Source organism: Triplophysa rosa, linkage group LG9 (assembly GCF_024868665.1).
Source record: "Triplophysa rosa linkage group LG9, Trosa_1v2, whole genome shotgun sequence".
In the NCBI taxonomy this organism is placed as follows: Eukaryota; Metazoa; Chordata; class Actinopteri; order Cypriniformes; family Nemacheilidae; genus Triplophysa; species Triplophysa rosa.
In genome coordinates, this window is record NC_079898.1 from 27,471,057 (window position 1) to 27,525,051 (window position 53,995).

The following is a 53,995-nucleotide window of genomic DNA, read 5'->3' on the forward strand; positions in this document are numbered from 1 at the left end:
GAGCGACGTCACATACTTTATAAATATGGGTGTATTTGAATATTTTGGTTGTTGGCTTGTGGTGGAGAGCGTGGTGATTTACTGGCAACCCAAAGCTTTGTTACTCCTTTTTACATCTGATAATAAAACTTCTGCTTAATTTTGGAGAAACGTCTCTTGCAAATTTTTGAACATGCAGGACTGCCTTTAAAGTCCAACAAATGGTGACCCCGAGACGTGATTTGACGAGACGTGATTTGATGAGAGACGAAGGCATTTTCTGCCAATTTCGTTCGGAACGAATTCAGATTCAACACACAGGTCGACCTAAAAATAAAAGGTAAGCAGAAGCCTGTTTATTCAAAATTCTGCTATTGAATATACCTAAATTGCTGTGTTGAATTTGATGAACATTCCGAGTAAGTACAAGTAAATTATAAAAAAGAAGTTTTGAGAAATCAGATTTAAAAAGACATTACTGTAAGACGTTGCGTCACATAAGGAAATTGTGAGACGTTGCGTCCGGGTTTGAGGCCCTCGATTTTTAATAAATCGTAAATTCTACGGGTTTGAGGCCCTCGATTTTTAATAAATCGTAAATTCTACGGGTTTGAGGCCCTCGATTTTTAATAAATCGTAAATTCTACGGGTTTGAGGCCCTCGATTTTTAATAAATCGTAAATTCTACGGGTTTGAGGCCCTCGATTTTTAATAAATCGTAAATTCTACCGGGTTTGAGGCCCTCGATTTTTAATAAATCGTAAATTCTACGGGTTTGAGGCCCTCGATTTTTAATAAATCGTAAATTCTACGGGTTTGAGGCCCTCGATTTTTAATAAATCGTAAATTCTACCGGGTTTGAGGCCCTCGATTTTTAATAAATCGTAAATTCTACGGGTTTGAGGCCCTCGATTTTTAATAAATCGTAAATTCTACCGGGTTTGAGGCCCTCGATTTTTAATAAATCGTAAATTCTACGGGTTTGAGGCCCTCGATTTTTAATAAATCGTAAATTCTACCGGGTTTGAGGCCCTCGATTTTTAATAAATCGTAAATTCTGCGGGTTTTGAGGCCCTCGATTTAAATGAATCGTAAATTCTGTCGGGTTTGAGGCCCTCGATTGAAAGATATCGTAAATTCTGTCGGGTTAGAGTCCCACGAGTCGGCGAACTCGTAAAGGAATATTCCAAAATTGTTTGTTGTGTGTTAAATGTCAAGAGTTGAATGTGAAGACTGATAAAGGCGATTGAAGAAAAGACGTTGCGTCACAGAGACTCGTTGAGAAACTGAGACGTTGCGTCGGTAATTAAGTGAATTAATTCGGAAAACTGGTCACAAAGACCACCTTATACTATAAATTGGAATACATAAGGCTGTAAAAGATTGTGAACAGTACAATTGTGTGTAAAATGGCTGAATTTCAGAAAGAATGTGATAAATACGGATGTCCGCCAGTAACGGTGCAGTGGCAAAATGTTACAAATATGCTTTTAGCACAGACTGAGCCAGAAGACGGAAAGAAAAGACAGAAAGAGATTGATAAATGTTGGATAGCGTTGTGTGATGATCAAAGGTGGGGCAGAGAGAAAAAAATTGTGACTCCTCTTGCGCCAAAAGTTAGAGAGATGGAAAAGAAAGCCCATAATAAGTTACGTAGACATGTTGAAGAGAAAGACAAGGTTAAGTGGTATAATACAGGGAAACATAATAGCGAGGAAGAAAATCTAAAAAAGACATTAAGGATGTGGACTAGAGTTGCACTGACAACCACAGCACTCAGCTCACAGAAACCACAGAGTAGAGAAAGAATTGAGGAAGTGAATAGCTCAGCAGCTAAAGACAGACAGAAAGAAAAAACCGGAAGCATTCAGGCTAACCCAACAGCTCCTCCCCTTCAGAAACACATACCTTCAATATATCCTTCATTAAGCCATCCTCCGTCATATGAGCCGTCTCACCAGCAGATGGTGGTAGAGATAAACAGTGGAGAAGTAGATGTAGACTTAACAGGAGTTACCAACCAGATACAGGCTTTGGAACAGAGATTTGACCACCTGGTTAAGGCAGTAAAGAAGGATGTGGATGACACATTACATAAAGCCAAAGCAGTCATAAAAGAAGTGGAGAACACACAGAATAGTGAGGGAGCGGACTCAACTGATGAGGGAGGGGAAGATGAAGATGACAGAGAGGAAGAGGATAAGAGTAAGGAACCATTACGCACACCAAAACCAAAACATACATCAACACCCCGTTGTCTTAACAAACAGGAAGAATCACTTAAGGTGCAAATTACAGGAGATATGATTGTAGATGGACCTATAGCAACTAGATTGAGAAGCAAGCAGGGTCCATGGGAAAAAGAGCTTGTTTTATATGGTCCAGGTAATCAAATAATGGCACCTCAGATACAGGCACCATTGATGCAGAGACCAGGTGGGAATTTGCAGTACCAACCATGGTCACATAGTGATATGACAGCAATAGTGAGTAAACTACCACCTATTACCTCTGGGGGCAGCAGATGGCTAAGTAAATTAACCACCCTATGTCATGGAACTTGTTTGGCTTTGGGTGACTTGAGATGCCTGTTAGGACAAATACTGACAGCCTCACAAATGCAGGGTTTAGAAGTGGAAGCTGGCATTGTACGAGAACCAAATGAGACTCTATTCGTCAGGGTAAGCACTGATGTTGGCGGAGCATTAAGACGCTTATATCCTGTACCACCAACTGTGTACCAAAACATTAAATTCCGTATCAAACCAGGTGAGACTGGAGCAGCCTATTATTTTCGTTGTGCTGCTGAATGGGAACAAATGGTTGAAGAAAATAGTCTAATTAATCCGGTAACAAGAGACATATTCAGAACAGCAGTCATGACAGGAGCTCCAAATGGAGTTAAACAATCCATGGAGAATAACCCAGACATTCCAGTTGCAACTAATGAAGTATGGGAAAGACATTTAGTGCACCACACTGATAGAGCTGTAGAGAGGGTCAGCAAAGAAGAAGAAGAATTAGAAAAAGTCAAAACACAACTGTTGAAATTACAATTAGAGAAGGCTAAGAGCTGAGAAAATAAGAGAATAAACTATAAAGTGATTGTGATGAAAAGGAGATATAGAAAATAATAATAAAAGCAATAACTATTAAAAAAGCTAAGGTTTGTTGTAATAAAAAGTAATGGCTCCAAAAGGCAGAGAGAGAGACAAATGGAGGGTGTGTGTGCAGAACCCCCTCCTTATGTGACCTCTAAGGTCAAATTTCCCTAACTCACAGGAGTTGTAAAAGTTTCTGGAGTTAAGAGATGAAAGACAGATGGGGCCATGTACCAAGACGTAGGTAGCATAATAAAGAAGCAAACGTTATTAGAGGGCAGAGTTAAATAGGAAAATTAAGGAGATAGAAAAGTTTGTGGATAAGACATAAATAATTAAGAAAAAGCAGACCACTAGCAGGCAGAGAGACAGAGGGAGGAAGGGAAAAAGAGCCATCATTTGATGAAGGAAGGAAGGTGTCACAGGAAATAGATCATTTTAAACCACGGACTGAGAAACCTTTATTTTGAAATAAAGATACAGTTATCCAAGAGACCCTATGTGTTCTGGGCCACATCAGACCTTGAGAGGCTAATGTCACTCTTCCCCTATCTTCTGACTCCTCCTCTGCTTTTTGCTCCCTTTCCACCAATCACCATACGCCACGTTTATCTGCGTAGTTCCTGAAAAATAAAACCTTCTCAAAACATACATCCTGTGGTCGGTCTCTAGTCCTTAGGAATGTTCTCCCTCCCCCAAGGAGTGGTCTCCTAAAAACAGTTTATTGTGGCCGGACAACACACCAACATTCTTCACATTCCTTTAGTAAAAAGAAAACACTCAACCATCTAATGCTTTTAATTATGTAGCGTTGTTTCTTAATCCTATGATTCATTAAAACACATCACAACTCATGATTATACTTAGAACATATACAGTGGATTGATTCATAACATTTATTTTTCTTTGTGACTCTTTATATGTGTGTGTGTTTATCTAGATCATTTACGACTCCAACCCCCAACCTTCTCCGCTTTCTTTGTTTGCCCAGGAACCCTCCACCGAGTGAAACAGAAAGCACATGACAAAAACACACAGCTCAATGAAACAAATGAAAGAAAACACCCATTGATTATATCGATATTTAAATCATACTTTTATCTAAAAAATATTCCCACAGTCTGTAGCGCCGACCAGACGGCAGCGTTGTGAAGAGATGATGGCTTGGATGTGAGAGGTCCAGGGGGATTTTCCTCACTCTGGATGTATACAGTTCTTGGAGGGTGGGCAGGGGAGCACCAATGGTCTTCTCGGCAGACCAAACCATCCTCTGTAGTCTGGCTAAAATGGCTGAACTTGCTCTTGCTATGAGAAGAGTTGGCAAATAAATCTTTTTAAGTTGAACAAGTGTTAGACTAAACTATGATTACTTTGACAGCAGTGAAAAGGTCAAGGGTTAAATGCCCTAAGAACGCACACACTCACTGGTAATGTACCATAAATCCACTGTATGTTATTTACAAGATAGGAGTCATTGCCCTAAAATATATAAATAATTAAATCTTCAAGCATTGCAATAGTTTCTCGTGCTCTGAATGTAACGTTGTGTGCAAGAGAACTTTCTGGGACTTTATTTTGAAAACGTGCATTGCTGATAATGGAGCTGTTTGAGAACACACTGAAAGCTAAATGTTTTTTATGCGTCAGTACACGATCCGTTCTGCGCATGCGCGTAATTACGTAGTAGAAAACGTCACGGTTTCCCTAGTACACGAAGGTCCTGTCCCAAATGGCGCACTTGCGGTCTCGTGGACTTAAATTGCGCGTTCTCGCCAAGTCTACGAGTCTGTAGAGTGTCCCATTTGTCTTTTTAGCGCTCAGAAGTCTGCTCGCGAGCGCCTCCTTTGTGCCCTCGATGCGGTCTTCGGCGAAGCCCGCACTGAGTGAGACTCCACTGAAGTCCCCTACCCAGGAATCCTTGCGAGCGCCCAATCACAGAACGGATGGGAGGAGTGTCGTGGATGTCAGACATATACGTAAACATGATGGATACATTTTTGAATGTATGTTTTGATAAAATTCAAAATCAAACTATTAATAAGTTACTTGTTCATATTATTGCTTATTTATTTTCTATTAAGCCAGCTATTCAAGAATAAAAACTTTTAATGCAGTGCATTTTCTTACTTAAGGTAATAAGCCATGTTTTGTAGATTTATATCTAGTTGTCTCTGGGCTCTGTAAAGCTGAACAACACAGATTCTGTATTATAGAGAAATATTAAATAACAACATATATGCATATTACAGAAGAATAGTGTATACAAATAAATACATATATATAAGCAGTTGCATTTACGTCATGACAAATTAATGCATTACAAACATAAGTATCTATTGTATAATGCTCGGGTGGTATATCAACATATGAAATACTGAACAATAAAAACCGGCAGTTCCAGTCCCAAATAACTACAATGGGACAATAAGTGTATATATGTATATATGTTATTATCCCCCATTTTCTGTAAAATAGTCTTTATTTTATATATGCATATTTTAGAATCTTTTAGACTGTAAATCTTATTATATTGTATTGTCATTGTGTTGAATGTCTGTACTAGAAGCTTCCAACACCAAAGAAAATTCCTTGTGTGTGCAAGCACACTTGGCAATAAGCTCTTCTGATTCTTCTGATTCTGAAGTGTGGTCGACTTCACGAGGCGCTGCGCAGACTGATCAGCGAATGACAACAAAGTACTGCAAGAGTGATTAGAAAGCACCACTTGCTCTTTCCGGTGTGATGACCTCAAGTCTGTCCCAAAATGCGCTCCCATGTACCCTTGTGGACTCGTGCCTAGTGCCCTATTAACTCAACTTTATTTATATAAAGACCCTATAGGTCTGCACTTCCTGACGTCACCAAGTGTGGACTCAGAGGAGGTCCACAAGACCGGAGTGCGTCATTTGGGACAAGGCCTAATATGTATTTCTGCCTAGACTATCTGCACTTACATGAATAAAGAACTACAAACAAGTCTGCGGAAACGTTACAGATTATTTCAAACTGACAATGGAAATGACTTGAAAGAACGCATAGTTTGCAGACAGAAGTGACATGAGACCAGAGGTGGACAGTAGTGAAGTACATTTACTTGAGTATTGTACTTAAGTACACTTTTTGAGCATCTTTACTTTATTTATAAAGGTGCGCAAGCGTGGAACAGATCGTGCAGTGTCGTAAATCGTCGCAAAACAGAATTATCATTATGCGCATGCGCGGACGGATCGTGCCTGCATCCCGGATCGTGTACTGACACTTTGATTTTCGCCGCACTTTTTTTAAATTTATTTTTTATTGGAGATCTTGAAAATAACAATATTATACAGATCCAACAAAGGACCATACAAAGAGGAAAAGAAACAAGAAAAAAACATGTATTTCTTCTCCTTCCTAAGGACAAATTCTAAATACAAAAAAAGAAAAGAACGAAAAGAGCATACATAAAAACACTATGATAAAAACAGGCGGGATATTAAACTGAAAAAAACGTCTCCATAAATTTGAACAAGATAAATTGCAGCTAAGTGCAGATTTTACAAACTTTTGTCTATGAATATAATATTTGCCATGTAAAATATAGAAGTTCACCACATAATCAAACATTTTACAATCATTAGTGTATGAATATATAATATCTTTAAGAGATAACATATAAACATTTTTTATGGGCAAATAAAAAGGAGCTAACATCAGACCAAAATTTAAGAGTACATGACAGTTATAAAATAAATGCGCCAAATTTTCCTCCTGCATATTACAGAAAGAACATTTATTACCAATATCCATAAATTTAGATAAAAATAAATTGCAAGGGTAAATTTTGTGTAGAATTTTAAAGTGAACTTCTTTAACTTTTTTATTGACAGAATTTATATGGAACCAACCAAGCCAGTTTCCAATCAATATCTGGGATCTGAGCATTCCAAAATGGTTTTCCTCTAGGAGAGATTTTATGTTTGGATTGAAAAATTAGTCTAATTTTTGTATTATTACCTGAAGGGGAAAAAAGATTAATGCCATCTATGGACAATTCAGGAAATAACCGTTCATTACTTGCAAATTATCTGTATTCATTTGTTGTATTAATCCATTTGGAATGGCTTTCACAACATTCTGAAATTCTTTAAAGGGAACAGGAAAGTTGAAAGTATAAAGTCTTCATAAGATAAGATTTCTCCATTTCCATCAAATAAGTCCATAACAAAGTTTGTTTTTGTCAAACCAATTGGGAAAAAACAAAGACTTATTCCTAGAGGTGATAAGACAGTTATTCCATAACAGCACTTTGTGAGGGGAGAAATTATGTTGAAAACAAATCTTCCAAGCCAATAACACTTGCTGGTGAAAATTTGATAATTTAACTGGTAATTTCCCAGGCAAAAAATTACAACGTAATAGAAAAGATAAGCCTCAACCTTTTTAAAAATGCACTGTGGAATAAAGAACCATAATGAGTGTTCTTTATTTTGGCAATTTTTTTACCATTTAAGTTTGAAAGTGTTATTGATGTCTAAAAAATGTAACATTTCTAAACCGCCATCAACCCTTCTGCCAGACATAATATCCTTTTTCAATTTCTGAGTTTTATTCTTCCAGATAAAGTCAAAGAAGATTTGATTGATTTCCTTGGAAACATCAGCACCCACAAACAGAGAGAGAGCAGGGTAAACAAATCTGGAGAGACCCTCAATAAAACTCTTCCAAAAATACAAAGATCTCTTTGTAGCCAATTATTCAAAATAGTTTTAGTTTTCTTCATTTTAGAGATAAAATTCAAATGATCACATGACTGTCTATTTTTGGATATATGAATACCAAGATATTTCACAGATTCCATTACCGGTAGATTTTCGCCGCACTTGTGCTGCAGGAAATCCACCCGTGGCGTCATATCCGGTCAGGAGGAAAACCTCTAGAATATTACAGCAGTTTCCGTGTGTGTATTTAAGCGCGTGTGCAGCAGCTGGCGCTCTTCTGAGTTATCGTGACATTACAGAAGACATCGGCATTACTGCCGCTGACAATATTAACACGTGAGAGACGGACACTTATCAACAGGTAAGAAGTAAAGACATTTATCACACACACACGCAGAGCTGTCCGACGTGTGTGTGTGTGTGTGTGTGTGTGTGTGTGTGTGTGTGTGTGTGTGTGTGTGTGTGTGTGTGTGTGCACAGTTTCTGTGTGTTCTGTGTGTTGTGTACTCGGCACTCGGGCGTCAGTCAGCCAGTGTGTTTTCTTCTGATTAAATGTGAACATTTGACCACAATTGAATACATATTATTGTGTAAGTATCAACATATTTAAAAATAAGTCATGAAATTATAACGCGCGCGCGCGCACGCACGCACAAGCAGTGGTTGTATATAGAATTGACTGACACGCCAAACGTCACCTAAATTCTAACGGTTTAGTGTCAGATCTGACATTTCCGTGGACACATCAAGAATCATCACAATATCAGTGCGCTGATGTTTATTATGGGCTGTTTGGTGGATGTGTCAGAAGTCAGGCATAACTGCAGGTTGTGTATAACAGTGTATGTGATAAACAAACAAAGTAAACGATTATTAATAACAGAGCAGTCTTTCACTCTGTGTGTGTGGTGAACCACACTCCTCCCACAAACTGGAATTTTCTAGAGTTTATAAGTTTAGTGCTTTCATTTTCACCCACTTCACACACAGACTTCTAGTTATTCTTTAACCCTCCCTAACCATTACTACCAGTTGTTGTTCTGTTTGTTAAATCAGCGGACAGTTGCATAAACACACCTTTCTTCAGTGGAACACACAAGAAGATATTTTGAGAAATGTCTCCGTGGTTTTGTGTTCACACAATGGAAGTCAGTGGGTTTCAGTGTTGTTTGATGATCAACGTTCTTCAAAATATCTTCTGTTGTGTTCTGATGAAGAAAGAAACTCATACAGGGTTGACACCACAGGAGAGTGAATAAATGACGACAGAGTTCTCATTTAGGGTTGAACTCTCCCTGTAAGAATGAACCTAACTAGCAGGTTTAAATGAGACCAATCTTCCTTTTAATGTACCTGACCTAAAACCGTTTTGGGATGACTAGCATGTGAGAGACTAGCCCTCTGAGCAGTTTATGCTGCCGTGATGACAACATGAAGCTTGTTTTCTTAAATGATCTCTTGAAAACTCATTTGACAGGTGTGTCCGGGCCCGTGGTCATGCTGTGTTGGGGTAACGTGTCATACGGGCAGCTGGGTTTAGGTGGGATAGATGAGGAGATTGTTCTGGAGCCCAGGAAATGTGAGTTCTTCGAGGGCAAATGCGTGCGAGATGTGGGATGTGGCAGACGTCACAGCGTCTTTCTGCTGGAGGACGGGACCGTCTACACGTGTGGCTGTAATGATCTGGCCCAGCTGGGACATGACAAAGCACGCAAGAAGCCAGGTAGAGTCAAACAGCGTGACGCATCCATGATTTGTGATTAGCTCAACCACTGTGACCAGGGGCCTGTTTCAGAAAGAGTGTGTTAACCCTGAAATGAGGGAAACTCTGGGTTTTGCGTTTCAGAATGCGAGGTATGTCAAACCCGAGAACGCGGGGTAACTCGAGCCCGTTTCTAAAGGAGAGGTCACTTATACTCCGAGTCAGTAACCATAGGGTCATTCTGTGTCAACTCAACCAGAAGTTTTATTTTTTTTTCTGTTTCACCACATTTGACGTGTATGCAAACGTTCATCAGATTTGTAATTCATTTTGAAGATTATAACAAACTGAGCAATTCCTCACATCATCTGTGCTCAGGCCATAATTAACAACATCCCTTTAGCAAAATTTCCCTATAACTCAAAGAAATATAGAATCTTATAAATAAACTATTCAGAGCAAGTTAATGTGCCTTAACCCCATCATTTTGGACAGTAACTCAGTGCCAGAAGGACACTGAAATGGTTATGTTTAGTGCCGTTGTTTTAATAGAAGGAAAAAAAGAGACATTTCTAGTTTCAACATTATTTGTTCATCAGACATTCCTCTTTAAAAGGAATGAAGTGACAGATTTGTTTTAAATGACCCACATTTAGTTTTTGATGACTGGAAATGTGTCCATTTGAACAGTTTTCTCATGAAGCCGCATTGAGATCCTCATTTCTCTAGGACTGAAGCTTATTAGGGCTTTTGCAAAATGTAGTTCCCAAAAGACAAGTGGGTCATTTACAAGAATATAAAAGGACATTGAGGTATCTCTAACAGTTCTGGAGTTACAAGCACAAACAGTGCCCTTTCTTCATTTTTTGAGCTTTCACCATTGGCATGAAATGCATCCAAGATTGCTCAAATTAACAGATTTACTAATAAATATACCGATCTCTGAGTAAAAAGACAATTATGATGCTGGCATATTTCTCATCTCATTTTTTACCCCCTCTAATATGACTCCAAATTTCAGGTGAAAATTGACAATCTACAAATTAATTGATTACTTAATGACTATTCATCGGTGGCATTTCATCATTTTTTAACATCACTCCAGATGTTGGTCTTGCTTCTGTAAAAATGATTGGGGTTGATTTGACACGGAATGACCCCTACTCTGTGAACCTAACCTGGTCGGGAGCAGGATTTCTTTGCTAAACCCAGAGTTTCTTTCCATCTCCTCCCTTTTTAAAGCGCAAGTGGTGTACCTCATTCATTAATATAGTCATTCATACAGTTCCAACCAACATGGCACTATGACAGATGAGACAGAATTGTAGATTACAAATAACAACAACTTACAATACTTCACAATAGACATTTTCCTGTACACATTTACACAGTAACCATTTCTGTACAAGTGTTTAACCATAGTATAACGAATGACACATCATTGACATATAACTACACATAATGTGTGTAGTGTGCAGTGATTGGTACGTATTGTGGTATTACAGTAAGTCATATGTGCTTTTATAGAGGATCCTGTATGTGAAGAGGCTGCATTATATTAATATTAATATTTCAGGAGAGGAATTTAGGACCCGAGTTCTTCACAGTGAATTAGATGCATCAAACCTTATCATCCATCATTACATCAATAACATCAGCCATCGTGGCCGTGTATTACATCCTAGTTTTCTATGGACGATGAGAAATGACTTAATAAAGTGCAGAAATGAAGCGATAAATGTAATAAACTTTTCATTTAGACGTGCAGCAATTCCAACTCAAATCTGCTCCAAGCAGGGTTTCAACCGGTGATCAGTCTGAAACTGACATGAGAGTCTGACGCCCTAACAAGTGTCCTATACACCATGATATCTCACAGTCATCACTGGAGCACTGATGGGGAGTGAGAACAGAAGAATTTCTATTATTATTTCTGTTGTTTCATTCATTTACTGATTGGTTTATATGTGTATTGGTACATTTATCGAGTCATTTTCAGCACATTAGTAAATCCACTGTATGCAGAGCGGTGAGGAAAGTGTGCCTCGCTCTCAATCGCTCTTTTTTTGGTGCCGTTGCCATGGTGAATGGTAATATGGGAGCTCCATTGATCATGGCTTGTTAGTCGTGGTGTACGCGCTTAACTCAAGGTAAGTCTACCCAGAGTTGATAGAACTAACTCAAATCAGCTGTTCTGACACTCGGTGTAAATCAACTCAGAGTTCACAGTCTAACTCGGTGTTGGTTGAACCTCCTTATTGAAACGGGCCCCTGAATGTTTCATCTATTTGTGTTATTTCAAAATGATTTTAATAAAAAATTTGATCTTGATCTTTCTGCTGAAGTTGATCCATCTGATTTAGTGAGATATTCCTTAGAACGAGACACAGTCCGGTCAGTGTGACACTGACTTTCTTCAGTGTCCCAGAAGTGTCATGTACACTCTTACATTTGAAATATAGAGCAAGAATCTGGTGAGTCATGTTGCTCGTAAGGGTTTCTTTCACACTGTTTTACTGTCAAAGAACAGAAACAGACAACAGGGCTCAGTGAAGGTCATCAAAATCAAGTCCTGCATTCAGATGAGTTTTGCTGTAAGAGAAGCCAGTGCAGTGTGAAGATGATGATGATGATGATGTGTGTGTCTCTGTAGAGCAGGTGGTGGCTCTGGACACTCAGAACATTGTGTCCGTGTGTTGTGGTGAGTCTCACACGTTGGCTCTGAATGATAAAGGACAAGTGTTTGCGTGGGGTCTGGCCTCAGATGGGCAGCTGGGACTGGCAAATACAGAAGAGTGTGTCCGTGTACCCAGGTATACCATCACCTCCATCCATTCTTCTTCATCTGCAGGGATTCATATATATTAGGGATGCACGATCTATTATCAGCCGATAAACGGTCATTTTTAATGTTATCGCATCGACCAATAATCAAATTTAGGCCGATATATTATAGCCGATAAATCATTTCCTCTGGTTCAACTTCTTCAGCTGCACGCTGCTCAGTGCAGTACTGTCTGTCTGTCGTGATCGTTCACTACTGCTGTTAGCACAACACTGTTGATGTAGGTACAGTATTTATGAATGTGTAAATTATAGGAGCAAAAGCAAATTGTTTGAATCCGACTGCTGTCTGAATGCTTTCTGTCTTGAGACCTGTGAGACTTGTGGCTGTTGAGAACACCTTTCAGGGTCGCTCTGGAACAACATCTATCATTTGTTTATTAAATAAACGTTCTACCAGAAAAGTTTGAATGCTAAAGAATCTTTAATAAGTATAAAGTAGGCTTGGTACTTGATTTTCAGGAGAAAAGAGAACTCATGTTAACTTACCACCTTGTTTTCTGCAGTCAGTGTTTTCATATAAAAGCAGTTTTGTCATGACAACTGTCGAAGGGTTTAGCAGGGTAGTGTACATGACATACACTATAAATGCATTTGGTCTTGGCGGAATAGATCTGCTACGCTGCGGATGCTGTGGCGGAGCGAGTACGGAGACTTGCCAATACATGCACAACATGCTGCTGCACATATAACATGTATGAATGAAGCCGCATGCTTACATGATCACCCTGTAGCAGATCTATACAGGTGGAGCTGGGGAAGGAGGAGGGTTTCTGAAACACGCCGCACTAGCTGAGATTTAAATGTAGAGCAGCAATCTCATTGGCTGCTGAGACGGAAGGAACCGATCAGCTGCGCCGTGTAGTAAAGTTATGACGTCAGATTGGTTCAGACTTTAGGACTGCGCCATCTAGAGTTTCATGCCAGAACTTTCTCTGTCGTTCGTCCACTTTTTGCCTTTTGTTTCAGTTTTAGGAAATTTTATATGAATATTTAGATACTGTATATCAGCCAATATATCGGTTATCAGCTTCCAGTGTTCAAGAATTATCGGTTATCGTTATCGGCCAAAATTGACATATCGGTGCATCCCTATTACTAACATATATGAAATATAGAAGACATAAGAAATAAAGTAACTGAATGGATTTATCGCAGAATGAACCCTGACGTTTTCTTTGATGATGTTTCATGACTGTCGGTGTTTTTGTGTTCTCAGATCGGTCAAGAGTTTATCGGAGGTGAGCATTACGCAGCTGACCTGTGGTTACTGGCATTCTCTTGCTTTAGCCAGAGGTTTGTTTCTCACTCCACACCTCATGATCCGTGTATGTTACAGAAGTGTTTCACTGTAGTGATGTGTGTTTGTTTCTCTGGCTGCAGGAGGTCAGATCTTCTCCTGGGGTCAGAATAAATACGGTCAGCTGGGCTTCGGGACGCAGGGCGTTTCTGTCCCTACTCCACATGTCATCCAGTCTTTACAGGGCGTTCCGTTCGCTCAGATATCTGCCGGAGGAGCTCACAGCTTTGGACTGACTCTGTCTGGCGCTGTCTTCGGCTGGGGACGAAACAAGTTCGGCCAGCTGGGTCTCAATGACAACGACGGTAAAAGGAAGCGGTTGTGCGGTATGTTGTGTGTTATAGGTTGGGTCAGTGTTGACGGTGAGATGTTCTTCAGATCGATGTTTTCCTGCTTTACTGAAGACTCTCAGATCTCAGCGAGTGGTTTATGTTTGCTGTGGAGAAGATCACACCGCAGCACTCACTAAGGTATACTGTACTTCACCTCCGTCCACATACATGATGTTTGGATTTACATACAGTTTTACATACAGAAGATTCGATTCAACTTTGAATTCTGTCAAATATATAACATGTACATACAAAATAGGTTTTGTTTTCTAAAATGTTTATGTTGTAGTTGAAATATAGTGATGTTGAGTGTGTTGATATCATTACGCGTGTGTGTGTGTGCGTGCGTGCGTGCGTGCGTGCGTGCGTGCGTGCGTGCGTGTGTTATCGTGTAGGAGGGAGGTGTGTTCACGTTTGGAGCTGGAGGTTACGGTCAGCTGGGACACAACAGCACAAACCACGAGGTGAACCCCAGGAAAGTGTTTGAACTCATGGGAAATGTGGTGACGCAGATAGCTTGTGGAAGGTACGTGTCAAATAATTCCGGATAGAACCGCCAGCCGTTCATCATACGCTTACATGTCTAGAAGTTCCTGTAGTGCTGGGCTTGAGCCGGGTCAGGGCTGAAAGCATCTGCTGTACATTCACGTGTGTGTTTCTGCTGCACGTCAGATATGAGTTGTGTGTCAAGTGAGAGATGAATGGCTTGTGTTTTCACCTGCATGTAAGGCAGCACACTTTGGCGTTCATCCCTTCATCAGGAAAGATCGACTCCTTCGGTCTGGGAGGAAACGGACAGCTCGGGACGCGCTCCACCTGTAACAGAATGAGTCCTGCTCCAGTGAAAGGCTGCTGGCGCGCTCACACAGATCCTGTGCCGATGGAAAGCCGTGAGTCACACGCAGCGTCTCAACATGATGGCACTTGACAATGCCAGCGTGTTTGATATGCAGTGAGCATCGGTGTGTTGTGTAGATGGGGTTTCAGAGGCAGGTGAGAGCTTCTGTGTGAAGAGAATCTACGCTGGAGGAGATCAGAGCTTCGCTCACTACGCTTTACTTGAGGTATTTCACTAGACTCTTCATCTTGAGTCGGACAGATTAGTGAAGGAAAATAAGGAGGACAAGACTTGATTCTTGAGGATTTCATGCAGATTGAATTGAATTATGAAGCGTTCTTCCTGTTCTTCTTCCGAACTTCAGAGAAACACACAGTGATGGGTGTGTTTAATGTGCCATCAGCTCTCACGTTCACGTCAAGAAGATTCAGGCCTTCACATACGTCACAATGTTTCTATCGACTCCGATGTAACCAGTCTCTACCAAAGTGATTTTCTTTGGTCACATCATTATTTCCGTGCCGTATAAAGTGATCCCCTTGAGTCTGCGTGCAGAATTGTCACGTGCATTTGGACGTGAAGTTTGTGTTTGTGTGCGTGCAGGACAACATTCCTCCGCTGGATCTGAGAGTTTGTAGCCCCAGCGGTCAGATCTGCACTCTCACCTCTGGTCTCATTCAGAAGTGGACGAGGAACACGCACGGGAGACTGTCAGCAGAAATCACAAAGTACTGCCATCATTACTGTCTGTTTACACGTCACACAATCAATCAAACACATTAACACGTTCCAGTGATGATGTGATGATGTCTGTTACAGTGAGATTGACCTGGTGTTCTCCTCAGCCAGTTGTCTCAACGGAAGCTTTCTGTCGACGAGGTGATGACACACACATTCAACATTCATGTTGCCATGCTGCCGTGTGCTTGTTGATCATGTGATGGTCTAATGTGTGGTGTGGTGTAGTAATCCAGGTCATTACAGCACTAACAGCAAGTGCTCGGGTGTGGACATGAACACGGCTCGTCTGCTCTATCACAGACTCATCCAGCATCATCACCCTCATGTCTCACAGATCGTGAGTCTCTTTCTCGTCTGCTCTCTAACATCATTTTTACACATCAACGTTCGCTCATTTACTCGCCCGCTTTTTTCTGTGAGTCACGACACGAGATCCTAGACACAAAATCTCAGATCCTCCTGTGTTTCACAGAACATGTAAGCGGGTGAGGATGGCGGGATTTGAACGGGGAAGTGCTAACAGTGTTTGGTGTTTTCTGAGGCAGATTGCTGCTAGTTTAGAGAAGAACCTCCTGCCCAGGTTGAGCGGTTCGCCACCAGACGTGGAAGCTTTGAGACTTTACCTCACGCTGCCCGAATGTCCTCTCCTGAACAACCCCAGCAACTACACAACACTGACCGTTCCCTTTGCCAAGTGTGTCATCAGTCTGAAAGACGCTCCGCTCCGAGTGCTCGGTACATCGCATCACATCAGAAAAGCATTTCTTCACCAAGTGTGCACACAAGGACTGTGTTCTGGTTACAGGAGCTCTATAGTATGTACTGTAGATAAAAATATACAGTAAATACTGTAAAAAGGTACAGTTTAGTTATTTGCAGGTGTGCCTAGTAAGTACTGTATACTACAATTGTGTACTGATCATGTTTAGAACCATACAGTGTAAAGTAACGGAGTATAAGATATTGCACTGAGATGTAGTGTACTTAACAGCTAGAATGACACCGAACTAACAACATTCACACGTGACACGTGGAGAACACATGAACAGACACAAATCTGGCCAACTGAACATGAGCCTTTAGAAAGTGTGTTCTCAGACCTCTTTAAAGAGTACACAACATGAGATCACGTAAATGACGTTTCGTGCAGTGTGTGAAAGTAAGCAGTCTGCCAAGTTGTAAATCCAAAGGTGAATGAATAACAAAGTTATCGGCCTGGAAAAAAGGGAGTCGACTCTGAATCACGCAAACGAGTCGTCGGATGTATGGCGCTACATGTAGTCCCCGCCTACGTTTTGCTAGGACTGCCCGCAAAAACTTCACTCTTCTCCCCCAAACACTGTAGCTCGTGAGCCTCGTGAGCGGTTGACCAATCACAGCAGACTAGACCATCTGACCAATCACAGCAGACTATGGCTAGCGGAAAGGAGGGGATTAGACCGATGAATCGCCGAACGAATCATTTGAGAGTCAGTCAAGAAGTGAGGTGACAATAATAACTGCTGTTTATTACGAAATAATCGTGTTTTTACACCTTCTATGCACATAAACTTGTTGTTGGACACTCCATAAACCAAAGTAGGACCTTAAAAATCCCTAGTTATGTACTCTTTAAAGACCTTCTGAAGTTCAAAGGAATTCGGCAAGTTTAGCTCAGAAACGTCCCGCTCCAGAATCAAAAGACAAACATGAATCTAGAGGATAGGTAGGTGCGCTTCAACGTTGATCTTCACATCACTGTGTTTGAATGAAATGTTGTGTGTTTGCTGTGCAGGTAACTGGTGGTCCAGGTTGGAGCAGGTGGTCTTCCAGAGGCTGGTGGAGCTCTATAAGGAGGTGGCGGTGTATCTGTTACGCATGCAGAAGCTGGGCATCTCTCACAGTGAACAGAGAATCTTCACCTGCTTTCTGCACACGTCCCTCAAACTGCTGGAGATCCTGCACTCGGTGAGCGACCACTCCCGGGTCACACCACATCAACACGGCGTGCTTTGATTCAAGACATGCTTTGTTTTCGTGTGCGGCCGAAGTAATATTTGTCTGGTCACAGGTCAACGAGCACGCTGGCCAAATCATCCAGTACGACAAGTTTTATATTCACGAGCTGGATGAGTTGATTGACATCAGGAACGATTACGTCAGCTGGATTCAGCAGCATACGTTCTCCGGAGTGAGTTGTGCTCATGCACTCAAACACACCAGATCAACACCAGCAGAAGATGACCGTGTGGTGTGTTTCTGACAGGTCGTGGACTCTCAGGTCACCCTGTGCAAATACCCCTTTGTTTTTGACGCTCCCGCCAAGACCACGCTGCTCCAGACAGACGCTGTGATCCAGATGCAGGTGAGACTCTGTGTGTGGCTCGTGTGAGATGAGGTTTTACCGTAGTAAACTCCCATCACGTGTGCTGTCAGATGGCCGTTGATCAGGCGCAGAGGCAGAACTTCACCTCTCACTTTCTGTCGGGCGGAGGGGTGGAGTCGGTCAACCCCTGTCTCATTCTCATCGTGCGGCGAGAGAATGTGGTCGGAGACACCATGGAGGTGCTGAGGAAGTCCAGAAACGTGGATTACAAGAAACCTCTCAAGGTAGGAATGACCGCGGCTGATTTCTAACGCTAGTTTAAGGGTTCATATGATCGCTGATGAATGACAGGAGATGTCAATCTTTTCTTGAAAGCAGTGAGAAGTGAGAATTGAATCTGACAGTAGTCGTCATCTAGTGTGTTTGACGGTGCAGGTGATTTTTGTGGGTGAAGAGGCTGTAGATGCCGGCGGTGTGAGGAAAGAATTCTTTCTGCTCATGATGAAAGAGCTCTTGGACCCAAAATACGGCATGTTCAGATACTACGAGGACTCTAGACTCATCTGGTTCGCTCATAAGGTCTTTCACTTGTTGATGATGATGGTGATGATGTGGCATGTGAGCTGTAAATGTGAAGCTTAACTCACAGCCGTTCTCTTTGAACTCAGACGTTTGAAGACATCGATCTGTTTCATCTGGTCGGTGTGATCTGTGGTCTGGCCATCTATAATCTGACTATAGTGGAACTGAACTTTCCTCTAGCGCTCTATAAGAAACTGCTGAAGAAAAGTCCAACGCTAGAGGACCTGAAGGAGCTCATGCCTGACGTGGGAAGGTGTGTGTGTGCATTGATATTCTTAATATTCACTGACATTTGCTGGATAGATGCTTTTATTATTAAACATGCGTGTGTGTAATGTGTGTGTGTGTGTGTGTGTGTTCATGTTTGTATATCCCGGTGGGGACCTAAACCTGAATACACACCAACACATGGGGACTCGTGTCACCGTGGGGACCAAAATTGAGGTCCTCATGGGCACAAAAGCTTATAAATTGTACAGAACAATATTTTTTACAAATCTAAAAATGCAAAAAGTGTTCTATGATCTTTAGGTTTAGGGATAGGGTTAGGGATTAGGGATAGGGGATAGAATATACAGTTTGTACAGTATAAAAACATTACGCCTATGGACTGTCCCCACGGGGATAGTCAACCAAAGCCTTGTGTGTGTGTGTGTGTGTGTGTGTGTGTGCGTGGTGGTGGTGCTGTGCGTGCGTGCGTGTGTGTGTGCGTGTGTGTGTGTGTGTGTGCGTGTGTGTGTGCGTGTGTGCGGTGTGTGTGTGTGTGTGTGTGTGGTGTGTGCGCGTGTGTGTGTGTGTGTTGTGTGTTGTGTGTGCGTGTTGTGTGTGTGTGCGTGTGTATGTGTGTGCTGTGTGTTGTGTGTGTGTGTGTGTGTGTGTGCGTGTTGTGCTGTGTGTGTGTTGGTGCGTGTGTGTGTGGTGTGTGTGTGCGTGTGTGTGCGTGTGTGTGCGTGTGTGTGTGCTGTGTGTGTGCGTGTGTGTGTGTGCTGTGCGTGCGTGCGTGTGTTGTGTGTGTGTGGTGTGTGTTGTGTGCGTGTGTGTGTGCGTGTGTGCGTGTGTGTGCGGTTGTGTGTGGTGCGTGTGTTCGTGCGTGTGTGTGCGTGCGTGTTGTGCGTGTGTGTGCGTGTGTGTTGTGTGTGTGTGTGTGTGTGTGTGTGTGTGCTGTGTGTGTTGTGTGCGTGTGTGTGTGTGTGTGTGTGTGTGTGTGTGTGTGTGTGTGTGTGTGTGTGTGTGTGTGTGTGTGTGTGTGTGTGTGTGTGTGTGTGTGTGTGTGTGCGTGCGTGTGGTGTGCATGCTGCTGCTGTGTGTGCTGCTGTGTTGCTGCTGTGTGTGTGTGCGTGCGTGTGTGTGTGTGTGTGTGTGTGTGTGTGTGTAGGGTTGGGAATCGTTTCAATTTTATCGATTCCGATTCCAATTCTGATTCTGCTTATCGATTTCGATTCTTATCGATTCCCAGTTTCGATTCCACAGTTGAAGTAAAACATTTAGATATCAACCTGTATGGTCATTTAGCCTGCTTATTGACTTGTTTGCAAAATATATATATATATTTATGAGCACCGTTTTGTGTATATTTACACATAGAAACACACCTTTTCTGATTTATTACAATTTGTATTATCATAGTTGAACTACATCATGGTTAAACTGCAGTTACTATAATGCAACTATGGTTAATTTGTGATTCCTGTGCTTTAATGCAAATTCTATAGCTAAACTATGCTTACTATAGTAAAAAATATTGATAATTTTCATAAGGGCTTTTATTGAGATATCAGCAGATCATGCAACGCATGTACTTTTCTGAAAATATGCACACAGGAATTGATAAGAGGAATTCAAATTTTAATCTCAAGTATCCGATTCCTATTCCTTTCGATTCCGATCCGATTCCTAGCCTTTCGATTCCAAATTGGAATTGATTTTCGATTCCCAACCCTATGCGTGTGTGTGTGTAATGCGTGTGTGTAATGTGTGCGTGTGTGTAATCCGTGCGTGTGTGTGTAATGCGTGTGTATAATCCGTGCGTGTGTGTAATGTGTGCGTATAATCCGTGCGTGTGTGTAGCGTGTGTGTAATCCGTGCGTGTGTGTAATGTTTGTGTAATGTGTGCGTGTGTGTATAATCCGCGTGTGTGTAATGCGTGCGTGTGTGTAATGCGTGTGTGTAATGTGTGTGTAGTGTGTGTGTGTGTAATGTGTGTGTGTGTGTGTGCGTGTGTGTAATGCGTGTGTGTGTAATGCGTGCGTGCGTGTGTAATGTGTACATGTGTGTAATGCATGTGTGTGTGTGTGTGTGTGTAATGTGTGCGTGTGTGTGTAAAGCCTGCGTGTGTGTGTGTATGTGTGTAAAGTGTGCGTGCGTGTGTGTGTGTAATGCCTGCATGTGTGTGTATGTGTGTAATGCGTGCGTGTGTGTAATGTGTGTGTATAATCCGTGTGTGTAGCGTGTGTGTGTGTGTAATGTGTGTGTGCGTGTGTGTGTAATGCGTGCGTGCGTGTGTAATGTGTGTGTGTGTAATCCGTGCATGTGTGTAATGTGTACGTGTGTGTAATGCATGTGTGTGTGTGTGTGTGTGTAATGTGTGCGTGTGTGTGTAAAGCCTGCGTGTGTGTGTATGTGTGTAAAGTGTGCGTGCGTGTGTGTGTTGTGTGTGTGTAATGCCTGCGTGTGTGTGTATGTGTGTAATGCGTGTGTGTAATGTGTGTGTATAATCCGTGTGTGTAGCGTGTGTGTGTGTAATGCGTGTGTGCGTGTGTGTAATGCGTGTGTGTGTGTGTGTAATCCGTGCATGTGTGTAATGTGTACGTGTGTGTAATGCGTGTAATGTGTGTGTGTGTGTGTGTAATGCCTGCGTGTGTGTGTATGTGTGTAAAGTGTGCGTGCGTGTGTGTGTAATGCGTGCGTGTGTAATGCGTGCGTGTGTAATGCCTGCGTGTGTGTGTGTGTGTGTGTGTGTGTGTGTGTGTGTGTGTGTGTGTAATGTGTGCATGTGTGTAATGCGTGCGTGTGTGTGTGTAATGCGTGCGTGTGTGTGTGTAATGCGTGCGTGTGTGTGTGTGTGTAATGTGTGCGTGCGTGCGTGTGTGTGTGTGTGCGTGTGTGTGTGTAATGCGTCTGTATAATCCGTGTGTGTGTAATGTGTGCGTGTGTGTAATGTGTGTGTAATGTGTGTGTAATGCGCGTGTAATGCGCGTGTAATGTGTGTGTAATGCGCGTGTAATGTGTGTGTGTAATGCGCGTGTAATGCGTGTGTGTATGCGTGTGTGTAATGTGTGTGTGTAATGCGTGTGTGTGTAATGCGTGCGTGCGTGCATGCAATGCGCGTGTGTATAATGCGTGTGTTTAATCTGTGTGTGTAATGCGTGTGTGCGTGCGTGCGTGTGTGTGTGTAATGCGTGCGTGCGTGTGTGTGTAATGCCTGCGTGTGTGTAATGCGTGCATGTGTGTAATGCCAGTGTGTGTGTGTGTGTTTGTGTAATGTGTGTTTGTAATGTGTATGTGTGTGTGTATTGCGTGTGTGTAATGCATGCGCGTGTTTGTGTGTGTAATGTGTGCATGTGTGTGTAATGCGTGTGTGTGTGTGTGTGTGTATAATCCGTGCGTGTGTGTAATGTGTGCGTGTGTGTGTAATGCATGTGTATAATCCGTGCGTGTGTGTGTGTGTAATGCGTGCATGTGTGTATAATCCGTGTGTGTAGCGTGTGTGTGTGTGTGTGTGTAATCCGTGCGTGTGTGTGTGTAATCCGTGCGTGTGTGTGTGTGTAATGTGTGCGTGTGTGTATAATCCGTGTGTGTAGCGTGTGTGTGTGTAATGTGTGCGTGTGCGTGTGTGTGTGTAATGTGTGCGTGTGTGTATAATCCGTGTGTGTAGCGTGTGATGCGTGTGGGAAGGGTAAACCCTACGGTATGGGGACAAAATGTCCCCATAAAACATGTGTGCGTGTGTGTGTGTAGCGTGTGTGTAATCCGTGCGTGTGTGTGTGTAATGCGTGTGTGTGTGTAATGTGTGTGTATAATCCGTGTGTGTAGCGTGTGTGTGTGTAATGCGTGTGTAATGTGTGCGTGTGTGTATAATCCGTGTGTGTGTGTAATGCGTGTGTAATGTGTGTGTGTGTAATGCGTGCGTGTGTGTGTGTAATGTGTGTGTGTAATCCGTGCATGTGTGTAATGCGCGTGTGTGTAATGTGTGCGTGTGTGTGTGACATGAGCTGTTGTGACAAATGTTTAAGCTCTTGTCATCTTCAGGAGTCTTCAGCAGCTGCTGGATTATACAGAAGAGGATTTAGAAGAAATTTTCTGTCTGAATTTCACAGTAAGAACCATTTCACAGTTCAAAAGTTATTCATGAAGAACACACAGTGTCTCTCTCTCATCTCTGTATACAAGCACATGCTGCGTTTCATCTTTCTAGGTCACAGAGGACAACTTTGGTGCTACAGAAGTATTAGAGCTGATACCCAATGGGATGGACATCAGTGTGAACATGTCCAACAGGTGCTATGATCTCACACGCACACGCACACACACACACACACACACACACACACACACACACACACACACACACACACACAGCTGTCTGACTGCATTCATGTGTTTCACAGGCAGGAGTTTGTCTCTGCTTACGTGGATTATATTTTCAACACTTCTGTGGCTCCTCAGTTCACGGCGTTCTACGCTGGATTTCATAAAGTGTGTGGAGGGAAAGTTCTGGAGCTTTTTCAGCCCAGTGAACTGCAGGCCATGGTCATAGGAAACACAAACTATGACTGGAAAGAGTTAGAGAAGGTAAACCAGAAGAGTCCATCTGCTGTCTGTGCATTGTTTCAGCACCCAAAAACTTCCTGATTTGAGTGTTAGTTACCAGCGCGCGTTCCCGAGAGCCACACGACATTGCATCCGACGCATGTGCGTTCTGACCACAGGCTCTATGTCAGAACACACATGCATCCAGTGATGCTGACACCGGATGCACTGTCATGTGGCTCATGTGTTTGGTTGCATTGCAATCTATGGAGGAGTCAGAATGCTTCCAAAACTTCCAAAACGACCTTAATTGCGTCCTGGGGAAAAAACGGAGGTCCTAGGGATGTTAAACTACTTGACGGTGAGTAATTAATGGCAGAATTTTCATTTTTGGTCGGAGTTCCCAGTTCCCCTTTAACTATCAACATGTGATGTGTATGAGACAAAATAGACAAAACGTGGTTCAGGTATTTATTCTACAGAATTATTTGACAAAAAAGCAAAAAACAGTGTATCAGGAAAGAGGAGTTTTATTTGAATATACAAACAAATGCACAGAAAATCACAAAAGCTGAGAATAAATCAATCAAACAGTTATGAATAAATCAACTTGATGTGTTTTCCAGTGTTGGACATCTGTTGTATGAATGTGTGTGTGTGTGTGTGTGTGTGTGTGTGTGTAGATGTGTTAGGTGATGTCTGACAGTGTGACTCTATTGGTTTTCAGAGCACTGAGTATAAGGGGGAGTACTGGGCGGACCACCCCACCATCAAGATATTCTGGGATGTGTTTCATGAGCTGCCTTTAGAGGACAAGAAGAAGTTTCTATGTATGTAAATCAGCTTTATTTGTATGTGTTTTAAAGGACATCTCTTCAGTACTGAACGTGAGCTCAGTTTATGTGATGACCAGACCCAAACTCATTGACCATTAGTCAGCCATTAGTCTGTGAGGCTGCTGATTTACGAGTGTCCTCATCTCTTGTGTTCAGTGTTCCTGACGGGCAGCGACCGAATTCCCATCCTGGGTATGAAGAGTTTAGCGCTGGTCATTCAGCCCACGGGCGGCGGCGGGCAGTATTTCCCTGTAGCGCACACGTGCTTCAACCTGTTGGACCTTCCCAAGTACACTAGCAAAGAGACACTGAGAGAGAAACTGCTGCAGGCTATTGAACACAACCAGGGCTTTAATCTGGTCTGACAGAGGTATCGCAATCACTGACATTCATCACATCCCTGTCACATCTAAAAACTGTCTTTGCTTATTTACTCGAGGGATAAATGACTTGATATAAGAAACTAACCCGTGTTTACACTTGTTTTCTTTGGTTAAAGTAGCATTAAAAATGTCACGGATCCAAAGTTTTCGATGTTCTTCAAATAAACTTCAAGAATTCTTGAGCTGTCTTGAAGTTTCTTTTGCAAAACCAGTAAGATATACTGATACTGGTCCAGTATTCTCACGTTTTGATGTTGTCATCAGCTTTTTTGTGGAACAGTTGGTTTTCTGCACATTATTTTGTTATGAAATAATGATGTATCTTCTTCAGGATCTTTGGTGTTTGATGCCTTAATTAAGAAAAGCCAAACTCCGTATTTCTTTTTGTATAATTTCCTAATTTGAGTAAGAAACAAAATCTGATTTAAAGTCCAGACACGTGTCTGATGAAAATCAAATGTGTGCTCATCTGTTTCAGCATGATAATAAACATCAATAATAAAACGCTACTGATAGCATCCCATCTGATCAAAACTGCGGTTAGTCTTCTCATCACACACACCCGTCTGCTTCCATTCACCTGTACGTGTGTGTGTGTGTGTGTGTGTGTATATAAAGCTGTGATATATCAACAAATGCTGGTTGGAACTTTTCCAGTCTTTGTAGGTTGTAAATAAACACATTTTTATCTATCGATGTTTGTGTGTTTCTGTTTCGACCGCATTTTATAATTGAAGACGGATTCACTTATACTGACATTAAATTGTTCAGATGTAAAATGCTTCCACACATGTCAGTGAAGGTTTGAAATAACTTTATTTTTAGATTTCTGTACATGTTTGGCATAGGCGCTGAGGGTCATACGGTATGAAGAGCAGATAAAGTTCTGCTGCGTGAGAGAGAGAGATTAGTGAGGAAGCTCATGATGGACGAGTTCATAATGCGAGCCGCAGGACGGACAGCGCTGTGGGTTTCCTTCATGCAGCCAGAACCAAACAATGGCTGTGTTGTCCTCCTCACCTGCACAACACAAGAAAACAAAACCAGTTCAAACGTCCTTCTGGGAAATAACCACGACCCTTTCCCTCCTCTCTCTCTTTTCACAGGCCTTTAAGGGAGTTTATTTGATGGATCATATCAAATAAATCCGTTTCAATATAGTTTGAGTGGAAATATTCCCAAATGACCAAGACAATTCCTAAATGTTCCATTACGTGTAACAGATAGATGTTGTTGCTGAGGTGTGAATAACAGCGTATGAAGATGTGTGAGAGCAGATCCTGTAGGACAGTGTGAACATGAGCTGCTCGTGTGTCTTACACAGACAGCCAACCAGACGCTTGTTATTGATGCTGGGGACGATATGAGGGTCGTCTCTGGTTCCAGTATATTCCTTTGGCTTGAGAATGCTGTATGGATCCTACACAATAGAGTGAGTTTGATTCGTTTACAGGAGATCTTACTGTAAAGCTTAAACTCAAATGAAATGTCACAGATTTGTCTTACTTGGCCCTTCTTCATGGCCTGCAGGACACGTCGCTCCAGACCTGCAGCCTGTTCCTCATCTGTTGGAATACCTGAAACAAATATGTGTGATGGCAAGAAAATGACGTCTAGGAGAAAGAGATGTCATCCGTGATTGATTTCTTTGTGGCGATGTGCATTGCTGTGGGCTGCAGTTACAGCACGTGGCCGCTGGATGTCGCCAAACATCACGAGATCAGACGGCCCGATGATGATTTTTATCGCTGTGCGCCATGATCAAGAATAACTGACACACGAACTCAGATTCATGCCAACAGAGGCCGGACTACAAATGACCTTCATTCAGATCACTCTTCATACAGTATATTTGCCAACACTTCATTCTGTAAAGTCTTATTTATTGTGTTACTGTTACTTTTTAATATCTTAGTGAATCTTTCTATCATGTTTCCCTTTAGTTTTTGTAAGTCTGACCAGGTGACATTCGTGTCTGACGCGTGTTTGTGCTGCATGACACACTCGACACCACGTACACAACAGCGCTGACATTAAACTCGTTTAATAATACACTACAGACAAAGCGCAACATGTTTGTGTATTAGCGTGACACCAATGCGTCCGTGCGTAACATCTCTCACCTTTAGCCGACATCACGCGCTGAGGTGTTCGCAGTAAAACATGTTGTCTTCTCATCAAAGTTACGCGACACGCGCGCAGCAGGATTTTACTTGCCATCTCCACGTCAACTTGAGCTTTGAGTGTGTGCGCGCTGCACGCCCCCGACATGACTCGAGTTTATGATTGACGGGAAGATGGACCAATCAGAATGAAGGAGCCGCTGAACCAACACACCGTTGAGGAAGAGGGGGTTGGTGAGAGAGTGCGGCCGTGCGCGAGTGAGGTTTTATTTTTTATGCAAAAAAGTAAACAGTTTGTCCAGATGCAAAATAGCTGTTTTATTTTTGTCTAATGCAGATGTCAGCGCACAAACACTCTGGATGTCAATACAAAAGCACACAATACAAAAATACATGAACACAAACATTTATGTAAAACACTGACTGCACGAGCTTCTGTGTTTATCACGACAAAAATATGAACACAAAAAGAAGAAAAAAGACACTTTCGACTCTACAAATGTAACTACAAATTTGAATTCATTATAAAACAAACAGTAACAATTCTTGAACTTTATGATATGCCAGTAGTTCATTCATTAAATATTTGATATGAATGAAAATGAACTCTATAACCAACGTCACAATATTTTTTGTGTAAAACATGTTGTTTCCAGATGATCTCTGTACAACTGAATCAATTTAAATATTCAGCACGTGAATATTAATTTTAACACTTATTAGCTGATGACCAATAAAATTATGACACGAATGATGAAGCATAAATTGTTCCGTTGTGATATTCACCTCTATACGCTGAGGACGTACAATCACAGAAGACAAACACACAAAAGCCAAGAAGAGATGACAAGAGGACGGATGAATCTTTATATTTCATAGTTCCTGAACTTCTTTAAAAGGCCTGAAGGAGCTTCAGCGGCCCAGCGGAACCTGTGATGCCAATAATCACCTGTCAAACACACAAACATTACAACAGTCAATCACAACAATACTGGCTCATTGTATGTTTTTATGATTCTTTTCATCTTACTTGATGGCAGTTGACCAGAAGTTGTCTCTTCTTGTTTTTCTGATGGAGTGTCTTGATGTTCTGGGTCTTTGGGAGCTTCCAGCATCGGCTCCTTTTTACTCCGAACAGCCCAGTGCATCGACTGAACAGCCAGAGACACAACTGTCATTCTTACTGGGAGTTTTACTCATTTATTCAAGAATATCCCATCATTCCACTCACCATTTTAACCGAGTCACTGAGCGCTTGCCACTCGCTGAATGGGATTTTAATTTGACTTCTGAGCCAGAGATCATAATTCTTTCGTGTCTTCTCATCTGTCAGAACTTCTTTAGCTTCCTGTAACTTCTGAAACTCCTCAACTGCAGCAAAACAAACAAACAAAAGCACCTGACATACAGAGAAATGCTGTTTTTATTATGAAATAATGAATGTTGTGGAAATACCTGCTCTGGGATTTTCTGGGTGTTTGTCAGGGTGACAAGACAGAGCTCGAACTTTAAACTCATTAACAATCTGCTCCGTCTATAACAGAGAGAGAGAGAGAGAGAGAGAGACTTTGACTTTACACACACTTCTATTAGCCATACATACCACAAAACAATCTATTCAAGAGACATGAAAAGGGGGAGAAGAGAGAGAAAAGAAGAAATAAGATAAAATACATAAATAAATGAATTTTTAAAAAAGTAAATAAATTAGAAATGAAAAAATAATGATAATAAAACGGTGAACATCACCAATTAAACAATATTTCTGAATCTTAACAAAGTGACAATATAGCACCATTTACACACCATTTGAATTCAAATTCAAGCAAGTTATCAGTCATTTGAAAAAATCTGTGCTCGACCCTTATTCTTGATTCCACCAAAGCAGTAAATACCTTTCGCCCTTCAGCAGCTAGCCTGCCAGACCTCCATATGGCTAGTTTGGCTTGCCCAATAATGAAGTTAGCCACAGTACACTGTCGTATGTGTGCTCGTGAGTACTTGCAACCAAAAACAAAAAGTACCTTATTAAAAACAAAACCCAAATCGCCGATTAATCTTTCTAACAAAGTAAATGGCGACACCAGTCTAAAACACTCTGTGAAAACATGAAAAACAGATTCCAGTGCAGGACAGAAAGAGCAACCTGATGAAACATCCGGATTAAACTTGGAAACGTGAGTGTTGGTGGGCAAGAAAGATATAGATTTGGCAAGAAAACACATAAATGACATATTTAAGAATATAGCAAGAAAAGCTCACTTAAACAAAACTACAACACTAAAACACAAAAATGCACTAAACAAAACCCTTCTGAGAAATGGTTTGACCATGACTGCAAGACATTAAGACGAGAGCTAAGATCTATTTCCAACCAAAAACACAAAGACCCACACAACACAGAGTTACGCTTAAAACACTGTGAACTTCTGAAAATATACAAAAACACACTGAGACAGAAGAAACTAGATTATTATAACAACACGCTTCAACAGATTGAAAATAACATTGATCAGAGTGGAACAGCTTAGGCTCCACAAAGTCACAAACACCAGCCATACAAGACGGTCAGATCTGGAAGGATCATTTTCAATCCCTCTGACTCTTCAAACAATCCTGATCAATTAAAAGTCCTTGAGAAACTGAACGCTCTTGAGTCATGTGTCAAAGATGACCAAAATGACCCAATAACCCTTCATGAACTGACAGAAAAACTGAATTCCCTCAAACATAATTAATCTTGTGGCCCTGATAACGTCAGAAATGATATGCTCAAATATGGCTCTCCTGAACTTCAGAATGCACTGTTGAAGTTTTTTAACATTATTCTGAGTTCAGGTGGTTTTCCTGAGGTCTGGAATACAGGCCTCATCTCTCCCGTCTTTAAAAGTGGAGACAGAACAGATCCCAATAACTACAGAGGAATCTGTGTCACCAGTAATGTGGGGAAGGTATTCTGTTCCACTATCAACTCTAGAATTTCATCTTTCCTAAAACAACATCGTATCATCAGCAAGGCTCAAACTGGCTTCCTTCCTAAACATCGAACGACTGACCATATCCACACACTACACACTTTTATAAATCAACACGTACACCAAATAAAGGGGGGTAAAATATTTGTATGCTTTATAGATTTTAAAAAGGCTTTTGACTCCATTTGGCATAAGGGATTGTTTTATAAAATCATTCAGAGTGGTATAGGGGGTAAAGTATATGACCTAATTAAAAACATGTATAATCATAACAAATGTGCAGTAAAAATTGGACAGCAAAGGACAGAATATTTTTCCCAACAGAGAGGAGTGAAACAGGGCTGCTGTCTTAGTCCAACGTTATTTAACATCTATATTAACGAATTGGCCGATCGACTGGACCAATCAGAATGCCCAGGACTCCCACTACATGATAATGAAGTAAAATATTTATTATATGCAGATGACTTGGTAATTCTGTCTAAAACACCTGAAGGCCTTCAGAACAACCTTGACATCTTATCCAAATACTGCCAGGACTGGAGCCTAGACGTGAATGTACAAAAAACCAAGATTTTGATATTTCAGAAGAAGCCCAGAAATCTAGAACAAAAACATATATTTACCCTAAACAACACCAGACTTCAGCACTCTTCACAATATAATTATCTTGGTCTCGTCTTAACTCCATCAGGAAATTTCAATTCTGAATTCCTACTTCTGAAAGCCCGCAGAGCAATCAATGCATGCCGTCCGAATGAAGTTATTTCAAATAAACATTCCAATCAGAATCTGGTCATACTCCCTATAGCTTTATATGGCAGTGAGGTGTGGGGTCCGGCCAGCAACTGCACTCATGAACTATGGGACAAACATCCCTGCATGTAGAGTTCTGTAGAAACAAGAGCCTTAAAGTTCTGGATTCATTTAAAATGTAGTTCTGAAGACACACTACAGCATAAAGCATTAAAAACACACAAAAAAAATATTTCTATAGCGCTTTTCACAATGTGCACACAAAAGCACAGTGTATGGTGTTTATAAAACAATCAAGATTATTCTAGTAAATAATATCTAATAAATGCAGTCACCCGGTGGTTTATTTAGCATATTTTGCATGAAGTGAATGCTTGGCTGAAAAGATGTGTCTTTAATCTAGATTTAAATTGGGAGAGTGTGTCTGACCCTGGAATAGTATCGGGAAGGCCAGAGAAAAGTCCTCTTTATATGATGGTGTCAGAACTGACAAACCAAGCTTTCAATATGTCCCGTGTGAAACCTGGAGAAATAAAAGAGATGATGAACACAGAGAAGAAGACATACATACAGCACTGGACAGAACAAACAAAAGGCCAAAATCGTCTCCAGTGTTATCTGAGATTAAACCGTGAATATAGTTTGGCTGTCTATCTGACCACAGTGAGAAACATAACTAAATATAGACTCAGTGACCATCAGCTGGCCATAGAAAGAGGTCGACATAAGAAAACATGGCTCCCTAAAGGGCTCGGCAGAGTCCATGCAAATTGCGCTTTCGTTCTGCGTTTGGGGGTAAAACGAGGCTGATTCGTCAGATGGGTCGTTTTTCCATTTCGAATGTAGTATGCTGAGCGGGTGTGTAACCTCTCTAAGAGATTCACTGTACGGTCAAATCCAGCAGATCATTCCTAAATTCCAGTCACTTCATGACAATGACAAGTTTCAACATCAATTTAGTTGTATATTTATTTATGCTTTCTATGTATAGTTTGTTTTAAGATTTGTTTTTTGTTGTTGGTTTATTGTAACCAATAAAGCTATTTGAATTTGAATTTGAGAGAGAGAGAGAGAGCACTTAAAGATGAGTGACAGGATTGATGTTGTGTTGTTGTTGTTGTTGTTGTTATATTGTTATTCTTGTTATTTAACGTTGTATTTTTACCGATGGTTTGCTTTATTCGATGAGGACCGATGTCTGACACATTCAACAGGCCTTTATCTTGATCATCAGACTCATTCTCTCACACCTGTACAATTATCACCTCACATTTTACACATCATTTACACACATCTGTGCACGTTACATGCATCACTTTCACATTTAATCATGTATTTTAAAGCGACGTTAACAACAATACGTAGGCCTACAAAAATAAATAAAGTTGTTAGTTGTGCATTTACCGTGGACAGTTCATCACACCCGAGCAGCCCATAATAATCCTCCAAATCCTCCGATCTGCAGTTTAATATCGACTCCATATGCTCGTCAATCTCCGACACTCGACTACAGTTACACGACCGTACACTTCCGTTACCGTAAAGTCTCGTGTATACACTCCCGTTACCGTAAAGTCTCGTGTATACACTCCCGTTACCGTAAAGTCTCGTGTATACACCCCCGTTACCGTAAAGTCTCGTGTATACACTCCCGTTACCGTAAAGTCTCGTGTATACACTCCCGTTACCGTAAAGTCTCGTGTATACACTTCCGTTACCGTAATCCTAATTTAAGTCTATCTCGAAGTGTTATCATTATTTTTGATCAAAAATCCAAATTTCGAACCGTTTTACAACACGGTTTTACCGTGGCGCGGTTGATCACGTGCTCGGTTTAAAAGGCCGGGCGGCGCTCTCAGTTGCAGTGACGTCACGTTAGGTCCCCACTGGAAGCTCCTCCCCTACTCACTCCCAGCCGAAGATGGCGGACTGCGAAAATAAACGGGTCGGACCCGCCGATACCGGTCGCTCAGCTGATCCGGACGAGCCGGTGGTGAAGAAACCGAGAGTGATGAACCCGTCCGGTGATCCGGAGCTCAACGGAACCGAGTCGGCGAGCTCAGAGCCGGCGGGCATCGATGAGAGCGATCAGGCCTCAGTAAAGCGCACTGAACCCGGGAGAACCGCCGAAGCCGAGCTCGAGCTCTCCGGTAAACTCATGATTTAAGTTATTCTCTTTACCGCCTTCACCTCGCGCTGATCGAGCTGTCAGATTCACCATGTTTGATTTGAGTCACTGTCTAATGGCAAAGACGCATTATAGTGTCAGTTGTTATAAGTATAAAGTTATAAACATGAAATATGACCACAGTGAAACGAGAAGCGTTTATTAGTTTTGTTTGGATATGTGTTATGGTCAGACTATGGTAGAATTTTCTTTTTCAAATGTCCAGTAGTATCATGTGTGTAGTATGCACTATATAATCATGTATTATAATGTGGTGATGATGTCATTACATAAAAAACATTTGACAGATAAAAACCGATGGTGGTTTTGGAGGGAATGTAGCTCCGTTTTTCCTGTTTTAATAATGTATTACTGGAGTGGATGTGACATTAATGTAAGATTTTTGTTATTTTTCACACAGAGTCGATTCGTGAAGGCGTCCATCCGAATGGCTTTTCATCACCTGATCTTCATCGTGATGGTGATGATGATGATGATGATGATGAGTGCTCATCTCGCGCCAGCTCCAGTGACTGGACCCCTCAACCGCAGATCGGTAAGACTTGACAGAACTCAGTCTGTTGACTCAATCCTGTGCCAGTCCACAACATTATTCAAAGATTTTTTGAAAGAAAAACCAATCGCTGGACTTACAAGTATTAAATCTTTGAAGTTTCGCATCAGTAACGAGTGATGGAAACGCTAAATTTAAGATAAAAAAAACCCCTTAATTCGCAAAAAGGTTTTTATGCTCGCTTGATTTGGTTTTTCATTTTTGTGAAAAAAGGTTCATGCGAATGATGGGAGATGGAAACGCATTTGCTGAATAATTCCTCCAAAATGTCACGTACAATCGCTGGATTTACAAGCATTACATCTTTGAAAGAGATTCAGACATTAGTTTAATGAAGCACGTCTTGATCAACTGCACGGAGAAACTTTTTTTCAGTTGTGACTCACACATGACAGACGTTTACAGCATTGTGTGTTTATGTTGTTCTTTGTTTAGGTTCCTATCGGTTTATTCAGCAGCACATCATGAGAGGAACCGATCCCAGGGCCATCCTGAAAGATCTGCTGCCCGAGACCACCCTTCCACCAGATCTGGATGACATGACGCTGTGGCAGATCATCATCAACATCTCTGAACCACCCAAAAGAAAGAAACGCAAAGACATCAACAGCTTAGAAGAGGTCGTCCGGCTCCTGAACGAAAGCAAGAAGATCCTCGTGCTCACCGGTGCTGGGGTGAGTGTTCAACACGCTCGTCCTTAACGCAGACCAGAGTCCTTCTTTCATATCTAACTTTGAGATTTTTATAGTTTTAATGTTCATCTTAGTTGAGTTTTTTGCACTTTTGTTGTTATCATTTATTTACTTATTTGTTATATTGCTATATATACAGTATGTGTCATTTGTGTTTCAATTTGAATTTAGTGTTTATTTTCAGTTTGTATTGAACTGAAACACGCAGATTTTTTTACAAAGCTCATGGCGATGGAAAAGCGAGGTGTGCTATGATTGGCCAGTTCACCAGTGCGTAGGGATTGGTGGAATACTGCAAGCGTGTGATGGAAATGTGACGCCTCTGACCATATTTGGAACATCAGGTTCCTCTTCAATTGTACTGACAGGTACGCCCACCTCACTTGGGGGTGTGGTTACACGAGGTGTTTCAGGCAGGTCTGAGTGAGCATTGGCTTTTACATAGAATGACTCTTTTGTTCCCACACTTTCATTTGAGCAATTATACGTGTCTAATACATGCATGAGCAACTTATAACACACCAAAGACACAGAAAAACACGTGTTCGCGCCATATGACCCCTTTAATTTGCAAAAAAAGTTTTTACGTTCGCTTGAGGTGGTTTTTCATTTTTGCGAAAAAGGGTTAATGCCAATAATGGGAGATGGAAACGCATTTGCCGAATAAATTCTGCGCTCTGAGACTGTGTAACCTGACTACCCAGAGAACTGATCTTGTTACACAGCATCAGAAATGTTATGATGGTCATTCTTAAACGCCTGAGCAAAGTCCTCAAGTGTTTCTGTAATTGCCCTGTAGAACTGTCTCAAACAGCGGGCATCCACAAAAGCACCGCAGTTATTGTGTTTCTATTATTCTATATGAAAATGATTATATTCAGTGGCTTCTCTTACTTTTCTTACTGATATTTACTGGCAGTTTTTAGGAAGTGACCGTTGACTAGTTGGATGGAAACGGTGCTTATTCGCAAATGTTTTATGTGATATTCCAATTTTGCACATAAGCTATATTCGCAATTTTGGATGGAAACCCGGCTAGTGAATGCAGATGTTTCTTTGGTTCTGCGCAGGTTTCTGTTTCCTGTGGAATTCCTGACTTTCGATCGCGAGATGGCATTTACGCTCGACTGGCTGTGGATTTTCCAGACCTTCCCGATCCTCAAGCTATGTTCGACATTGATTATTTCAGAAGAGACCCGAGGCCGTTTTTTAAATTTGCTAAGGTTTGATAAACACGTCAGCACTTCCAGACGAGAAGCAATTACTGCCGGTAAATGTCAATGAAGGTGTTTTTCCACGTCTTGTCATCTTGTTTCTCAGGAAATTTACCCAGGACAGTTTCAGCCGTCACCGTGTCACAGGTTCATCTCAATGCTGGATAAGAAGGGAAGGTTGCTGAGAAACTACACACAGAATATTGATACCCTGGAGCAGGTGGCTGGAATCCAGAAGATTATTCAGTGTCACGGTATATAAACCACACCATCACATTTACATTGAATAAACACAAAGTGTTGCTGTTTCCCACACAAAAGAGTAATGGAATAGTTCTGTTTGTCTTGGTCTTTATTTCAGGGTCTTTCGCCACAGCGTCTTGTCTGGTGTGTAAACATAAAGCGGACTGTGAGGCCATAAGAGAAGATATATTCAAGCAGGTGTGATGGAGCATGTGAACGTCAAATGATTCGCTTGCTAAAGCGCGGGCCGCTAATGGAAACTGTGTTTTGCGGGTTGCAGGTGGTTCCTCACTGTCCGAGGTGTCCGTCGGACATCCCTTATGCCATCATGAAACCAGACATCGTCTTCTTTGGCGAGAACCTTCCTGAATTCTTCCACAGAGCCATGAAGCAGGATAAAGATGAGGTGGACCTTCTCATTGTGATCGGCTCCTCGCTGAAAGTTCGGCCGGTTGCTCTCATACCGAGTATGTTCTGGCTTCTGTTTAAAGATGGAGTTCAGTCAGCCTGTTTAAATGTCCCTGCACACCAATGAAGTTAAACGCAGTTTTTACATGAACCACCATGTCCAGAACACCTCGGCTGTGGTGCTGTTTTTTTCTTGTGAGTGATTTAAGGTTTGAAATGAGAACTGTTGGTTGTTCTGTCTCTGTATAGGCTCAACCCCTCATGAAGTGCCTCAGGTGTTGATAAACCGCGAGCCGCTGCCGCACCTGAACTTTGACGTGGAGCTGCTCGGAGACTGTGATGTCATCGTAAATGAGCTCTGCCATCGGCTGGGTGGAGACTTTGAGCAGCTGTGCTTCAACTCCTCGCATCTCAGCGAGATCCGAGAGAAACCGCCTGCCCCGTCTCCCAGACCAGCGGAGCCGGCGTCAGCCGAGATCACATCCACGCAAGAGACCGACGCCGCCGACTCTTCTGAGGTCACCAGACCTGCTGACTGTCAAACTGCTCCGTCTCCTGAAACAAATGACGAAACTGAGGAGACGTCCGAAAGAACGAGTCCTTCACCGGAGACGACCGACCCCAGCGGCGCTCGGAGCCTCCAGTCTGAGGTGACGGACTCTGGCTTAAATACACATTCTGCGAAAACGACAAGCCCTCGTGCTGACAGACCTGAAGAAGAAGAACCTGAGAAACACCAGCGGCTTGAGATGTCCAGACGCTGCTGGAGAAGACGAATCTGTCAGAGTCCCATCAGCAAACGCCTCGGAGGTAAAGCCTTCATTACTTACTCTGGGTTCACACCAACTGTTAGCTCCGTCTTCTAATAAATGTTGTCGTCGTTGTTGTTGCTTTCAGCCTCTCAGTATTTGTTTCAAACGCCGAACCGCTACATTTTCCACGGGGCTGAAGTTTACTCCAGTTCAGAAGATGAGACGTCCAGTTCATGTGGCAGTGACAGTGAGAATGAAGACAGTGACGTGGAGCAGGACACCACACCGCCGATCGAGAGTGAAGAGACAGTACAAGAAAATGAACACAAAAGCCTCGAGACGGACTGCACGACAAACACAAACCTACACAACAGCACAACAGACACACAATAACTGCTGCTGGATTTCTGCTGTAATTTCTGTCAGACCTGTTATGTTTGCTAATGCATGCTACCTTTCAGTTTGTTTGCCTTACACAGTTCTCTTTTATTATCACCAGTCTGTTGGTATTTTTAGATGTACAAAATGTTTCATTCCAGTGTGCTTGTGGTCACAGTGGAATTAAGCTTGCCGCTAAGTTGGGATAAAAAGGGAATGATTTTCAGACCAAAGATTGCTTTTTCCATTTCTGTGAGGGGTTTTTGTCTTTCGTCGGAGCTGCTCATTGCTTCTGTCCACCATCTTCTTCATCAGACTCTGGCATTTTCTCAACAGTTGGCAGCTACGTTCAGTCTGTATTTAAACTGTTTTATACCTCGTAACATAGTCATCTCATAGATGTCATGGACTTGTTTTTCCATTTGTTTCAGTTTTTGCAAGACAGAGAATGACGTGCATTTAGACTCTTGTTCTTGTTCTCAAGCACTTAGTGTCCTTTGTCTCTTTGATTGTTTCTACAGAATGCCTTTTTCTGTTGTCACTGACTGGGCATTAAATCTTTATGACACTTGAAATATCAACACGACTTTATGCAGTTTGACTTCATTTTCTCAAAGTTTACTGGAAAATGTTTGAAAAATGTCATTTTCACATCATACGTTCTGTGTTTGCAATACATGCAGAGAGGCGGGACATCACGTGTGACGACACATTTCTGAGCTGTTATCACATACACATTGATTTCTTTACTACTGTACATAAAGCATGTGGTTTTATATAAGAACGGCAGTGTGTGTATATATTTATAAAAGAATAATCTCACAATGATCAATTTATATAAATATCATTGAGGACAGAGGTATAATCTCAGTGTAGTTGGATTGTAAATGTATTTCACATAAGGCCTGTTCAACACATTTAAACTTGTCAACGACTCAAGAAGATGTGTTTTCATGTTACACATATGAGAAAAACCATTGTATGAGCAACTGTGGAGAGCATTCACTCAACATCATAATCTCATTTTCGACCAAGGTGGCTTTCATCTGAATCTTCACGTCAAGTCAAATCAACTTTATCTATATAGCGCTTTTTACAATTTTCATTGTTACAAAGCAGCTGTACATAAAACATTGACCATAAGCAAAACATTTAAAGCACACATTTAAGAAGTGGGAGAGCGAAACACAGGCAAGTATTAAACAGACTATAAATTCCTATATGTAATATTAATCAAGTAAAACTTTAAAATAAAGCAGCCCCCCCCAGCCAGGCAAACAGTGCAAAACAGTATGCAAACGGTGGCGAGGCACCCAAATCTCCAATGGAGAAAAAAAAACCCAGGCCCAACCAGGGGATTCCAGTTCCCCTCTGCAGCCTCTGCACAAGCTCCACAGTGCTTGCACAAGGCTAAATAAAAAAATAAGAAGATAAACTTAGTAATAAGGTAAATTATAGGTTTAAGATTATCATTAATAATCTAGTAGTAGTTGAAATTTTGTAGTGAAGACGCCGCGTCCTTCTTCATCCAGCTCTACCATCTCAGCTCTTATCAGGTCGCCGCTTCCCATTCCCATCACATGATGACAGATGGACTCTTACTGATCTTTAAACTGATGGAGAGAACTACTAAAATGAAAACCACTAGTTAGTGGGAACTAACTGTTGTTAATGTTTATTGAAAAACTGATGTTGAAAATCACCAGAAATTAGTTTGCATTGTTTCAGGTAAAAGTTTCACATTATTTTAATGGATATTTAAAAAAGTAATACATCATTTTAAATATAAGTAATTTTTTAAAGAGAATGTGAATGTGACGTCACGCCTTAAATTACATGTTGCGGTGGCGCCGCCATCTTGGGAGGATAATACTCCACTGCTAATATTGTTTTGAACCGTTACTTGTGTTGTTTGATATATGGAGAAATCGAAAGTTAAAGACCCATGGGCTTTTCCTGAACGACTCTGCGTAATGCTATAGCAGTTTTTAACACAGCAAGACTGACCTATCATAGTTCTATTTCCTAATCAAACAAGAACAACAAAACACTGCATTAAACTTATTGTTACTTATTGGACCGAAAACTGCTATAAGTAACAACCAAGAATACTGTTTAACTATTGACGGATGTTCCATAAAACCCTCGTCGTCAGCAAAGAATCTTGGCGTTCTATTCGATAGTAATCTGTCATTTGAGAGCCACGTCGCCAACACCTGTAAAATTGCGTTTTTCCATCTTAAGAATATATCTAAACTACGTCATATGCTGTCAATGTCAGATGCAGAGAAGTTAATTCATGCATTCATGACATCAAGACTAGATTACTGTAATGCGCTGTTAGGTGGTTGCCCTGCAGGCTTATTACAAAAACTCCAATTGGTCCAAAACGCGGCAGCTCGAGTTCTTACACGTACAAAAAAGTATGAACATATTAGCCCGGTTCTGTCAACCTTGCACTGGTTACCTATAAAGCATCGCGTTAACTTTAAAATCTTGCTTATTACCTATAAAGCCTTACATGGTTTAGCTCCTCAGTACTTGAATGAACTCCTTTTGTATTACAGTCCTTCACGTGCATTACGCTCTCAGGCGTCCTGTCAGTTGGTAATACCTAGAATTTCAAAATCAAGTGCAGGTGGTAGATCCTTTTCCTATCTAGCACCTAAACTTTGGAATAGTCTTCCCTGCACTGTCCGGGAGGCAGACACACTCTGTCAGTTTAAATCTAGACTAAAGACGCATCTTTTTAATCTTGCATACACTACTCTTCCATAATATAAATCTTTAGAGGGTTTAGGCTGCATTAGTTAGATCAACCGGAACCAAAAACACAACTGATGTACTTGTTGCATCAAAGAGTACAGAACAGTACTCTACTCTCAGCCAGTCTTGTCTCATTGTTCCAAGGTTACCACAGCGAGCAGGATGCAGTTCATGGCCTGACCTGATGGTAGAGCGGAGAATGGGAAGTGGGGACCTGACAAGAGCTGAGATGATAGAGCTGGATAAAGAAGGACGCGGTCTCTTGACATGTCTTCACCACAAAACTTCAAATGCTATTAGATTATTAATGATAATCTTAAACTATGATTTATTTTATTATTAAGTTTATTTATTTTATTTAGCCTTGTTGTGCAAGTTCTCTGGAGCTTGTGCAGAGGCAGCAGCTTTTGCCAGAGGGGAACTGGAATCCCCTGGTTGGGCCTGGGTTCTCCTGAGGTTTTTTTTCTCGATTAGAGTTTTGGGTTCCTCGCCACCGTTTGCATACTGTTTTTGCACTATCTGCCTGACCGGGGGGGCTGCTTTAGAATCTTAAAGTTTTACTTAATTAATATTGCATATAGGAATTTATAGTCTGTTATATTTGACCTGTGCTTCTCTCTCCTTTATCCTAAATGTGTGCTCTCACTGAGCATGTGTGCGTACTTGTCCGTGTACGTACGTGTGTGTGTGTGTTGTGTGTGTGTGTGTGTGTGTGTGTGTGCGTGTGTCTCTGTGTCTGTGTGTGTTGGTGCGTGTTGTGTGTGTGGAGTGTTTTGTGTGTGGGTGTGTCTGTCTTCTGTGTTTTCAACCTTTTCTTGTTTTTGCAGGTACAACTTTGATTGTTTTGCTTGTAGTCAATGTGTCTCATGTACAGCTGCTTTGTAACAATGAAAATTGTAAAAGTGCTATATAAATAAAGTTGAGTTGAGTTGAGTAAACGCACTAGCTGCCATCCTCCCAAGATGGCGCAACATTCAACGCGGCGTGACGTCGATTAACAAGCTCTTACACTGTGTTCGGACAGAACGTTGGACTTTTATTTTGATATGGGAGCTTTTAATTTAAACCCGTCGGCCATTTTGCGGAAGTCGGCGTCCCGTCTCTCTGCGGAGTGACAAGAAAACAAACTGTAAAGAAACAGGATTGTGTTTATGATCCATGAGCCGCAGATATGATGTGACGGTAAACTTCTTCCGCTACTCCAGTCAAATGGATGATATGGAGGAAGAAGATTTCGAGTTGCTCGATGATCACAACCATAACTCTCGCGCTGTGTGCTCACCTGCGCAGGTGTGTGTTTATTCATCTCTGTGGGTGTGTGTATATCTGTGTATGATGTGTGTATGTCGACTCACAGGTGTGTGTGGACTCGGACTCCAGCAGCAGTGACACTTGTGAATCAGACGCACTGCTGCTCAGCTCAGCCTCCAGATTCCGTGAGTTCAGCTGCAATCAGACATTACAGTCATGTGATCACTCCGATGATTGACACTCTGCTGTTACTGTAGTACACGTTAAAGATGACGGCTGTGACGTGGTCAATATCTAGGAAACTGTAGAGTCACAGTCTCAATCATCATCACTGTTTCAGCAGCATCATCATCATTTTGTCATGAAATTCAGCTTTGATTCAAAGTGGCGTATAGCAGCAGACGGAGAGATTCTTCAACCCTTCAGTGGATGTAACTGTGATGTTGTTGAATGTGTGTGTCCAGTCATGAATGGGATGAGCGCAGAAGAGTACAGGACAGTGTACTGGCCCAAACTGGAGTCAGCCATCGATCAGCTGCTCACTCAGAGTCCGCTGGAGCACATCTCCATCTCATATGAACAGATATACAGGTGTGTGCCCTGCCCTGCCATGTGTGTATGTGTCGTTTGTGTTGCTGCCTGCCTGTGTGTGCGTGTGTTCATGTTTGTATATCCCGGTGGGGACCTAAACCTGAATACACACCAACACATGGGGACTTGTGTCACTGTGGGGTAGAGCTGTAATCGGGCCTTAAAAGTTAGGCCCGACAGTGCCCGAGCCCGACAGAATTCGGCCCGAGCCCGACAAGTACATTTTGACTGACAGCTTTTTAAAAGCCCGAACCCGTTTACAGCCCGACATTAGGCTATTCAAATGTGCGCACGCGCACAGCTTTTTGTCAAGAATGCGTCATTTATACATGTTTTAACATAATTTATTAATGACTAATGTAGGCTATAGGCCACTTGGATGTTGGAACAAAGAAATAAGTCCTCTGTAACATCGTAACATCTCACATATCCCACTGGCTCATTATTCTCATTATGCACATGGTCAAACCTTTTCCACACCTCAGACTTTGCTTTAGTTGCTGGTGCAAGAGGCAAGCCTCCGTTTCACCTCCTCAGCCAACCCGTTCTCACTCCCGACTCGTCACATATTTACGCTCGGTCAGCGCCCCACGGCTGGATTTGAGATTTACGGCGGACGGTGATCGCTTTCGCATCTGTTCCTCATACAAATCGATCGTTTCGCGTTGGTACCCTTGGAATATCTGTATTTTTGAACGACATTGTGACTGCTTGTATTATGTGTTTTATATTACGATAAATAAACTGTTTTAAACATTCAATAAACATTACTTGCTCAAACTGTCTGAATAGTGTCATGTAAATGCAATTAAACTGGCCGGCCATTAAACTTAAATTAAACCCCGAAACATCATCATTGCAAATTATATCTAATATACATTTTCATAATGACAGTGAAATTCGCGTGCCCTTCACGTCGAAAAACGACGTCAAAGGAGTACCCTGCGCGTTCAAAAGTGACGCCGAAGGGCGCTGACCGAGCATAAATATGTGACGAGTCGGGAGTGAGAATGTGTTGCAACCCTCAGAATCCATTTTTGCATCTTTGTCGCGCTAATCGGAACGCATCACATGACCGCTCATTTACCGCGCAAGCCCGAGCCCGGCCCGAGCCCGTGTAAAATGATAGAAATTTAGCCCGAACCCGTCGGGTCACGTCGGGTTCGGGCAAAGATCTTCAGCTCTACTGTGGGGACCAAAATTGAGGTCCTCATGGGCACAAAAGCTTATAAATTGTACAGAACAATATTTTTCAAAAATCTAAAAATGTAAAAAGTGTTCTATGATCTTTAGGTTTAGGGATAGGGTTAGGGATAGGGGATAGAATATACAGTTTGTACAGTATACAACTCATTACGCCTATGGACTGTCCCCACGGAGATAGTAAACCAGACATGTGTGTGTGTGTGTGTGTGTGTTATAAGTAAGTCAGACGTCTGTCGTTGTTTTTTCAGTCACGTGTATAAGTGTGTGTGTCAGCAGCATTCTGAACTGCTGTACAATGACTTGATGTGGAAAATCACCTGTCATCTGGAAAGAGTCTCCTCAGAGCTGCAGGTCAGCACATTCAACAAATAATCACGCAACGATCCGGCATGATTCTGCCAAATGCATTCATGTAATATTCTGGGATGTTTCTTGAAGGCCAGTCCAGCGGAGTGTTTCATTGAGAACTTCAACGTTGCTCTGACTCAGTACACCGCCGCCCTGCACTGCATCGTTCCAGTTTTCATCTACATGGTAAAAATGTTGTTTTTTTAAACTTGACATTCTTGTCAAGGAGTTGTGTAGTAGTGACGCTGTTACGATGTTTTCTTGAAGAACAAGTTCTACATTGAGACGAAGCTGAACAGAGACCTGAGGGATGATCTCATGAAGCTCTTCTCAGATCATGTGGCAGAGAAACACGTCCACACGTTACTACGTGAGTACAAATCCTTTCATCATCACAGATTTTTCTCTTGCGTGTGGATCAAATCTGTGTGACACATGCTATATATCGAGTGAAGTGTTTTGATTTTTCATCAGCACTTCTTCAAAACGCTCATTCCATGCCATTTCAAGTCACACCATCAACAATGGCGAGTGTGATGAAAGGTCTTTACAGCCTCCGGCCGGGTGAGATTTTCTGAAGGTTTCGTACCATTCTGCTTCATTCTTTTTGCAATGTTCTGTATGAATCTGTGTTTTTGTCCACAGATTGGGTTCCTCTGGCCCCGGCTCTGTTTTCTAGATTCATTCCTCAGATTCATCCTCCCGCTCTTGAATCTCAGCTCCCGTTTTACGCCGCTCAAGACAAAAAGCTGCAGCTGGAGCTGTCGCAGAACGGTTTCTGCAGGTAACGCTGTCCGCCGTGAACCAGTTTAAAAAGCGGACCCAATCATTCAAACCTGACTTCTCTTCAATCTGTTGTCTGTTTCCAGAGGCGACCAGTCACGGAAGAGAGCGAGCGAGGAGTCGTGACACCAGTATCTGATTCAAACCTTCTGAAACACCATCAGTCTGTTAAAACACTTCACATATTTTCAGTTCTAGAAATCTTATTATTGTGAGAATTGCCAAAAGCATTAGAAAACTGCCGCTGTGATGATCAGTGTGACCTCTCAGTATTTACAAAGCACATCATACACACCTGGAGCTTTTACTGGATTCATTTTACATGCAGGAAGGAGATCTTCTGCTAGTACATGATGATGATGATGATGTTTTTGAAGTTTGATGTTCTTCATTTAGGGATCACTACTAAGCAGAGAAATGAGTTTTATGGCGAGTGTAGTTTTAAGCTGTTTTAACACGCGCGCACACACACAGTAAGAATGACGTGCCTTTGGCTTTTGCCTTTCTTTCTTTCATTCAGATCTTTCTCATTCAGAAGTTAATTTTGACATGTGCGTGTCAATGAATCATGTAGCTGTTGGCTTGTTTTTTTCCATTAGAAATAATTCATCACATGATCTGGTGTGATGTGTAATATAAAGCGCTGCTAATAACTGATCTAACCTGTATATTGACTTTCAGACTGTAAGTCCTTCACCTGCAGTTCTTTATAGAACAGTGAAATCATGTTCATGTGTGTAATATCAAACATCAGATGTTAATGCTGATTTACATTGATCATGGAGTTTAATAAACACAGTTTTTTCTAAACTTCTGTCTTGTGTTCCTTACGTGAGACATTCGGCTCATTTTAAAAACATGTTTGTATGAAATCTCTCATAATGCATGAGTGCTGGTGTTCAGTCAGCCGTTCCTCAGACAGTTTTCTCACACCCCCCCCCACACACACACCTCCCTCCAAATGAGCTGCCAGCAAATGCTATTTCTTCAGCTGGTGACGCCTCGGCCGGCAGAAACTCAAGGTTAACTCGGCACAGGACGGATTCTGACGTCTGTAAGCTGGACACTGAAGTTCTGTGCTGTAGATTGTGGACGTCACACTGAAGGTAAATCATCTTGTGTTCTGTGAGCGTGACTTTAACATGGTATGGCTTCACTTTAACATCATCACTTGTGCGTCTGTTTCTATTTTAGACTGGAATGTCATCAGACTTTCTTTATTCTGTGCACACGTGTGTTTCTAGAAATGACCGTCATGTACATGATGAAGATTTCTTTGTGGATTATTCTGTATTTGCAGAAGTTATGATATATAATGATATGTTTGTATTTTGTTCATGTCAAGTGAGCTCTTACTATTATTATCTCTCCTCTGGGGGGGTGGGTTGGGGATGGGTGGGTGGTTGGTCTGGAGATGAATGAGCACAGCAGCTGAGAGAGAGAGAGAGAGAGAATCCCAGTTTGTGTTATTTGAGTGTCAGAAGCATCTGCAGGCAGATTGTGTTTCTAGATTCAGTAACATCAGGGACGCCTCCTCAAACCTTCACAGATAGAAATAAAATGCTGTTTAAAGACTGTTATGAAGATTAAAAACTTCATTGAAGAATGAAGATAGTTAAGAACAAGACACAAAACAAATGATAAAAAAAACTTCACCCAAAAAAGACAATTCTGTCATTATTCACTCTCTCAGGTTGTTCCAAACCTGTATAAAAGTTCTGCTGAACACCAGTGAAGATATTTGTAAGAATGTCAGTAAATGGATCTCATCCCCCATTTACTGCTATGTTAGGGAAAATAAATTCTATGGGAGTCAATGTGAGGGGGATCTGTTTGTTCAAATGTTAACAGGTTTGGAACAATCTGAAGTTGAGTAAATGATGACAACATTTTCTTTTTTGGGTGAACTATCCATTTCAGTACATTATTCTTGTGTTTTAAGCGGCTTCATAACAAAAGTGTTTTGACATGTCTGAATATAAAAGCAGATGTGATATCTGTTTGTTTATAAAAGTCATCTGAACCTGTGAAACTGTGATGTCAACAGGAGTTTGTCTTCACGTGTCTGTATTCTTCTATTGAGGCCGAAAGCTTTAGATTTCCAGCGATGGCTGTGAGGAGCACATTCTGACTTCAGATCTGATTCTGTGTGGCTTTAGAGAACAGAAAAGAGTCATTTTGTGCAAACCCTTAAAGGAGCCGTCATCATTTACTTACCCTCAAGTCGTTCCAAACCCGTATACATGTCTTTGTTCTGTTAAACACAAAAGAAGATATTTTGAAGAATGTTCTAGAATACCTTTGACCAGCATAATAGTACCCTAGTATGTTTTCCTACTATGGTAAAACTCACACAGGTTTGACATGACGTGAGGATGATAACCGAGTTGTTTTGCCTGAACGGATCTGAATGTAGCGTTTACATCTGTGCTAATAGAACAAGACATTTTATAAACCTACATTCTGGCCAAGGTTAAAGGTGCCAAACGTCCCACTGGTATTTCACAGTAATGTTCCTTATGATTATTTGTCTAGAGTCATGCAGGATCAGACGGTGGATCAGCCCACATCTCTATCACAGATCCTGAGAGAGAGTTACCTGTCTGATACTCATCATCGACACGCTGAATCCAGCTGCTTAGATTCCCCTCGACGTCTGGTGTATGGAACCGTGAAAGAGAAAGCCGACCCTTCTGCTGAAAGACTGGATGCTCCGTTCCCGGATCTGTCTGCTTTCTTGAGTCAGGAGGAGTTGGATAAGAGCGTCGATTTGGCCTGCAAAGCCATCAGCCATGAGCACAAATCTGACGGACGTCATTCCAGCGTTCCTTCAGACAAATTGGCCGTCGAGAGCCCGGCCCAGCCATGCGTCCGAGACAACGTGGTGAGGAGCGTCAGAACTTCCAGGGAACCTCCTCCAGACTTCAAAAGACCCTCGAGAAACGCTCCGTATGGTGTAGAGCCACAATCTAAGAAAGAGTTCCTCAACAAGGCGGCTGATTTCATAGAGGAGCTTTCTTCTCTCTTCAAAGCCAACAGTTCCAAACGAATTCGGCCTCGTTCTTGTAAAGGCCATCGCAGTCGACACCAGAACAAAGCCCAGCTCGACGCCGCTTCATACTCCCCTCACGCTGAAGACAGAGAAAGAGCGAAGGAACAACCTATGGAGTTTGACAAACCCATGGATGGAGTCGTAGAGGAAGCTTGTATGAAGGAGGAGGAGCCACAGGAGTCTTCGCGTGAAAGTGAACGTGAGAAGCCGGAGAGAACAGAGGAACCTCCCGCGTGTGAACCTCCACAGTTTATTCAGAAACTCAAGAGCAGAGAGGTTCCAGAGGGCAGTAAAGTCCAGATGGACTGTCTCGTGAGAGGACTGCCCACACCTGAAGTCAGGTCAGTTTCCCGCTCTTCTTCATCACAATCACACTCATCTGAAACAACACTCACACATCCAACACCATTCACGAGGGACAGGTCAGATACCTCTCATCCTTTATCTTCAGTGGAGAAGATATTTTGAGAAATGTCTCAGTGGTTTTGTGTTCATACAATGGAAGTCAGTGGAGTTCAGTGTTGTTTGATGGTCAACATTCTTCAAAATATCTTCTGTTGTGTTTTGAAGAAGAAAGAAAGAAAGAAAGAAAGAAAGAAAGAAAGAAAGAAAGAAAGAAAGAAAGAAAGAAAGAAAGAAACTCACGACATGAGGATGAATAAATGATGACAGAATTCTCATTTCTGAACTATCACTTGAAGCCAGTGTTTCTCAGTCTCCAGTTTCTGAACGTTAGTGAATGTTGCTTAGTCTCTCCAGTTAACACACTAACAAGCTGACGAGTTGAATCAGGTGTTCTATAGAGAGAGAGAGACATCTGAAATATTCACAGATTTTACATTGAAAGGGAACCCAAGACAAATGTAGAAAGAAGATTTTTATAGAAATGTGGGGACTGGTGCCAGTAAGAAAACACCACTCGCGTTAGTGTTTGACAGCCAATTCAAATCTAGTTCATCATGTTTTCAGCACAAAGATGAAAGTTGAGCATGGAGTCTGACCTCAGCCGTTCTAATTTTACCACATTAGAAATGTGATGCTGTGAGAATGTAAGTGTTTAAACGAACATCTCGAGTCTTCTTCAGCGAGTCCATGAGTAAACACCACCTGATATCATATAGAGCTCAAGTGTGTCTGAATTCATCTTGAGGACAGAAGAATGTGTTCTGTTGATTGATTCTCTGTAGACTTTGACAAACTTTTGTGCAGTTGTGTAGGTTTCTAAAACATTCTTTGTCCATCGGTGTGGTTCTATGAAGAACCTTTAACATCTTTCTAGTGACAAAGATCTTCAGATTTAGATTATAAACAAGAAAGAAAGAAACTGACTGAATAATTCATTGGGAAATTAAAACCATTGTCTTTTGAAGAGTGGCGTTCTTCAGTAATCTGTGCTGGAAGAGTCACTCTCAGACAGGTTCAGTCCAACATAAAGCACATAAAACACTTCCGGAACGGACTGAAGGGTGAATCATGAGGCCATGAGAACAGTTTCTGTTGTGTAGGAAATTTGATGTGCGTTGAAATGGACACAGTGTAACACAAGTCAAAGCAAACTTCCCACATTGACAGGTCAAGGAAACACAGGCTTTTTACAGCGAGTGTTTGACACTCGACGTGTCGTGACAGCTGCGGTCAGTCGTGTGTTATGTGCCATCAGCTGACTGTGATGTCACAATCATTAGATCATCTGTCCATCAACACACAGAGAAACTGAGATCCCATCTGATAATATGAAAAAACAGAGACATTTTCTTTATAGAAAATAAACATTGCAGTACCCCAACTTAAACTTTCGCGAAAATGTAATTAATGAATGAAATCCAGTTAAACAAGACTGATTTTACTGACCTGATCCTTCTGCTCGCGATGAACTTCCATGGTACACAGACAGTACACTGTCACGAAGCGGTTAGCAGCTGTTCAGCTTTAGCGCTCAGACTGTTTGCGTCAGTGCGTCAGCGTATGACATCATATTAACGCCAGATTAATGTTCTCGCGTTACTTTCAGTGCATACGCTAACTGATCTGCGCAGCATTCCGTAAACTCCGACACACATCTTAAAACTGCTTCGCACAACAGAGGTAGCTAGGCCCCTGTGTGTTGAGCTTGTGTGAGATAAAGACGCAGTTCTTGATTAACAGCGGCCACTAGCGTTGTATTCTAGATTTGCCACGAATCGCTCAGTCCAAACACGACGGTGGCCACCACAGTGCAAAAAGATGTCGTTCTCATGATGACGCAGGGAAGAGATTTTGCGGGCATTAGAAAGAGCGAAGTTTAAAAAGAAGGATAAAAGTCAGGCAGGAGCTAGGACATGTGTTAATATTATAAAGACTTTCCAGCAGAGACGCGTTAAGACGCACGGTACTGAGGCTTTCAGCAGATATGTACTCACAGATATCTATGAGATACTTTCCAGAAAAGAGACATTGGAGAGAAAGATCGTCTAAAAATCACCCCCGAGGAGAATGCTTTGATTCAGTATGTGAGTAACATACTAACATACCAAGATATGTTGTTGTTCTAATGTGTGCCAGAGCAGTTTTGAGCGTCAGTGTTCATCTGGAACTGCTTTAATATTGTAACGTTACTCGTCCAGATACTAGAGAGAGAGAGAGAGTGAAAGAGAGAGAGAGAGAGAGTGAAAGAGAGAGAGACAGAGAGAAAGAGAGAGAGAGAGAGAGAGAGAGAAAAAGAGAAAGAGAAGAAGGAGAGAGAGAGAGAGAGAGAGAGAGAGAGAGAGAGAGAGAGAGAGAGAGAGAGAGAGAGAGAGACGAGAGACGAGACAGAGAGAGAGAGAGAGAGAGAGAGAGAGAGAGAGAGAGAGAGAGAGAGAGAGAGAGAGAGAGAGAGAGAGAGAGAGAGAGAGAGAGAGAGAGAGAGAGAGAGAGAGAGAGACAGAGAGAGAGAGAGAGAGAGAGAGAGAGAGAGAGAGAGAGAGAGAGAGAGAGAGAGAGAGAGAGAGAGAGAGAGAGAGAGAGAGAGAGAGAGAGAGAGAGACAGAGACAGAGAGAGAGAGACAGAGAGATATTTTTTGATTTTTCAAAAAACTTTAATTAACATACACATTTCTTATACAGTTTAAATCAATATATATGCATTGTTACACCCATTTTTATAAAAAAAGTGAAAAGTACAGTTTGTTCTCATTTACAGAGCACAAAATGCCACTATGGCACCATATATCTTCAAACACTATTAAGGAGTCCATAGCTCTATAAAAATTAAAATCAATCAGAAGTCTTGATTTAATCAAAGCTGTAAAAACTCTCTCAACATTATAATCTCTGTTTTGTTCAATTTTTTCTTTTCTTCTAATATAGATGGCCATTTTGGCCTTGCCCAAAATAAAATTTAACAAATGACATTTGTGTTTCTGTTTCTGAACATACTTAAAACCCAAAATAAAATTTTGTACCGAAAAAAACTCATTAAAACAGTTAAAAAGACTTTGTAAAACATCAAATAAAGGCGCCAGCCTTGAACATTGCATAAAAGTATGAAACACAGTCTCTCTTTGACAACAAAAAGGACATTCATGACTAACACTTGGATTTAAAACAGAAATAAAAGCATTGACAGCAATAATACCGTGTAAAATACGCCATTGTAAGTCTCCGACTTTTTTACTTAACGGTGGCTTATAAAGTGCCCTCCATTCTGGTTTAACACTGTCGCTTATCTTGAAAAAATTACGCCATGGTGTATCAACTTTTCCATGTAACCCCTTCTTGTTGAAAGACTTAACACAAGCTTTATACAATGTCTTGCCGGTGCTTTCATTAAGATCTAAATCTGTCACATTTTCAGAATCCAAAAAAACCCCTGTGTATTCACATAAGTTTGGTGAAAGAAATAGACTTGGGAAACTGTCTTTTTCATTGGGAATAAGTTCTTTTTTACCATAACTCTGAAGCATATTGTATTCCTCTACTGTAAAAGCTTCTTGTATTTTTTGCATTACTTGTGTAACAACCCGAAAAGATCTCATCTTTAAACATACAGCTACATCTGTGACTTTTTCAAAGTTTGGTCCAACCCAATATAACAAGTCTCCAAGTGTTATAATTTTAGCTTTAATAAAAGCTGTAGCCATTGTTCCACATGCACTTAAAAAGTCCAACCGTGAACTGTAGATCAAAGGTTCCTTTAACAACCAAAACAAGGAAGGTGTGGAATCAGTCCTCCTCACTTTAAAGAGGGTCCATACTTTAAAAAGACTCCTGTAAAAAAACGGCATCCTGGATGTATTAATTCTTGTGGAATCCAACAGGAACAAAGATGTATCCAAACATAGTCCTTCAACAGTCTTTAAAATCAAACTGGCCACAGGCCTCCAGCTTAAATTCTCTGGTCCAGTGAGAAAACGTTGGATAAATTGTAACCGAAAAGCAGCAGTTCTACTCTGCAAATGAATCAGTCCTTGTCCTCCTTCTTCCTTTGGTAAGTATAATACATTATGAGGTATCCAGTGCATCTTATCCCAAAAAAAGTCAATGAGAATAGACTGAATTTTCGGTAGTAACCATGCAGGTGGATCAATACAAGTCAATCTGTGCCATAAAGAAGAGGCTACCAAATTATTAATGATCAGAATACGTCCTCTATATGATAAACCTTTAACAATCCACTTCCATTTCATAAGACGACCTTTAAGTTTCTCAATTATTCCCTCCCAGTTTTTCTGGACAACCATGTCATCCCCTAGATACACACCTAAATATTTTAAACCATTTCTTGTCCAACTTAAACCATTGGGGAGTGTAGGTATCCCTTTCTCCCATTTTCCTACTAGAAAAGCTTCACTTTTATTCCATTTGATTCTTGCAGAGGAAATTATTTCAAATTCCCTCAATGTTTTTAAAAGTAAATCTACATCATTTTGTTTATTAAGTATTACAATAACATCATCAGCATATGCTGATAAACAGAAATAATTATTACAAGTCTGTAAAGATACCCCTTCTAAAACTCTTCTTAATTTATTTAAAAGTGGTTCTATTGCCAGGGTATAAAGTACTCCTGACAGAGAACACCCTTGTCTTACCCCACGACATACTTTGAAAGGAGCACATAAGCCACCGTTAATTTTCAAAACACTCTCAATGTCACAATATAAGTTTTTTATATAACCTATAAAATCAGAGCTAAAACCAAATGCTTTTAAAGTTTTCCACAAATAAATATGTTCTACACGATCAAACGCTTTCTCTTGATCTAAGGATACCAAGCCCATGTTTACACCCAGTATCTTAGCGACGTCAATTAGATCTCTTATTAAATGTATATTATCAAAAATTGATCTCCCTGGTACACAGTAAGACTGACCAGGATGGATTATTTCCTCCAAAATCTTTCCAAGTCTAGTAGCTAATACTTTTGAGAGTAGCTTATAGTCACAGCACAATAAAGATACAGGTCGCCAGTTTCTTATATCTCTCAGATCACCTTTTTTTGGTAACAGGGTAAGGACTGCTCTTCTGCAGCTCAGCGGAAGAAGTCCTTCAACTAAACTTTCGCTCAGCACTGCTAGCAGATCCCCCCCTATCACAGACCAAAAGGCTTTGTAAAACTCAACCGGGATCCCATCTATCCCAGGAGCCTTCCCATTTTCCATGCTTTGGAGAGCTTCATACAGTTCTCTTAGGCTTAAAGTTTTCTTGAGTGCTGCATTAGAGTCATCAGAGACCTTTGGCAGCTCATCAAAGAAACTCTGTTCAATAAACTGATCTTCTTTGTGCTCATGACTATAAAGCTTTTCGTAAAAAACAACTGCTGTTTTCCGAATTTCATTAGGATCTGAATCAAGAGAACCAGTCTCAGAAAATAAAGAATTTATAAAGCGTTTCTGACTATTCTTTTTTTCTAGACTAAAGAAAAATTTTGAAGGTATATCCATCTGATCTATATTCTTAAACCGTGATCGGACTAATGCCCCTTGTGCTTTCGACTTTTGTAAATCAGATAGAACCGATTAAAAAAAAAAAGGGAATCAATGTGCGTTTGATTTTTACTTAACTGTGCTACTTCTTGTACTTTCAAAATTTCATTTTCTAGAGCTTTTATAGATTTAACAATATCTTTCGTGACATTGTGAGTGTATTGTTGACATATTTGCTTGATTTGTACTTTGCCAAATTCCCACCATTTTTGTAAAGATTGGAACTCAGACTTTTCCTTCTGAAATTCTTCCCAAAAAAAATTAAATATTTCTTTAAAATGTGTATCGCTTAACAAATTTGTGTTAAAATGCCAATAAGCACTTTTTGGCTTCACAGAATCAAGAGTTATTGTACATACAACCAAACTGTGGTCTGAAAACCCAACCGGGTTTATGAAACAATTCTTAAAAGTGCTAAAATGGTGTTTAAAACAATAAAATCTATCTAGTCTTGCCAATGACAATTTATTATCACGGGCATGAGCCCATGTGTACTGTTTTGTATTCTCATTGAAATTTCTCCAGACATCACATAAATCATTTTCTTCAATCGTCTGAATCAAGTCGTTTACGTGAAAGTAAATGTGGTTCCACATGATTCCTGTCCATGTCATTTCCTACACAGTTAAAATCTCCCCCTAATATTAAATGTACTTCACCATTACATTCAGCCAAAACTGTATTCAGAGTATCTAGAAAAACCATCCTTTCTACTGGTATAGTTGGGGCATATACACAAATAAAAAGAAGTTGTGGTTCTCAAATTGAGCTTGAACCTTCAAACAGTCTACCCTTTACCACCTCCTCCATTTTAAAAGAAAAAGGGATAAAGTTATTATCAAATAAAATAGCAACACCCTCCACTAAGTGAGGTCTTATGACTCAACAAAGGAAGACCTTTAAATTCTTTAGCCCATTCATTAGCGTTTGTTATATCACTATGCGTTTTTTGTAAAAATAAAATATCAATTTGTTTCTGTTTCATAGTTTCATATATAGCAGCACGTTTTATACAATCTCTGGTTCCGTTTACATTCAAAGATGCAACGCGGATATCACCCATAAGAAAAAATAAAAAACAGAAGAAAAAAACACCCAATAAGGCCCAAAAAATACAAAATCCTAACTGCCATTAATTATTCAATTGTTGTGAAGCCTGGTCACAAATTTTTTCAACCGATAAACCTCCTTATTTGTGAAACGTCCTTCATTCATAAGAGCCCTGGTATTTTCCACAAAGCGTTTAATGTCTGGGAAATAATCAGCAACTTGTACCGCCCTCATGTTTTTTGTCAGTTTTAAAAATTTCTTAATTTCGTCAGTGTCATACTCACGACATGTCCATTCATTCTGGGAACAACAAGATGAACTAGAATCTG

The 53,995-nt window shown here is 41.2% G+C and overlaps 6 protein-coding genes across 10 annotated transcripts; 4 read left to right on the forward strand and 2 right to left on the reverse strand.

Moving 5' to 3' along the window:
• The first annotated feature begins 7,982 nt into the window (after positions 1–7,982).
• herc4 (HECT and RLD domain containing E3 ubiquitin protein ligase 4) lies at positions 7,983–24,574 on the forward strand. Of its 4 annotated transcripts, none has more exons than XM_057341369.1 (24): positions 7,983–8,141; positions 9,258–9,503; positions 12,136–12,295; positions 13,546–13,622; positions 13,710–13,931; positions 14,005–14,096; positions 14,354–14,484; positions 14,688–14,848; positions 14,934–15,022; positions 15,400–15,524; positions 15,616–15,675; positions 15,763–15,874; positions 16,083–16,272; positions 17,312–17,484; positions 17,588–17,707; positions 17,783–17,881; positions 17,953–18,126; positions 18,278–18,421; positions 18,511–18,677; positions 22,673–22,739; positions 22,839–22,921; positions 23,032–23,215; positions 23,901–24,003; positions 24,166–24,574. In XM_057341369.1, the coding sequence occupies exons 2-24, from the start codon at positions 9,278–9,280 to the stop codon at positions 24,372–24,374; spliced, it is 3,168 nt and encodes a 1,055-aa protein (XP_057197352.1). In that variant the 5' UTR covers positions 7,983–8,141; positions 9,258–9,277; the 3' UTR covers positions 24,375–24,574. The 4 variants fall into 4 exon arrangements, with proteins under 4 accessions (XP_057197352.1, XP_057197353.1, XP_057197354.1 ...); XM_057341370.1 differs by having other exon boundaries at positions 17,968–18,126; XM_057341371.1 differs by lacking the exon at positions 23,032–23,215 and having other exon boundaries at positions 24,166–24,281.
• A 615-nt stretch (positions 24,575–25,189) lies between these two features.
• LOC130558772 (cytochrome c oxidase subunit 5B, mitochondrial) lies at positions 25,190–26,786 on the reverse strand. 2 transcript variants are annotated; one of them, XM_057341375.1, is made up of 4 exons: positions 26,516–26,786; positions 25,899–25,969; positions 25,713–25,812; positions 25,190–25,412 (listed from the first exon to the last, which is right to left on the reverse strand). In XM_057341375.1, exons 1-4 carry the CDS (start codon positions 26,661–26,663, stop codon positions 25,300–25,302), a joined length of 432 nt encoding a protein of 143 aa, XP_057197358.1. In that variant the 5' UTR covers positions 26,664–26,786; the 3' UTR covers positions 25,190–25,299. The 2 variants fall into 2 exon arrangements, with proteins under 2 accessions (XP_057197358.1, XP_057197359.1); XM_057341376.1 differs by having other exon boundaries at positions 25,297–25,412; positions 25,607–25,812.
• Positions 26,787–26,807: 21 nt separating this feature from the next.
• Positions 26,808–31,807, reverse strand: dnajc12 (DnaJ (Hsp40) homolog, subfamily C, member 12). The gene is made up of 5 exons (XM_057341374.1): positions 31,651–31,807; positions 27,971–28,049; positions 27,747–27,886; positions 27,546–27,666; positions 26,808–27,464 (listed from the first exon to the last, which is right to left on the reverse strand). The coding sequence occupies exons 1-5, from the start codon at positions 31,726–31,728 to the stop codon at positions 27,382–27,384; spliced, it is 501 nt and encodes a 166-aa protein (XP_057197357.1). The 5' UTR covers positions 31,729–31,807; the 3' UTR covers positions 26,808–27,381.
• A 340-nt stretch (positions 31,808–32,147) lies between these two features.
• On the forward strand, positions 32,148–37,255 carry sirt1 (sirtuin 1). Its single transcript, XM_057341373.1, has 9 exons — positions 32,148–32,396; positions 32,835–32,969; positions 33,423–33,661; positions 34,750–34,902; positions 35,000–35,147; positions 35,255–35,334; positions 35,417–35,603; positions 35,794–36,354; positions 36,442–37,255. Exons 1-9 carry the CDS (start codon positions 32,168–32,170, stop codon positions 36,687–36,689), a joined length of 1,980 nt encoding a protein of 659 aa, XP_057197356.1. The 5' UTR covers positions 32,148–32,167; the 3' UTR covers positions 36,690–37,255.
• A 3,225-nt stretch (positions 37,256–40,480) lies between these two features.
• Positions 40,481–44,413, forward strand: cacul1 (CDK2 associated cullin domain 1). The gene is made up of 9 exons (XM_057342844.1): positions 40,481–40,730; positions 40,798–40,876; positions 41,156–41,282; positions 42,737–42,839; positions 42,927–43,022; positions 43,104–43,206; positions 43,311–43,400; positions 43,482–43,620; positions 43,706–44,413. Exons 1-9 carry the CDS (start codon positions 40,599–40,601, stop codon positions 43,743–43,745), a joined length of 909 nt encoding a protein of 302 aa, XP_057198827.1. The 5' UTR covers positions 40,481–40,598; the 3' UTR covers positions 43,746–44,413.
• A 104-nt stretch (positions 44,414–44,517) lies between these two features.
• LOC130559640 (myopalladin-like) lies at positions 44,518–48,440 on the forward strand. The gene is made up of 2 exons (XM_057342842.1): positions 44,518–44,725; positions 46,155–48,440. Exon 2 carries the CDS (start codon positions 46,159–46,161, stop codon positions 47,137–47,139), a length of 981 nt encoding a protein of 326 aa, XP_057198825.1. The 5' UTR covers positions 44,518–44,725; positions 46,155–46,158; the 3' UTR covers positions 47,140–48,440.
• The last annotated feature ends 5,555 nt before the right edge of the window (positions 48,441–53,995 follow it).

Coding starts and splice junctions, on each gene's coding strand:
- herc4 (XM_057341369.1), top strand. CDS start 9,278: ATGCTGTGTTGGGGTAACGTGTCATACGGGCAGCTGGGTTTAGGTGGG. Junction 14,485..14,687: donor ACGCAGATAGCTTGTGGAAG/GTACGTGTCAAA, acceptor CCTGCATGTAAG/GCAGCACACTTTGGCGTTCA. Junction 17,485..17,587: donor TGCTGGAGATCCTGCACTCG/GTGAGCGACCAC, acceptor GTCTGGTCACAG/GTCAACGAGCACGCTGGCCA.
- LOC130558772 (XM_057341375.1), bottom strand. CDS start 26,663: ATGTCGGGGGCGTGCAGCGCGCACACACTCAAAGCTCAAGTTGACGTG. Junction 25,970..26,515: donor GCGCGTGATGTCGGCTAAAG/GTGAGAGATGTT, acceptor TATTTGTTTCAG/GTATTCCAACAGATGAGGAA. Junction 25,813..25,898: donor AGGCCATGAAGAAGGGCCAA/GTAAGACAAATC, acceptor TCTATTGTGTAG/GATCCATACAGCATTCTCAA.
- dnajc12 (XM_057341374.1), bottom strand. CDS start 31,728: ATGGAGTCGATATTAAACTGCAGATCGGAGGATTTGGAGGATTATTAT. Junction 28,050..31,650: donor GGTGTGATGAACTGTCCACG/GTAAATGCACAA, acceptor TCTCTGTTATAG/ACGGAGCAGATTGTTAATGA. Junction 27,667..27,746: donor TCAGTGACTCGGTTAAAATG/GTGAGTGGAATG, acceptor CTGGCTGTTCAG/TCGATGCACTGGGCTGTTCG.
- sirt1 (XM_057341373.1), top strand. CDS start 32,168: ATGGCGGACTGCGAAAATAAACGGGTCGGACCCGCCGATACCGGTCGC. Junction 34,903..34,999: donor CGTTTTTTAAATTTGCTAAG/GTTTGATAAACA, acceptor CTTGTTTCTCAG/GAAATTTACCCAGGACAGTT. Junction 36,355..36,441: donor CATCAGCAAACGCCTCGGAG/GTAAAGCCTTCA, acceptor TGTTGCTTTCAG/CCTCTCAGTATTTGTTTCAA.
- cacul1 (XM_057342844.1), top strand. CDS start 40,599: ATGAGCCGCAGATATGATGTGACGGTAAACTTCTTCCGCTACTCCAGT. Junction 40,731..40,797: donor CTGTGTGCTCACCTGCGCAG/GTGTGTGTTTAT, acceptor GTCGACTCACAG/GTGTGTGTGGACTCGGACTC. Junction 42,840..42,926: donor GAGTCTCCTCAGAGCTGCAG/GTCAGCACATTC, acceptor TGTTTCTTGAAG/GCCAGTCCAGCGGAGTGTTT.
- LOC130559640 (XM_057342842.1), top strand. CDS start 46,159: ATGCAGGATCAGACGGTGGATCAGCCCACATCTCTATCACAGATCCTG.